Raw genomic sequence first — 72089 nt, 5'->3', positions numbered from 1 at the left:
ACAATGGAGTACTCATTGAGTACTAAGATAGTTTTCCAATCTAAACATTGCTAGCCCTTGCTCTTGTGTGCATTCAAAATTAATATAATTGTTAAAGTCTTTAAAAACTACAGAAAATGTAATGTCACAATTCATTTTACATAATCACAGCATGATGCACACACAGGATAAACATAACTAATATCCAGTCAAACTGAGACAAAAACATGGGTTTCACATACAGTGGGTATGGAAAGTATTCAGACCCCCTTAAATTTTTCACTCTTTGTTATATTGCAGCCATTTGCTAAAATCATTTAAGTTCATTTTTTTCCCTCATTATTGTACACACAGCACCCCATATTGACAGAAAAACACAGAATTGTTGACATTTTTGCACATTTATTAAAAAAGAAAAACTGAAATATCACATCGTCCTAAGTATTCAGACCCTTTGTTCAGTATTTAGTAGAAGCACTCTTTTGATCTAATACAGCCATGAGTCTTTTTGGGAAAGATGCAACAAGTTTTTCACATCTGGATTTGGGTATCCTCTGCCATTCCTCCTTGCAGATCCTCTCCAGATCTGTCAGGTTGGATGGTAAACGTTGGTAGACAGCCATTTTCAGGTCTCTCCAGAGATGCTCAATTGGGTTTAAGTCAGGGCTCTGGCTGGGCCATTCAAGAACAGTCACGGAGTTGTTGTGAAGCCACTCCTTCCTTATTTTAGCGGTGTGCTTAGGGTCATTGTCTTGTTGGAAGGTGAACCTTCGGCCCAGTCTGAGGTCCAGAGCACTCTGGAGAAAGTTTTCGTCCAGGATATCCCTGTACTTGGCCGCATTCATCTTTCCCTCGATTGCAACCAGTCGTCCTGTCCCTGCAGCTGAATAACACCCCCACAGCATGATGCTGCCACCACCATGCTTCACTGTTGAGACTGTATTGGACAGGTGATGAGCAGTGCCTGGTTTTCTCCACACATACCGCTTAGAATTAAGGCCAAAAAGTTCTATCTTGGTCTCATCAGACCAGAGAATCTTATTTATCACCATCTTGGAGTCCTTCAGGTGTTTTTTAGCAAACTCCATGCAGGCTTTCATGTGTCTTGCACTGAGGAGAGGCTTGGTGGATGGCTGCAGTGATGGTTGACTTACTACAACTTTCTCCCATCTCCCGACTGCATCTCTGGAGCTCAGCCACAGTGATCTGTGGGTTCTTCTTTACCTCTCTCACCAAGGCTCTTCTCCCCCGATAGCTCAGTTTGGCCGGACGGCCAGCTCTAGGAAGGGTTCTGGTCGTCCCAAACGTCTTCCATTTAAGGATTATGGAGGTCACTGTGCTCTTATGAACCTTAAGGGCAGCAGAAATTTTTTTGTAACCTTGGCCAGATCTGTGCCTTTCCACAATTCTGTCTCTGAGCTCTTCAGGCATTTCCTTTGACCTCATGATTCTCATTTGCTCTGACATGCACTGTGAGCTGTAAGGTCTTATATAGACAGGTGTGTGGCTTTCCTAATCAAGTCCAATCAGTATAATCAAACACAGCTGGACTCAATTGAAGGTGTAGAACCATCTCAAGGATGATCAGAAGAAATGGACAGCACCTGAGTTAAATATATGAGTGTCACAGCAAAGAGTCTGAATACTTAGGACCATGTGATATTTCAGTTTTTCTTTTTTAATAAATGTGCAAAAATGTCAACAATTCTGTGTTTTTCTGTCAATATGGGGTGCTGTGTGTACAATAATGAGGAAAAAAATGAACTTAAATGATTTTAGCAAATGGCTGCAATATAACAAAGAGTGAAAAATTTAAGGGGGTCTGAATACTTCCGTACCCACTGTATCTTCTTAGACAAAGTAAAAGAGTTTAAACTTTTGAATTGTTCTGTTAGCAAGAAGTCTTTGGTGTGACAACTACCAGAACAGCTTAGGAGAACAGTTCTTTTGATAGTTACGTGAGTGAATCATCCTTGTTTTAGGGTGCAAGTTCTGCTTTTTTGCATTATTTATGCCCCAGTATTTCATATGTCTCAAAACAGTGACAGAAACAGCATTGTTTATAGATTGTTAGCTTGTTAGTGAGCTTGTCTTGTCAGAGAACAACACAGATTCTCTGTAAGTGAGTAGAGATAAGAGAGGGGTAAATTATTAGTTTTTTTTCAGTCTCTTGGCAGCCAAATTACAAACACAAAAAAGCTCATTCATATTAGTATAAAAAGAGTGTCCCAAGGAAAATATCTAAATGTTTTATATGAATACAGATGAAGAATGTGTTGAAGTGTGTTTGTACAAAATAAAAGTTTTAACGCCAAATAAAAAAAAAGTAAACCGGTTCATTTCTTCTTATTTACAATGTTGTTGCTAATCCAGTTCATCCCCGCCTGAAAGAAAAAACAGTGGAACAAAAAACAGAATGGCAACTTTAATGTCTTAATTTATGCTTGACTTATAGTTGTCTCTGCATATTAAACTCTGGAAGGATAAAGTATTTTAACATCCAAAAAATTACATCACCTTTAAACCACCAACCATGATATGCTATTTCCCTCTTGTCAAACAAAATGTTCTTTTGCATCTTATCATTTTCCCATATTGTCATATGACTTAACTTAAATGAAACTTTACTGTATGGCTAACACAATGTAGAATTTCATATTTTTAAAGGTCCACCTATGCTACTCTTATCATTACTCACCTGTACACCTTCCCCAGATACAGCACAGCAGGCCTGGATCTGCCACTCTCTGTCCCGGTATGTATGCAGGTTGAGGCCCTCAGCGATCTCACTGGCCGGGGAGGCTGTGACCAGGTCCTGTTTATTGGCAAAGAAAAGCAATGGCACACCCTTCAAGTTCTCCTCATCAATGAGTTCTGAGAGCTCCTGTGGAAGACAAGGTGAGCAAGTGAACAAAAGGGAGTAAAGTGTTGTGTAATCCGCACAACATGGAGATTAAGATAATGTGAATCCCAATTCATATACTGTATAGTATACTGTATAGTACATTCATAGTTAATCATATCAGTGGAAATAGTGTCAAAATTATAATGCAATAAAAATGGTAAAAAGTGCATGGAAGACATAATTGTTTTTGGTGGATTTTCGAGGCATGGATCTGTGCATGTTTTTTTTTTAGCTGTCTTGCCTACAACCCCTTTAAGATTACAGAAGAGGAGTGTTTCTGATGGTTCTCCATTGACTGATCGAGAACACTTTACAATTAACGTTGTATTAGATAACATTAGTTAACACATTAGTTAACATGAATTTCTACATACATGTATACTATTACATTTTTATTTATTTTTGTTAACATTAGTTAAGGGAATATTCAGAGTTTAAAGTTAAGATCAATCAACAGCATTTGTGGCATAATGTTGATTATAACAAAAAATATTTTGACTCATCCCTTCTTAAAAAAGCAAACATTTGCAAAAAGCAACATAAGTTACAGTGAGGCACTTACAATGGAAGTGAATGGGGCCAAGTTTTGGAGGTTTTAAAGGCAGAAATGTGAAGCTTGTAATTTTATTAAAGCACTTACATTAATTCTTCTGTTAAAACTGTATTATTTGAGCTGTAAAGTTGAAATGAAATTGTCATTTTGGCAGTCATTTTAGGATTTTAGGGTTTGTTTTTTGGGTTGGCAATGTTTTAAAAAGTTTTAAAATTGGCAATAATTTTTCACAGAAAATGTTAGTATGAGATTTGATCACAATAAAATCATGTTAACATGCATATTGTTTACATCTTGTGGCTATACTTTTGAAACTGAGTATTTTAATGTTTACAAACTGGCCCCATTCACTTCCATTGTAAGTGCCTCACTGGAACACAGATTTTTGCACTCAGTACATTTTTCCTCATTAAAAACTTCTAAAGATATGAATTGTAATTTTGCAATACATGTAGGAAATCATGACCACTCACATTAAAATGAAGACTCCAGTCACATCAGTAACATTATAAAAGCTGTTTTATTCTACATAGAAACTGTAACTGTATTGTTATTTGAAACCAACTCATTGATTAAAGTAATCACGACTGTCTGTGAATACTCAATTTCTACAATGGCATCTGAAAATGAAAACTACTGATGTTAAATGATGCTGCATCCAAGCCACTAGATGTCAGTGTAAGTCCAAGATGACACAACGACACAAGTTACTGAGTGCACATTTAAAGAAAAGGAGGGATGGATAGGATACATTTTTGTTGTAATCAACAGTGTGGCATAAATGCTGTTGATTTAGCTTAACTTGAATCCGGAATATACCTTTTATGCATTATGAGCTAACATGAACATACAATGAACAACAGTATTTGGTATGAAAAAAAATAAATGCTGTAAAAATGTATTATTCATTGTTAGTTTGTGATACCTAATGTATTAACTAATGTTAACAAAAGCCTAATTGTAAATTTTCACCACCTTTTCTGAAGCAGAAATTTTTCTTTGTGTTGTGAAATTTGAAAATTGGTCACAAGACATGCCTAGAATGGAATATAATGAAAAATATCCAATGTTAGATAAAACATTTGAAAACAGAGAAATTCAATACAGGTGCATTTTTGCCCCCACATTTAAAATATCAGTGGCATTTGTTTTTTTCACTTTCTGTGGTATTCACAATACTGCTATATATTGCTGTACATATTTTCCATCATCAGCGAAGTACATACTTTTCATATACAGGACCCACATTTTTGTTTATTACATCTGAGCTTATCTTTCATTTGTAATGACAGCTGCCTTTATGACTAAATGTATCTTTCCTATGTGTGCTACAGATTAGTTAAATTAGGGGAGTTTGTTTGATATGCATGAGATAAAGAGTGTTTAGGCAATGACAAATCAACAGAGGAGCTGTCATTGTCACAGATCAATTGTGTGTCCTCTTACCAGTCCTGTTTCCTCAAATCTCTTTTTGTCTGCACTGTCAATCACATAGATCTAAAAGAAAGTAAGAGAGAATGAAGACTATTATATATATAACAAAATGATTTTTGACTGATCTCTTCCACATGAGTCCACACACACATATATATATATATATATATATATATATATATATATATATATATTTTTTACATGATTTTAAACGGAAGATGCTTAATGTTGGTGTAGCGATAATCTTCATAATTTTCTGCTGAAAAAATTAAATAAAATAAATAAATACCCTGATCATACCAATAAATCTGTGTTCTCCAGGTATTTTTTCCAGAAGGGTCGAATCTTCCTTTGTCCTCCAATGTCCCACACATTCAGCTTCATGCCATCACAGGCCACACTTTTAATATTGAAACCCTGTAAATCACCACAGTGCAGAATTAGCAGATTATACAAAAGAAGATGCATTCTGTAGATATTCTTTGGCAAGCCAACCTCTTGTGAAGGGCTTTTATACCATAAACTGTTCGGCTTAATTGGGTCAAAATCCTGACAAGAACACTGAAAGAAGCATAATGTATTTAAACTCGAAATAAACCCTGGCCTGCCTTCGAGTCTGAGCAGCCTCCAACTTCTGAGACTTTATGGTTAAGTAATCTTTAACTGTGGGATTAAAGACACTGTTGTAAAACTATTCTTAGAGAGGATCTTCTCTCCCCACATGCTTCGCTTTACAGCTTCAACTGGAAGCACCATATAATGGCTGCTAAAAATCACATAATAAACAACAAATTGTTTCTTATTATAAGTGTTAGCTAGTAGCAAATTTTGCAATAGTTGATGTGCACAGCAAAATGGAAAAGGATGTTGTGCATTGTGAAAATAAATCCTGTTAAATTTATGCAGCTATGGCAGCTGTGGTGGCCAAAATATGGTGACAATCATTACAAAATGTTTCACAGTTCATCATATAAGCTATATACATATATACAAACTGATCAAATGTATGCCCTGAATGCAATGTAAGTCACTTTGTATAAAAGCATCTGCCAAATTCATAAATGTAATGCTTAAATGCGATTTGTTTTATATATATATATATATATATATATATATATATATATATATATATATATATATAATTTGACTTCCCTTTAACTTAACAAAAAGCATGAATTTAAATTCATGCTGCTGTTCTTAGCATGCATTAGCAAATCGATGGATATTAAGGAGGTGTTAAGCCAAAAGTGTTATTATTTTTGTTATGCCTTTAATTGCACCACAGGACAGTGTTTCTTTATAGTATTGTTGTTTTCTAAGTGCTTTCTTGTTTGTCTATGAAGATAGTAGATGAGAACTTCAACAGGCTTCTTATTGAAAAGTCTTTTTAATTTCACCACGCTATTGCATGTCAGACTGATCGCACTGTGAATTCGGCGACAATAGGTCGAAAGTTCTGCTGCTGAAATCAGCCTATTCATGAAATGTCCACAGAGGGGCACCAAAAGAGTTGTATTTTTAGTTGTTAATGAAGTAATACAGTCAAGAGGATTGCATTTTTTACTAACCCTGCGCACTAACCCAAGCACCAATTGTAAATCGTACTCACGATTTTTTTATGCAAACATGTTTACTTCCTGGTTTCCATGGGAACGTATCCCTTGTCTCGGGGGTTGCATTCGCTATCAGTAGCACCAGAAGGAATGCTGATTACATTTTGACTAATGACAAAATATCTGATAGGGTATGGTTCTTTTAAGTAATTCATTAGAATCGGGTTGATTTCAAGGTACATATACATGTTATCATTGTATACTCTTGGGTAAGATGCTTAACCTCCCACAATGACAACATGATAAAAGTAACTAACATTTAGCCAGTTGAAAGTCTTAGTCTCAGGCCAGACCAGTTAGCCCCATAGATGCGATTATGTCATGCCTGAAAAGGGCTTTTCACTATACTTCTCATCCACAGTCTGCCGTCTTCCCTACCAGGAGAGATTAACCTGATTCAACCATTTTGGTTTTACAGTCTAGTATTACCTAAGATGCAACTAAAGATACATATTGGCTTTATGCCAGTAAATTACTTAAGAGTGATAATTTTAGAGCTATTACTGTGGTATTTCAACTGACTTGAATTGCAACTGTTACACACTAATAACCAATGGCTTTGAGAATTTATCTCCTGAACTTGTTGAGGAGGAGGACAGTGACAAAATGCACAAGACATGTGTTAGCATGCTACACAAACTAATAACTTCACACACTTCGGCAGCCTTAGCAAATTAGGCAGAATTACTCATCAGACATAGTTTTTAATACTGCCAGTAACACATAATAAGAGCTGGACAAGCAGTAAATGTATATTCTCTGATGGCAGATGACCATGCTGCTTTCATAACCAAATGTATCCTGATTAGCATGTTTGTAACACTTTTTGCATTAGCATATTTATAAGTGCAAAAGCAAACTGCTCAGATGCTCTGAAATTCCTTCGTAAATGCATTTCTCACCTGAGTAGGTGTGATGGTGTTTACATCTTCAGAAGCAAGTTGTTTTAGCAAAGTGGTTTTTCCAGCATTATCCAGACCGAGAAGGACTATCCGAAGTTCTTGCTCTGTAGTGCCCTTTAGCTTCTCAATGACTGAAAACAACCCCTTGAAAACAAATATTTACGCTTACAAGACCTGATTAAATACAGTTTATTTAAACAACATTGTGGTTATTGTGGGAAATAAAGGGAAAATTCAGTTCTTTCAGGCACACAAGACATAACCCATCACAATTAATGCATATAACTAACCAATTAGACTCAAGTGGCATTGCTAACCCTCACTGTAAGGTGTTTCACATCAAATGTAAAATTTCACCCTTAAGTCAATTTCTACTTTTGACACATTTATTATAACACTGTTATTATAGTCTCTGAATAAGGAAGTCTTTAATCCAAAAAGGTCTTGACTCCAAAAAGGCCCTTCAAACAGATCTTTAGCTTACCTTTTGGACTTCTCCCATAGTGGCGTGGATTTTGTAGTAGGCAGAGGATGCAGAGAGAGATTAAAGGGCACAGCTACATTCTATGCAGGGTATATCTGAGTGAGCGTTGGGTTTCCCAGTTTTGTCTAGTTGTACTAACACCTATCTCGGTCCCACTTCCACCTAAATACTTAACAGGGTGTAGTTCCTTACCTTTTCCCTAGTCTTTTAGTCTTTATGTGCCTGGCCTTTTTCGTATGTGATATAGGGGACAATGTGGAGGTGGGTGAAGATGGGGGAAGTGGCGGATTAGAAGGCCACAATTAGCAATCTCTCCGCCAGCCTCCCCTCCACTCATCTCCTCCAGCACATCTCTTGCATTAAAGATTTACCTGGATTATCCTTAGCCACCACCTGCTTCAACAAAGGCTTCTGAGAGTCTACTCTCTCTACACTCTCCCCTCTCTTTCACGGAAATCCACAGATATTCTATCAAACTTTTAGTCTTCACCATATTGTCATCCTCCCTTCCCCTTTCCCCCCTTGAAATGCATGTAGCCCTATGAGCTTGATTGGCTTTCACATCAAAATAAGCTTATGCAAACAACGTCACTAGATGCTTTCTGGGCCAACACAACACAAAGCACAAACAAAGTCAAGCAAATACTGTGGTTTTTGTAACATCTATCACGATCTATAACTCTGCATAAAATTAAAAGTAATCTACACTAATATTATTCTATTTGTTTCCATGTCTCAACCTCAGGATTCATATCCCGGTTACCAGAGCCAGCCAGATTCAGCTCTGTTCCTGCTTGGTGTCTGAATCCACAGCTATGTATCTCTGAGTGATGACAACTAAATGCAGCCGGTGCTAGCCAGACATCACTTTAGTCTTTTACGATGGATTTCAGGGGATGAACTGATGCCAACTCCAATTATAAGACATTGTATACTTTATATGCCACTGCCTGAACCTGGGACTTAGGATGGACCCCACCGAACCTCAAAGAAATGACCTGAACAAAACAGACTTTTCTGTTGAACAAAAGACTTCATCAGCCAACTAACAATGGACAATGTATCAATGTGAACTTCTGCAGTTAATCTAGGATGGACTTCAAAGACATTAGTCATTAATATTATGGTTCATAAAAAGTCTTATGGAGTTTTGTGTTCCTTGCCACAGTCGCCTTCAGCTTGCTCACAGGGGTTCTAAGTACATTTATTATTTACTTGTTTCATTTTTATACACAATTTCCAATCATATTTAATCAAACTACATAATGATCACTTTAAGACTTTATAGATATTACAGTAAAAAAAATTATTTTTGTAAAGATACTTTGAAACGATGTGTGTTGTGAAAAGTGCTATACAAATAAAAATGATTTGACTTGTGTGAGAAAGTGGTTATTCTGAATGCAACCATGCAATGCCTCTCCCGTGCAGCAGAGGGCGATAGTGTCCATTTTGAACATTTATCATCCTCAGTCTGCTGGAAAATCCAGCTTAAGCTGGTAGCTTTATTTTGGAACATGATAGCTGGGTTCTAGCTGGTCAAAGCTGCTCATTAGCTGGTCCAATCTGGTCTTTTGCTGGTCCAAACATTTTTCCTGTCCAGAGTTGCATTCATTTTTGGCCAAGATCTTGTTTTGATGATGGGAGAGTCGAACAACTCCATAAAGTCTTCTCCAGCACATCCCAAAGACTTTTAATGGGGTTAAGGTCAGAACTCTGTGTTGGCCAATTCATGTGTGAAAATGATTCCTCATGCTCCCTGAAAGACACTTTCTCAATTTCAGACCGATGAATCTTGGCAGTGTCATCTTGGAATATGCCTAAGCTGTCAGGGAAGAAAAAAATCCTTTGATGGGATAACCTGGTCATTCAGTACATTCAGGTAGTCAGCTGACTTCATTTTATTGCCACATGACGTTGCTGAGCCTAGACCTGATCAACTGAAGCACCCCAGATCATAACACTGCCTTCAGAGGCTTGTACAGTGGGCACTATGCATGACGGGTGCATCGGTTCATGCACTTCCCTTCTTACCCCTGACATGCCTCACTTTGGAATAGGGTAAATCTGGACTCATCAGACCACGTTACCTTTTTCCATTGCTCCACAGTACAATCTTTATGCTCCCTAAAAAAAGTATTTTTATCCAATTAGCCTCACTAACAAGTGGCTTTCTTGTGGCCACACAGCTGTTTAGTCCCAATCCTGTAAGTTCTCTTTGCATTGTGCATGTGTAAATGCTCTGACTTTCACTATTAATCATAGCCGTGAGTTCTACTGTCGATTTTTTACGATGTGACTTCAAGCGTTTTAGTGATCTCCGATCATGAGCATTCAAGATTTATTTCCGACCACATTTCTTCTGTGAAGCTGATGGTTCACAACTGTCTTTCCAGGTTTTAATAATGTGTTGGACAGTTCTTAACCCAATTCCAGTGATTTCAGCAACCTCCTTTTCTTTGCTTGATGCAGACCAATAATTTGTCCCTTCTGAAACACAGTAACATCTCCCTGTCTGTCATGCACTCGACATTGTGTTGATGTAGTGACAATAGGGGTCGCCCATGGGAGCCCCAAAGACCTCTGATCTTTGATAAAAGGCCAATGGGAATTGGCGAGTGGAATTTGCATGCCACTCCCCCAGACATATGGGCATAGGAGCTGGCTTCAAGAGTAAATAAGTAGTTTGCCAAAAAACTACTCAAGTAATTACGTTACAAGTTACTTGTAAATACTGTACTTATGAAAATTACATTATATATAGTATATATGCTTCCATTTTTAGAACCTAAAGACATTTACATTTATGCATTCGGCAGATGCTTTTATCCAAAGTGACTTACAGTGCCCTTATTACAAGGACAATCCCCCGGAGCAACCTGGAGTTCAGTGCCTTGCTCAAGGACACAATGGTGGTGGCTGTGGGGATCGAACCGACAACCTTCTGCTTACCAGTTCAGTGCTTTAGCCCACGACGCCACCACTACTCTTTTGTTATTGAAAGAAATTTAGGCTTGACTAATTGTTTTAAGTGGTATTTATTCCATTTTGTCGCAAACATATACTTATAGGTGACATATTGTGTCACCTATACCTTACAAAAGCATTCTAAAGTGCTAATTTAAATAGAAAATGTTCTTATTATTAGAACAATTGAAAATGGTTTCACTACCATATGAAAATCACAATACAGTGGGATTTTCCCCCATTTGCTGAGGCATTGAGTTCTTACAAGTTGCTTTAAACTTCAAGTCATATTTTTGGTTTTAAAAGTAGGCAAAAAGATACAAATTTCTCCCAAATTTAAAATTTCTCCTAAAGCCTATTGTTAGAGAGAGAGATTAAGGCTATTCCATGCATTACTGTTTTGAAAAAATAATCTCTAACCAGGGAAGAGAGGGAAGTGAATGGCCAGGTGCACAACAAATACAAGTAAATCACAGTCTCTAGTTTGAGAAACAGACTCTTCACAGGTCCTAAACTAGCAGCTTTTAAATGCCAAAGCCAATGCTGCAAGAGGATTCTTAGAGAAAACTGACTTTTTAAGAATACATTTATTTAAATAGAAAAAGCCATTTGTAACATTTTAAATGTCTCTATAACCTGTAACAATTGTGTGGAAGGAGGAGAAGGCAGACGGGAGGTGTGGATCCAAAAGCGGTCTTTATTTGAAATAACACAAACACTGGGGAAAATAAAAGGTCCACGATGGGAAAAGGAAACTAAAATGCTGGATAACATACAGGAGGAGTGCGGACAGCGACCATACACGAAGGGTAGGGAAATCCTCGAACGGGCTGAGAGCTGGGAACAAGAGCAGCAGGGAGAGAGGTTAACACAGAACATGTAACGTCAACGATCGACAGCAGAAGGGGAAAACAGCGGGGTTTAAATGGACAGACACGGTGATAACAAAATGACGAACAGGTGCGGACAATAACACGCAGACAGGGCCGGAAATGACGGGAAGAAGGGAAGTGTAGTTTTCACAGAGACAGTGAAACACGGGCGGACAACAAGGAAGACATGACAGGGAGCGTGAACGGTAAAACAGAAAACACGGGCGGACAACCAGGGAGCGTGACATGGAAAGTGACTAGTGACGGGTGAAACAGAAAACACGGGGCGGACAACACGAAACACGGTGCAGACGACGCGAAACATGGTGCAGATGACGCGAAACACAGTGCGGGTGACACGAAACCGTGACAATAACCTCTCTAAACTACATGTGCATAGTGACTGAAACACATTCCTATTTCAGGTTTATTCTCATTCATGTATGTCCAAGTATTTTGGCTATTAAGTTATCATACTGCACAAAACTAACATAATGCAAAATCATAAAGGAGGAAATTTATCCTATATGATATTGCAGCAATTACTCAGATATGTAATGAGATTATTAAACAAACAGTAATCAACTCTTACATGCCAACCTAATAAAATAAGGCAAAAATAAATATTTCACAAAGTGTTTAGTAAGAGATATGATTGATTCAAACAAAAATGGCAGTTCTGTATATGTATTATGGCATTACAGTTGTAATAATAGTCTTAAATAACATTATGGCTATTTAACATATTGAGATATTATAATTAAGTACATTGTAGCATTTGGTTACATTATGTTTTGTGATTTCTCATATATTCTTTATATAACATCCATCCTTTGCGCACTTATGGCTACTAGCAGTGAGGCATTTCAGACAGATAAACAACAGCACAAGGAAGGTAAATACAGTACAGCGCCGTGAGTGAGTGTGGTACCCACTAGGACAGTTAATTTTGAATTAGAGGGGTGAACGGTTATGGAATTTAACGCGGGAGTAGGCCTACTACCGAACTGATGCGGATTGATAGAAGCGGACAGCCCGTTGGTGCGAGGACCGCGGGGGAAAATATGTTTGTCAAAAGAAGATCACAGTTTATGTAATTGTAACTATATCATTATTAATAAAACACAGGAACTCGTAGCGTGGCCATTTTTTCCCTCCATATTTTGAATTTCAGGGATATTTTTGTTAATTTCAGAGGCATTTTTGCACCGAGTCCACGTTAATTTCTGACGCTATTGGCCATGTATCTTTCTAAGGTTTTTAAAAGTTTGTTTTATACATATAGTAGCAAATAAACAAGGTATCTCCACATATATGTCAAACTGCATTCTGTTAATGTTTGACACAGTTTAACATTGCCTCTCTTAAAAACAAGTCAGTGGTTAAATGTGTTGAGACGTTTCCTCCGTACCTGAATTAATGGCTCCTTACCAGAATAAAAGGAAATATGCAGAAAATCACTGTATTATATGTCTTGAAAGTCTTGAAGAAGCTAGAGAAGAGAGGACAGGACAGAGAGCTGCTGTGCCCTGCGGGCTTCCGTTGTTCTGCGCACAGCATGTTTTAGGTTGTAAACAGCTCTTAGAAATGTCTTCTTCCCAAATATTCAGAAATATTACGTATTTTTTTGTACTTTATAATTGTGGTGGGAAAAAAAAACTAGCGAAGTTGAATACTTTTCATTTTTAATCAACGCAAGTAAAAGTAAAAGCACTATTATTAATTTATACTTAAAAGTAGAAACATTTGAAAAATGTAACATATTATTACAAAAATATTTACTATTACGAGAGTAGTTGTAATTCATTACTGTCCACCTCTGTACACTGGTATAATAGTTACTAAAGGCACTAGATGCTCTTTTCATGCCATTATGCCATTTGGAAAATGTTCTTGTCTCTAGCAGCAGTGCATTTAATAAACAACAAACCTTTCTGCTACTTTATGGTTACAATGTGAAGAATGATTCTTATCCTTTCAGAATATGTTATTTTCTTGCAGTCCTCACTCTCTTTGCAAAAGAAGGTCTATACAATAGGTATGTGTACTATTCAACTTTATACTGAATCTTTAAAGTTATACCTAACTTTTGTAATTACATCCCAGCCTAGTAGATGGGCTTAGAGTAACACTTTTCCATAGCGATAAAATGGAATCCTACCAACATCAGGACTTCATCTATCCCTAGCAGGAAGACTTTCTGGGGATTAAAAACAGGCCTTCCATCCTTTTGTATTACACCAAAGAGCCACAATGTTCCATCGGCCTGTTAATGAGAAGCAATGGTGAGTATCTCTGTCCACAGACCTGTCACAATCCAGACCCACAATGGAGCTGCTCTCTGGTGCATCTCTAGTGGCCTTATCACTGCTCTGCAGACTAACTTCACTCTATTGTTGAGCGATTGCTCCTGTTGGGATTCCATAATATTCTGGGGGATAAGCAGCCAATCTTAGACAATTACTGAAAGACAAACTAAATCCTCCATAAATAGTTCTACAGTTCATGGTGCTTCCCCTTACCGCCCATCATCTTTCTGAAAACTTTGGTGAAACCTTGCCAGCAGTGAGATATTAGTCATTCTCTGATATCATAATGATAGTCCATGTGAAGCAAACACTAAATATGGTTAGACAGCGACACTGACATTTCCAACACTGCCTACTTTTAATTATAATTACATTACTTTGAGCTTTCATGATTACGCTAGCCTATTAGTCGCACACATGTGATTACTCATTGATATTGATTGATCCCACAGGAAATAATAATAATAAAAAAAAAGAATCACAAATGAGATTCCAGGAGCGCAATTAGATTAGATCGAAAGGAGACGTGCTTCACATATTTTTTTCCTAAGCTAAAGACCCTTGTAACAGGATGTAATTGTGATGTCTTTATGTTTTATGGTCTAATGTCATTTATTTTATTAAATTATATAAACTTGCTATACTAAACATCTGGAACAGTAAAAGTCTGCTTTCACTTTAAAACATATTAATAATCACAGTAATACATAAAAAAGGCCACATGATGACACGAGGAATACATTTTTCCATGATCTTTTGACATCTTGGTCAGAGTTAGAGGTCCCAGAGGTCATTGTAATATAGATGAAATTAATCTGATGTCACACTGCAGGAAAACCTGCTGCTGGGTTCTTTCTAGCAGCAGATTTCAATGGTGGAAATAGGCAGCACTGCAGTTTTAATAATATTTGAAGATTTATAACATGTAATGATGTCTTTTAATGTTAATAGAAGTTATTATAAAGGAATATCTATGGTTTACAGTGAAAGTATGTGGGTTCTTTTCTGAAATATCAGCAAAACAAATTTAAACTTAGTTCAATGAGCCTTTATGAATACACATCCTCACACATTTATCACACTTCTAAAGCCTAACAATTTGGATGCTTAGAAATGGAAACTACAATCAAACATACAATATGTGTAATAGCCTATTTTATTTAAATATGATCATATTCTATGGTAAATCTTAATAACAGCTGCTTGATTGAACAATATTATTTACTGCATTAAAAATAAATGCAAAGACATCATTTTCGCAGTATGACATTATTTTTATTCACTTATCCTTTCACAAACAGTTGTCCATGCGCTGCAGTGGTAAAGACGGTCCCGTTCCTCCTGTTATATTGTATATGGTGGTCTTGATTATATAAAATCACCGTTAGATCATATTTGTCCTCAAATTTGTCATAGTGACAGCACTTTGGAAATTAAAAACAGCTGTTTGCATTTGGTGATTTATTTGTAAAATAAAGCTAATAAACACCAACAGCTGCTAGGGGTCAATTATGTCTAGTGGAGACGCGATGACAATGAAGGTGACCCCTGAATTATCATAATTTATGTGAAATCCTGAGATATTCCTGATGCAATGATCTGGTGGAAATTTAAAGAGGCCCTAATCTCCAATTACAACAGGAAACAGGATGTTTCAACACAACAAACAGCACTTTTTGGGCAGATGCAGTGCAGTTTGAGTGAAGCGCCTATAGACAGCAGTTATTTTCTATGCAACTAAAAGAGCCCGGAAGGGGTTGGGCAGAGCGTATGTTTATGAACAATAACTTTATCCATAAAAAAATGCTGTAAGTTTCAGAACTGAAAACTTTCTCCTTAAAAGAAACAGAGCATTTTAGCCAAGCTGCAAAAATGGCTTGTTTGGAATTTGTGGAAATTGTGACGTCACAAGGACCAAATACATCTGCATATGCAACGCATATTTTTCCATCATTGCACCCTAGACCCCGCCCACTGGTTCTCAGTTAGTCACACATGTGAAGAGCAGAGCACAGATCTCAATCCGATTGAGCATCTTTGGGATGTGCTGGACCAACAAGTATGATCCATGGCAGCTACACCTCACAACTTACAGGACTTGAAGGATCTGCTGCTAATATCTTGGTGCCAGTTACAACATCTTAAGCGGTCTTGTAGAGTCCATGCCTCAGTGGCTCAGCGCTGTTTTGGTGGCACATGGAGCACCAACAGCATATTAGGAAGGTGGTCCTAAATGTTTTATTTTTAAAATTGTTTTACATGTATTTTCTTGTATTTGAGTGGTGGTGGCGTAGTGGGCTAAAGCACATAACTGTTAATCAGAAGGTCCCTGGTTCGATCTCCACAGCCACCACCACTGAGTCCTTGAGCAAGGCACTTAACTCCAGGTTGCTCTGGGGGGATTGTCCCTGTAATAAGTGCACTGTAAGTCACTTTGGATAAAAGTGTCTGCCAAATGCATAAATGTAAATATAAATATTTTATAATTTTTAACACAGATGATAAGGTAACTACCCGTTACCAATTATAATGTTTTTACTGTATCATTTACATTTTTTTTTACTGTTAATATTATGGAAATGTTTACAACTTTGTACCTTTACTGTGTCAACAATTGCCTCATTGGTGTCATTTGTTATTTTGTGCTAAAGAATGTTACAAGAAACATCTGTGACAAAACGAATACTTAAAGTATCATTTTTTCCGTTCAGAGCAATATTTGTCTCTGAATCGACATAACGATTCCTTCTTTGCCCGAACATTTCTTTAATCTTTGCTAGGGGTTAATAATTACCACATTTACTCTTTCCTCAAATGCCTTTGTTGCTGGCTGAGCTCATCTCTCCAGCTGTGTGAGAGAGTGGAATGGCGAATTGGCTTATGGCTGCACAGGCTGCTGCACTGATGAATTAAGAGGAACAGGTGTCAGCCTTCACAGAACAGAAGGGGCTTTAGTGACACAAAACAAAACTGGTTATGGTTGGTTCTCTAGCCTGGACCTGCTTTGGGCAGTTTGCTGTATTAACTGGACTGAAATGTTGCTTTTTAAACCTTTTTTCGTACAAAGCACAGTCTTCATTTTGACAATAATTCTTGTGCAATGTCCACGGCACTGATCAAAGTATAATTACAATCAGAAGCATTATGAGACTAGAAGCCTTCCATTTAGAAAGCTTAAAGTTCAAAAGTATTATTTTTCAATGTTATGCTACATTCTCCAATTTCCCAGCCAAATGCTGATGTGTGTAATATAACTAAAATGTAATAAGATTTGATTTCCTCAAAAAGTGCAAACACTGGCTGTGTAGCGCTTTCCAAAATGCATTGGTTTATTTGAGTGGCCTGGCCAGCTTGACACAGCAACATCGGCATAACCAATGGGGTCAGTTTGGGGCAAAACTCCGTTTTTTTCTGACCAATTGTAGATGGAATGTGTATTCGGAAATCTGTTTAAAACAATGCTGTAAGTAAGCCATTTTTAGGTTGACTTTTCCCCAATGTTTAAACGATTTGAAACAATGGCATGAGATCGTGGCAGGACTATCTGTTTGTCCAACCAAAAGTAGATTGGAAACAGTCTATAGTTGTAATCCCAAAAGGACTGGCGATGCTATTGGCACAGAAATTACACACTTAAATATTTTGTATACAAAAGTAAATTTAATTAAGAAATTATTATTCACATAATAGTCTGTGTCTGTCAAATGAAGGAACATCAGTTATTCTCAAGCTTTCTAAGGTTCCTCTGGATGCTTGTTGATTGTGCTTCAGCATGTTTTCCTCCTCAATTACTTTTATGTCCAGTAGTGTTGTGTTTTATGATGTTGACACAGTGACGCATTGTTTCTGTGAGCAGAAGTTTTACCACAGATTTTGCATTACCTCACTGGTCTCCAGCACACTGCCAGCTTTGTCTATCATCATGGAGATTTCTGTGTCTCACCACCAACAGAAACCAACTGTCCAGTCTCAGGAAAAGGTACTACATTTCCTTTTCACTTCTTACCTGTTTTATTCTTTCTGATAATCTGACAGAAACATTGATGGGACTGTACAGCAAAGTATTTATTTATTTTTGGGAGGCCATCAATGCCTCAACAGAATAAGGCGGAACATTTTGAACATCTATTGTGTAATAACTGTGATGATATTTTTACTTCGGATATTTGTGTGTGGGGAATGAATCAGAGGACCTTGAGTTTCCAAGAAATTACTAGAGGGTTCTCAAACCTTGCTCGACGCAACTCTTTACGAAGAACTCTTGGGAGAAACAACACCCTGTCAGACAGTCAACCACACATCCTCAATAAGGTAAAACCTTTGACTAATTTCAGAAGAGCTTTCATCTTTCTACAGTTGCTAAGTTACTTCCAAGCTATCCATTAGCTGCAATTCTGGTAATGACATTTAAATGTTGGGATGAAACATGTCAAAACAGTAGATTTAATTGTATTTGGGGAACCAGCATAATTGATTTTCACCAATAGATGTTTAAACAAACTGTTCAGCACACATATATTTTTCACCATTAACCTGATCTCACTCTGCATGTGAACACTTTTACCAGCGTTCCTACTGGCTAAACCAGGGGTTCTCAACCTTTTGCAAGCTGGGCCCCCCCCAAAGCTGGTTCATTGCAGTTGGGGCCCCAGTGCCCCCCGCCCCACCCCACGCTTTATTGTTGTTATTATTACTATTATTATTATTATTATTATTATTATTGGCAGTAGCACCAGACTTCTAATGTGAGCTTGCAGGCATTATTATTATTATGAGTAGTAGTAGGCCTATCATCATTACTAGGCTATTGCTATATAATTATATGAGGTTACATGCTTTATTGTTGTTATTATTATTATTATTATTATTATCATCATCATCAGTAAGCCTATTATCATTACTAGGCTATTGCTATAATTGGGAATTGGCACCAGACCTCTGATATTAATTTATGCTTTATTATTGTTATTATTACTAGGCCTAATAGTAGGCATCATCTGCATTTTTTACAGAAGCTTGCTGGTAGGTGATGTTAATGTGATACCTGAGCCTGCTTTGCCTTGCAAAGATCCTCAATTCTTGGCTCAATGTTTGATAAACATAGCCTCAAATCATCCTCGATTTGTGCACGATTGCGGTATTTCGTTTTGAGTGCAGTCATTTTTGAGAATCCTGCCTCACACAAATATGTCGACGTGAAAGGAGGGAGAATCTTCAAGGCGACGTCACAGAGTTCAGGGTATTCCTGCATCAATGCTGCCCAGAATGACGAAAGAGGGCAGGAGCTAGAGTTTCTTCAGTCTATTGTCACTCTTCAGCTCAATAAGCTGTTCCTGCATATCAATTGATAGCTCGTTTGCTGTGCACACAAACGGATCTCGAACCCACGCAAAAGAGCGATAATCCTCTTTAAAGTACGTCGCAAATTGTTTTCTCATTGCTGACAGGTGCTCAGACGCTGATTGAAATAGGGAGGAGAAATCGTGTGACGTGCCTGCATCAGTGATAAAGTCTGCAAGGCTGGGGAACATGGCGCAGTTCCCTCGACTGATGCGGCCATGCCAGAGGTCTAGTTTTGTGTGAAGGTGTGCACTTTGTCTGCAAGGAGCAAAATATGAGTTTCGCGGCCTTGCAAAGACAGGTTGAAATCAAACAAATGAGCGCCGTTTTCTAAAGTCTATGAGCGCAGCACACACAAATAAACTAAATTGACATACTGCAGTTAAATTTCAAAATGTGATGTTTTTATATTTATAACATTTGAATACAGTTCAGCAACATACATCACACGACCTGACGACCAAGAGAGCTGACAATTGACCATCACTTAATTTACCATCACCTCACGATTGAAAATGTGACACTGATTTCATATGACAGTTCAACAAACAAGTTAATAATATTAAGTCACTTACATTTTAGACGAAATAATGACTGTTTTGGTCTATTTTAGCAGCGAAAATAGATCCGATGAATCCAAACAAAGATCACAGCATAGCCATAGCGCATCTCACAGCAATACTCAATCGTGTTTTGAATGATTCAGTTTTGTGAACGAATCGGTTGAGTCAAAGATTCAATGACCCATTCACAAACATCTGTCTCATTCTTGATGAATCGGCCATTTGAACGAATCGTTTGAATGAACGACTCAATGACTCGCTTAATGAAACCGCTTATTATGCTTATCACCTGCATTTGCGCTCACTATCGACAAACCAATCAAATTTGTTCAAAACTTTTTTTTTTAAATCAGTCCAAACATATTTACATATTTATTCAGGAGTTATGTATATACAAAACTATAACTTTTTATGACAGTAGTTTAGTGGTAAAAAAATGTTTTGCAGTGTGCCTGTTTCCGTTTAGCCATCAAAAGCAGAGAATAACTGGATTATTTCAAGTCTCATGTAAACATGGTTTTCTTCCATTGTCAAATTTTTTGATCGTTATCAGCTGGAATGCAACCACTCATTCAGGCTAATTGGCACATGTACTGGGCCGGTGGTGAGTTTCTCCGATAAGTCGCCAGCCACAGGGCTAAGGAGGAAGGACATCCAGGATCCACACTTTTGTGAATGCGAGTGGAGTGCACGTCTTTGCCTCAAGGGAGGGGAAAGGCACTATGTGCAAGCGGTTCACCTGGCCAGCTGTCCCGAGACTTACCTGTTTGAACCTGACAACAGAAGGGACGAAACCGGCTCAACTAGGAGGTTGTAACTCGCAGGTCCAAGATTGGCTGTAATCCGCTGCCTTTTTTAGGTATGATGATGTAGGGTATGTAAAACCCCTTCCTCATTATGGCAGGAGGAACAGGCTCTATCGCGTCCTTCTGCAGGAGGGAGGCGATCTCAGTGTGCAAGACAGCGGTGTTCTCGCCTTTCACCACAGTGAAGTGGATGCCGTTGAACCTGGGCGGGCGCCTTGCGGACTAAATCACATAGCCGAGTCGGACAGTCCTGATCAGCCATCGCGACAGGTTGGGGAGCGCGAGCCACAGCCCCAAGTTCCATGTGAGGGGGACCAAGGGAACAACCGTGTCGAATGTACCTGTGGGCGGAGCCTCGCAACGGGGCTGAGCCCGAGGTGCCACTTGTGGCCGTGCCGAGTTCAGGGACATCAAAGCACTTACCTGGATCCTTGTATCCCCTCTGGATCAGCCTGGCATGGGGGAGGAAGAAGTTCGTCCTCATGACCCGTGGAGGCCATCACATCAGTGCCACAGCTAGGCACATGGGGGACCCACCTCCGGGCCGCCGAAACTGCCAGAGAGGCGGTCTACATCCATCGAAAACTGCCGGGCGAAGTCTCCGACAGTGACGCAGAATAGGCCAAATATGGAGATGGGGCATCAAGGAATCGAACCTTGTCAGCCTCTCTCGACTCAACCAGGTTTAGCCAAAGGTGGCGCTCCTGGACCACCAGGGTGGACACCAGCTGCCTGAGAGGCTGTAACCTTTGTCGCCCAGATGGCGGGATCAGTCGCCGAGCACTGCTCCTGCATCAATCCCAGGTCAGGACTACCCTCGTGCATTCTTTAAGTGCCTTGGCTTGGTACACCTGCAGGAGAGCCATGGCATGCAGGGTGGAGGCGGCACATCCAGCAGCACCATAGTCCTTAGCCGCCAGTGACGAAGTAAGTAAATGGTGCCTGCCACGACCTCATAAGCTCCTCATGTACCTCCGGGAAGAAAGGAACGGGGCGGAGCATGCCTGTAAGCAGCACTCTAGCCCCAGGAATCAATCATAAAGCTGCAAGGTTTCGGGGGGGAGGGCGGAGGGTTCCACTCCAGCCCGACTCTTGCGGCTGCATGGGCAAGCATGGCACCAGCTCCGTGTCAGCCTGCGACTGGACCACCGCACCCGAGGGTGGGAGTCCAGCCGAGTCTTTCACGTCAGACATGATGAGCCCACTCTCCAATGCTGCAATCGATAGCTCATCCTCCTCACGAGGCCCAAACGAGTCCACAAACCCGACCTGACACGGGCCCCTGGTCTCATCCAGCTGAAGCACCCAGTGGTGTTATCTGCACAACACTGGTGCAAGAGGGGGAGAACCACTGTAGTCCACCGTAGAGGCCAACAGCTCATGAGAACAAAGAGATGAATGGACGGCAAAGTAATTCAGCTCACTGAATACAACCGCTTGGCTCTGAAGAAGTCTGAATGAGGGGTTGCATTCCAGCTCATTTTATACCCGTATGTCCGGGGAAATGGCATGCAAATTCGACTCGCTCATTGGCCTTTCCTCAAAGATCAGAGATGTCTGGGGCTGCCAGGAGCGACCCCTAGTGTCACTTCATCAACACAACATCGAGTGAGTGACAGAAAGGGAACAGTATATTCCTGTGAATGTAAACAAGCTCTATGATATTCTGGTGCCTAGATATGTCTAGAATCCCCCAACAGGGCCAATGTACATTGCCACAAGTAAAAAAAAAAGCACCCACCTCTATATGTTGCTATGATATTCTGTTTTTAGATATGCCTTGGTTACAACTGGGTTTATGTAAGTCAGCGTATGTCTGTGGGACCATACTAGTAAGTTTGATCAACTTAAAAAGTAATAGCACACCTCTCTTCACTGAGCTGAACTATTTGAGGTATCATTCATTTCATGTATCATTCATACTTAGGGTTAGGGGTTTATTAAAATCCCTCACCTTAGGTATGAGCAATAGTAATAGCAATGCTTGCCTTATAAAGCACTACTAAAAACCAAATATGACATTATTTCATTTTTATTACTGCAAACTTTTTTCTACGTAATCTACTTACTTCATTCATTATGTAATGATGGAAGAATTGCAGTCATAGTTTCACTGTAAAATTTCAAAGATTAAAAAAGGACTGTCTGAAATATGCCCACACTTCCTCTTGTGGCATGTTACCATGGTAAGACTTCCTGTTCGAGCAGGAAGTTATAATGTGTTCAAAGCACATCTCAAACGCACATCAGAAACAACTTACTCATGCGCTCATTAATATTCTAAAGTGTATGTGATTCCAAGGATATGTCTCTGAAAGGGAATATTATTGGAATATCCAATGGACTCAAGGTATGTTTGAAGGGCTTCTATCAGTGAACGTGTGTACAGGCCTGTTTGTTGAGTATTGTCTCTATCTTGTACTATATGATAGCATTGCCACATATATCTAGTGAATATGAAAATAAAAATACTGTATGTATCAGTTCAAAGAGCAACTGCCAAATATTGACACACTTGATACCGAATAGATGGAAAATATTTCTCACGAGAAGCAAATTGAAATACTTTCTTTAGTCTTATATGGTGAAGTTATCAGGAGAAGAGTAGTCTTGTGCTTCTGACTCATGTCGAGGCGGAAAATGTAAAACATGTTTTTCTTGCCATTTCTGCTTAATTCTTTGCTGCAGATCATTTAAAATATACACCTTACAACATTTCCCTCTGTAATGAGATGATCTAAGAACAATTCTATCTATCTATCTATCTATCTATCTATCTATCTATCTATCTATCTATCTATCTATCTATCTATCTATCTATCTATCTGTCTGTCTGTCTGTCTGTCTGTCTGTCTGTCTGTCTGTCTGTCTGTCTGTCTGTCTGTCTGTCTGTCTATCTATCTATGTATCTATCTATCGTTGAAGTCAGAAGTTTACATACACCTTAGCCAAATACATTTAAACAAAATGTTTCACAATTCCTGATATTTAATCATAAAAAACATTCTCTGTCTTAGGTCAGTTAGGATCACTACTTTATTTTAAGAATGTGAAATGTCAGAATAATAGTAGAGAGAATTATTTCTTTCAGCTTTTATTTCTTTCATCACATTCCCAGTGGGTCAGAAGTTTACATACACTTTGTTAGTATTTGGTAGCATTGCCTTAAATTGTTTAACTTGGGTCAAACATTTTGGGTAGCCTTCCACAAGCTTCTCGCAATAAGTTGCTGGAATTTTGGCAAATTCCTCCAGTCAGAACCGGTGTAAGTGTGAGTCAGGTTTGTAGGCCTCCTTGTTCGCACACGCTTTCTCAGTTCTGGCACAAATTTTCTATCGGATTGAGGTCAGGTGTGATGGCCACTCCAATACCTTGACTTTGTTGTCCTTAAGCCATTTTGCCACAACTTTGGAGGTATGCTTGGGGTCATTGTCCATTTGGAAGACCAATTTGCGGCAGAGCTTTAATTTCCAGGCTCGTGTCTTGAGCTCTTGCTTCAATATATCCACATAATTTTCCTTCCTCATGATGCACACCAGTCCCTCCTGCAGCAAAGCATCCCCACAACATGATGCTGCCACCCCCACGATTCACGGTTGGGATGGTGTTCTTCGGCTTTCAAGCATCACCCTTTTTCCTCCAAACATTTTGTTGGTCATTATGGCCAAACAGTTCAATTTTTGTTTCATTAGACCAGAGGATATTTCTCCAAAAAGTAAGATTGTCCCATGTGCACTTGCAAACTGTAGTCTGGCTTTTTTATGGTGGCTTTGGTGCATTGGCTTCTTCCTTGCTGAGCAGCCTTTCAGGTTATGACGATATAGGACTCGTTTTACTATGGATATAGATACTTGTCCACCCGTTTCCTCCATCATCTTCACAAGGTCCTTTTCTGTTGTTCTGGGACTGATTTGCACTTTTTGCACCAAACTACGTCCTTCCTGATGGCTGTGTGGTCCGTTGGTGTTCATACTTGCGTACTATTGTTTGTACAGATGAACGATACCTTCAGGCATTTGGAAATTGCTCCCAAGGATGAATCAGGCTTTTGGAGGTCCACAAATTTTTTTCTGAAGTCTTGGCTGATTTCTTTTGATTTTCCCATGATGTCAAGCAAAGAGGCACTGAATTTGAAGGTAGGCCTTAAAATACATCCCAGGTACACCTCCAATTCAGTACAACTATCTGAAGCTAATTGGCTAATTGTCTAAAGGCTTGACATCATTTTCTGGAATTTTTCGAGCTGCTTAAAGGCACAGTTAACTTTGTAAACTTCTGACCCACTGGAATTGTGATAGGCAATTAAAAGTGAAACAATCTGTCTATAAAAATGGTTGGAAAAATTACTTGTGTCATGCACAAAGTAGATGTCCTAAATGTTTTAATGACTTCAACCGAAGTGTATGTAAACTTCTGACTTCAACTTTATCTATCTGTCTGTCTGTCTGTCTCTATATTTTTTAATAAGTATATTTTATGACAATGACTAATCCAGCTGATTACAGCTCTGATTGATATAATTTCATTTTCACCCACAGACACTGGCTGTTTCAGATGGCGGTGAGTAATAAATTACTAATGCTTTTTGAGAATAGAGAGAGGATGAATGATATGTTCCCTTCCACTGTATATTTTCAAAGAGACAAGGGGAAAAACTGTTTTCATGCTTTATCTACTTGGCTTTTGAATTGCTCTTATGCAACTACACACCTGATTCTATCACTATCATTGACCTGTTTACATCCTGTTTTGGGTGCAGTTGTAACCACACATTTCCTCGCTCTCTTCAAGTGTCATTGTGAGACAGAGAGCAGGAGAGAAAAAAGAAACAGGTAGACAGGAAAACAGACAGGCAGACAGAGGTATAGAAAATGATGTGACTGTCTAGAAATGAATGTATCAGTACAGTAGACAGCCATCAGTAGCACCAGTAAATCAAGGCCACTTTGACATCACTTTACTGACAATAATCTGTGAAGTGTCAATGCTAATCATTATTCATAAAATGTGATTTTAACCCATTCTTGGGGATTACCTTTCATTATTACATATCAATGACACAAAGCAGCTGTTGAAGTTAGCAGGGGGCATATAATCTTTCATAAGTACTGGGACACAGGTCCGTGTCCCCCATCATGTAAAAAAAGTGTAGTATATGAATTATAGATATCAACATTTACATTTTCACAAGTTTAAATGATAATTCTTGATGTCAGGAATGGAATTACTACTAGTGAAAATGCTAATGTTTAATAACAGTTAATACATGTGCGCTAGTAAATATTCTTGTAAAAACGTCATTAATTGCAGGAACACACATTCTTGATATCAAAAATGGAATTAAAGTTTTGAATTTAAATTTTTACTAGTGCAAATATATTTACTGATATCAAGAATTAGCATGATCTAATTAATAAATCCCCTATGAGAATTTTTTGCAAAAACAACACTAAAGCATGCTAAATTATGTGTTTTATAAGTGTTTTAATGTACTGTTATGGTTTTGATACTCATTTAGTTGGAAAATATCTCTACCTCAAGTCGTTCAAAAGCTGTGTATGCAAGCGTTGACCTCATTCATCGCTGGCAAACAATGGGATTAATTTGAAGATTTTGTTTCTTTTGATTGTCGGAAAATATAAATTTTATTCAGCGCTTTGTTTGTTCTCTGTTTTCTGAAGTATTCCAATACTGTTTTACTGAGTGCAAAACTGCTCCAAAACATTGAGATTCAAATTATAGACACGAAATCACAAACTGATTCAGACCATTTTGCTAATCTCATTTAAAAGAACCGACTCAAAAGAGTGATTCAGTCATGAATGAGTGTAGGTTTGGAAAAGTAGTATTGGAAATATTTGTAGATGCCTAATGCAGTCAAACTGAATTTATGGGTAATATGTACCCATAGGGGACAGTTTAAGAGTGCAGAAAATGAATGGTAAAATAAAAAATGTTTGCTGACAAGCTAACATGAAAGTCGGTCTCAAACATTCCCACTGCCAAACTAAGAAAACCGTTAAGCTGAATCAGTTCATTGATACTTGACAAACGATAGAGGCACTTGAGATTCACCGACTGACATGTTTGTACACTGGATTTTATTTGCACTGTGATATGTGAAGCGCTGTTGTAGTGACTTGCATTGAAATGGTAAACATTACTATAAAGGCCCTTCACTTTTAGAGCCTAAAATAAATACATATTATATAAGTAAATACAGTGGCCAACATTTATTTGGACAGTTTTGGACTCTTAAGCAACACTTAAAATGCACAGTATGGATGTCATTGCATAGATAACAAAATTCCAAAGAAACTGGCATCTGTTTGTTTAAGACTGAAAGGAATATACCTGGTTCAATACAAGTTACTGTTTTTTACAATCATTTTCAAACATTTCTCAATACTGAGAATGCATTTTCATAACTCTTCAAACAATCATCTCTACCAACTTTTATACTAGCACAACAGTTAATCTTTCATCCAAAATGCTCTACAAACATCACAACACTTCATCCATATCTCAAAATAAATTCATTTTACCTAAAAACTGGCAAACTGTTTCTCCCAATAGAAATACTTTGTAACTCAAAAATACATGACTTAATAAACACAAACAACAGGAATCATTACAAGAAGTTTAATTTTGGCTTACTGTAGGGTATGCTTGTCTTTTTACATTTGTAAACCAATATTCTATTACAAAGCAAGATGTTTAGAATGTCCTCCAAATGCTGCAATTTTCTTCAATTTGCTTTACAGTTTTTTTCAATTGCTAACAAGCATTGTTCAATACTGAAGCCACATTTTCAAAACTCTTCATACAGTCTGCATTACCAACATGAATCTTGACCAAACAAACAAAACACTTCATATGTGTCTCTAAATAAGCTTGTTCCACCATAACACTGGCAACAATTCTCATTCAGAAAACATACATTTCATTCATATCACACTGACCTAAAAAACACTTTCAACAGGGAGCATTACATAAATTATGAACTTTTATGATTTTGAAGTTTGAATGGTTTTTCACATAAATAAGCATTTCATTATAGAATAACTCCTTCTCACTTTATTGAATGTACTAAAGCATGTGTACCAAGAATGAATCAGAAATGCTGCAATTTTTTTTCTTTGAATATAGTACTTTATTTGTGAAAATAAAAAGATGAAAAAATTAAAAATAAATCCTGAAATGCCGGGGCTGAAATGATAATTACAAAAAAATTCAACACATCAGCAACATGTGTAGTCTAATCACTGATTGTATTTGGCCACAAGTTCTCATCAACATCACACCTGATGCCTTCTCTGGCAATGCATCTTGCAAAGTTCCTTCTGAAATGTCTAATCCAACCCTGGCAGTCTTCAGGAGAAATGTCTCCACACCTCGCTTTCATTGCCTCCAGTAAAGTCACCTGGTCATGTGGATGGTGGTCATAAACCTTCCACCTCCTCACAGTGAAAAACTCCTATATGGGGTTTACTGTAAGAAAGGGGCGTATGGAGGCAGAAATAATACTGATATCCTAGGATGTGCAGCAAACCAGTCTGTGACTGCAGCAGAGTGGTGGAATGCCACATTATCCCACACAACAAAGAAGGTAGGGGAGTTTGATGCCCCTCGCCTTCTCTCCTCTTCTGGCACAAGTTGATTATGCAGGTCATCCAGAAAAGAAATAAGCATCTCTGTATTGTAGGGGCCAATGAGTGGTTTGTGTAACAGCAAAACATCACTGGACAGTGCTGCACACATCGTGATGTTAGCTCCTCTCTGGCCTAGGACATCCACGGTTGCTCTCCAGTCAGATTTCTTCACCTGTGGCGTGTTTTGCCTGGTTGAATCCAGCTTCATCCACAAAGATAAAAGTATGTGGAGTTCGGCTGGCTTACATCTCCATTACCCTCTAAATCACAGACAGTTTTACAGTTTGGTAACTGAACAGATATCTTACCTGGACATACTGATACCAGAGTTCTTTTACATGTTCACTGTTTCTCTAAAAAAGTGTATAGTGTACAATTGCTTCATCCTCATTTTATGTTTCTCTAGGACTCTAGCAATTGCCGTCGTGCTGACCATATTCATATTTCCAAAAGTAAAATTGTCTGCCAGCACTCTGTCCCGAATTACCCGCAGTTTTATTGCATTGTTGGCATTTACCATGTCAACAATGGCAATTTCCTCCACATCTGAAAAGATTCTGCCTCTCCATCCTCTCGGAGGCAACCTTTGTATCCTAAAACACAACAATTACTGTATTGTAATACGTTTCAAAATGTCAGTACATGTAAAAATGTAGACATATTGTATTGTACTGTAATATGTAGTTCAGTTATCATCAAAGGATGCTTATGTCACCTGTTGTTTTGCCAGAAAATGTACTATTGATGCAACTGTTGAAAGGTGCAGATTTGGTTGCACCCTCATACCTCTTTCAAAGAGAGACCGTGGTTTACATCATGGTCAATAATTGTGGCCTTTATTGCATCAGAGATCACCGCTTTTGGTATTCCACTCCTTTTTCCTCCATGCACTCTCCCTCTCTCTACCACACCTCTTTCCTCACCAACCTGTCTTCTTTGATCCATTTTCCAAACAAAATCAGTTCCAAGCTATCCTCTTACAGTATACTAAAACATGGTAATGAGACTAAAGCAGGACATCTGGTTAGGCTTTCAGTTGAAATTGCAATTAGCTTGGAATTATTATTATTATTTCATTTTCTGCTAAGGTTTTCTATATTTCAAAATAATTACTGCAGAAATGCTTGAAATTTGACATCAATCTGTTTTGAATGTGTTTTTATCAGTTTTGAAAGCAGTGTGTTAGCATTTGAAAAATGAGCTGAAAATATAAAGTGTTTTGCAAGCCAAGGAGTATGAATGAAAAAAGTGTTCGTGGGTTTAGAAAAATGTGGTCATTGAATGCATTTTGTCTGAAAGCAGTGAAAAATTATTCACAGTTTGGTCCATATAGACTTCTGTTTCGCTGAATGTGTGAAGAGTTTTGAAAATGTGGCTTCATTATTGAACAATGCTTGTTAGCAATTGAAAAAGCTGTCACGTTTGCATGTGGCACAATAATTCCAAAATAACAAAAAAGCGCACACTGAAAAGAGTTACAATGTCACAGACAGAAAAATACATGTAAGTAGTTCTGCAATTTCAATTTACAGAACAGTACGTACATCATACTGTCAACTGTGAAGTAGGTCTGTTAGGTTCACTGTTAGGCAGAATGCATATTTGACCTGTTTATTTGTTGAAATATTCACACAATTGGTGCCAATGTGAAGCATGGGAGATTTGGCTGCAGTCTAAGATGAGCCTCTCTCAAAGATAGACCATCATTTATCACGTGATCGATAATAGTAGCGCTTATCTCATCAGAGGCTACAGTTCTTGGTCTTGCCCTCATTGGTCTTCAACCACACATTTGCACTCCTCTCCTTCTCCTGCCAATGCTTCTCTGTTACCTACTTGTTGATCCATGCTTGCAAAAGGAACTGTTCCAAAAAAATATTTTGTAGAGACGGTAATGGCATAGATGACAAAACATCTGGGTAGGTCTTCAGCTAAAACAGAAATCAGTTGTTTTATTAAAATTATTTACTTTATTTATTTTTGTCATGGATATAAGTATACTATTATTATAGAAATGTAGCACATTCTTAAAATTTTGATTTGTGTGAGGTTTTGAACTGTAGTTTAACAGTACTGAAACAGTACGCAAACAAGTGCAAAAGTCTTGCATAAAGTTTGTTGGTTGTTGTAAGCGAGTGACAAAAGATTTCATGATTTTTGATAGATGTGGTCACTGAATGGATTTTGCGTTAAAGCAATGAAATCTGATCAACGGTTTAGTCCACATAGACAGATGTTTTGCAGATTGTATCGAGAGTTTTGATATGTTCTTAGTATTGAGAAATGTGTGAAAATGATTGTAAAAAATTGTAAGCTCAATCGACAGCATTTGTAGCGTAATATTGATTACCACAAAAATACATTTTGACTCGCCCCTCATTTTCTTAAAAAACAAAAGATCTAAAATCTGGGTTCCATCGAGGCACTTTCAATAGAAGTGTAACGAATGAGGTCGGAGTCAGACAAGGGATGAGGATCCAAATGCGGGTTTATTGATTAAAGGAAACAAACAGGCATGAATAAACAAAAAACTACCACGATGGGCAAATGAAAACAAAACACGAAAACACAGGAACTGGAACACAGGCATGGGAGCGAGCACAAACTACGTACAACAGCATTCAACGACAGACAAGGACTAAACCAAAAACCAGGATATAAATACAAAAACATGGGAAAAAGGGGCCAAATGAACAAACAGAACACAAACTAGGTGACAAGGTGATTAACAGAAACCAAAGGCAAATTAACAAGGGCAGGTGAAAACAATGAACAGTGAACACGAGGGAAAACAAGACTATGGAGGTACAAGGGTGACAAAAGTGAAAACTAAGGAATAACAAAAGTGACAAAATTACAAACAAAGGGCAACAGTGAGACAAGACAGGGTAACCGTTACAAGAAGTGAATGGGGCCAATTTGTAACATTAAAATACTCATAAGTATTTCATAATTATATCCACAATACATAAACATATGCATGTTAACATGATTTTAGTGTGATAAAATCACTTATTAATCTTTTCTGTGTAAAGTTAAAGCCAATTTTACCACTTCATTGCCATGACGATGTAATGTTAACAACACTTAAACCCTAAAATGACTGTAAAATTGACAATATAAACAATTTTATAGCTGAAATAATACATGAGTTTTAACAAAAGAATTAATGCATGTGCTTTTGTAAAATGTATAGCTTCAAATTTCTGCATTTAAACCCTCCATAAATTGGCCCCATTCACTTCCATTGTAAGTGCCTCAATGTAACATTGATGTTTGCTTTTTTAAAGAAAAGAATTGACAAGTCTAAATTATTTTTTGTGGTAATCAACTTTATGCCACAAAATGCTGTCGATTGAGCTTAACTTGTATTGAACCTGGAATATTCCTTTAAGAAATAAACTACCATTTTTAAGCAATTTTTGCAATACTTTTGAGCAGCTGGTCCCCAGGTTTAGTGGTTCTATGAAGTAATTTCCCCTCTGGTTCACATAAGTGTCCTAGCAGAGTATCTACATGTGTAGTTCATCACATTAACTATATACACGCTCAACTAAGATTGTCAACAAGAAAGCATCCCAATACATTTATCTTGGCGACTATTGTTGTATAGTTTTAAAACTAACAAACTTATGTTTTGTTTGGAAAAAGTATGCTTGTGCTATCTTTAAAAACAAAAAGAAATGCCACTTGGTTTTTGTAGTTGGCTTGGGATATTGTGTTATAAAATACAAAAATATGCCTACATTTCGAAGTGTGGCTACAGTGTCCATTGTATAGATAGACAAAACAAATAAAAATGGATTTTACTGCATCAAAATGTTTTGAGTTCACCTGCCAGTGCCATTCAACATCGTCTCATGGGTGTTAGAATTGAATGTGCTGGAGATCGATGAGCGTACAGCTACACAGTACTCCAGCAGTAACTCCAGCCTGCCCACTGTACCTAGCGAGGGGGCGAGAGGGGTGGGTCAGGTGGCCAGCTGGGCCGTCAGCTTTGAGAGACTACTGGAAGATCCTACAGGCGTGCACTATTTCACAGTGAGTAAACAAACACCACTCATACCCACAGTCACATTGAGAGTATGCATCGAAATGCATCGAAAGTAATGGATAATTGGGGAAGGTATTGATTTACTTTGTTGATTGCAGTGTAGGTCTTTCTCATTAATGGTTTTTCTAATAATATATAGAGTTTACTGAGTGGAATATTTGCTGTAATTCATTATATATTACTTCACATTGCTTTACAATGGTATTATCACATTAACCTTCATGTTCTGTTGAGATTGACTTATGACATTTATGTTTGGGGTCCCAATGATGTATATAAGTATACAAATATTTCAAGACATTTCAAAATTAACCTTGTTTATAGGGTCTCTGAGACACCAAACATAAGTAATGTAATATATTTTATTTAATTGAAGTCTATCACAGTGTCAAGTAAATGTTTCTATTTAACACATTCTCATAAGATTAGTAAAAGTCAAGAAGTATTGAAAAGATCCAAAGTTCAGACTTCAAAGATAAATATAATTTTTAAAGGGCCAAAAGAACATGATAGTTAAAAATAAACCATTGCTTGGTTATATTCCAGCAGATTTTTTTGTCACTACAGGCTAGCTTTCTTTCTGTGCACTTATATGAAAAAAGAAGAAGTGGTTTCCTAAAAATAAGCCAGTCTTTACACACACGTCATATCCTTCTGCACTTACTGATTCTTAATAAACAGAGTGCTTAGGAGAGCTGTTATCATGTTGCTTGACTCTCACCTGCAGCTCTTTTAGAACACTGTTTCATGTTTGTTTACCAACCACGCAACACAAGTAATTCAATGCCAATTCACTGTGAAATTAGTAAAACCAGAAGAAAAGTGGTGAGGAGAAAAACAACCCACGGTATGACTCACTGTAATTATAGGGAAATGAAGAGGTGTGGAGCTTGTTTTATCAGGGGGGCTGAAATGGTGGAACAGTTTGCAGGGAAAAAGAAAACTGGCATTTGACAATTTAGGTGAGAATGCTCTGAGACTGATAAACCTGTTAATTCCTGATTTGGTGGCCAACGGAGATGCAAGCCAGAACACCCAAAAGAAATGGTCTTTATTTGATTTTAATAATGATGCAGCAGTGTATGTCCACAGACTGTAGCAAATTCAGGTTTGGCACATGTTCTGGTATCAGTGCGGATGGTGCAGTTGAGAATCTGAAATGTGAACTGATCTGTATTCAACACAGGCGTTTCTGAAATCTGAGGTCAGTGCTGAGAACATCTTATTCTGGCTGGCATGTGAAAAGTTTCGCAAGATACCTGCCAGTCAAACTGAGCAGGTAAGTCACCACAAATAATGATGGTCCAATTCTACTTTAACATTATAGTTCCTTATCTTTCTTTATTTCTGCAGAAAAAATAAACTATACACATATTTGTGACTTGCATTTATACCAACATGTACCTCTACATACAAGTGACAATTATCATGTGTTGGTGTAAAATTGTGCCTTTTCTTACCATAGTTGAAGAGAGAGGCTCTATCAATTTACAACAGCTTCCTGTCCAGCAACGCGACAAGTCCCATCAATATAGATGACAGGGTACGAGTGGAGGAAAAAGACATACAAAACCCCCATTCTGACATTTTTCAAAAGGCCCAGCAACAGGTATGTGACATAATACCCTAACATAGTGGGTATTCCAAATAGTGGGTTCACAAATCCCTAGATTGTGATAAAATTGACCATGGCAATTAAATAATAACAAAAAGATTTTTCAAATAAAATGAAAAATTACTCTGATTTAAAGATGATTTTAGTGTTTTAAGCTGTTTTAAGCTTCTGTCAGACTTAAAGGGATAGTTAACCCAAAAAGGAAAACTCTCTTATCATTTACTCACCCTCATGCCATCCCTGGTGTGTGTGAATTTCTTTCTTCTGCAGAACACAAACAAAGATTTTAAGAAGAATATCTCAAATCTGTTTGTCCATAAGATCTGATAAAAAAGTCACATCCTTTCACATACATGCCACAACATATTTTAAATTACAACAAAATGGTTTTATTTACTGTATATGTTCATGACCATATATAAGAGTTCTGTACGGAAAGGCATATAGCATATTAGGGTAAGGGTTGGGAGAGGGCTAGGGTTAACAGTGTACTTACAGTGTAGCTACAGATGTAATTTAATGCAGGTACTTTAAATGCAAGTACAATGCAACAACACTTATTTACATAATAAGTACATTGAATCAAATGAATCAAATTAAGTGCTGTAAATAATTTTTTCATGGAAAGTTAAGCCAAAAAATGGTCCTACTCCCTGAGTGATATTAATGAAATAAGTGTCATAAGATATCTCACCTGTCTCTGTGACAGCTCTAGACTCTGTTAACAGCAAACATAAATGTGTCCGCAGACAATAACACTTTCGACCTGTCAATCATTTAACACTTAGTGTTGTAGTTGCAGGGAATTATTGAGTCTTGCTGCCATTTTTAAGGCATGTTGTTCATAACAGTTGTCAGTTGAAGGCACTATTATGCTGCTGTTGTTTTTTAACAACCGTTTCTGCATGATGTCTGTCTCAATAAAGCTCTTTTGGTATCTTTTGAAAGGTTTTGCTGGTTTTGGAAAGAGGGGGCGTGGCTAATACAACGGCTCAGTCTAGTAGAAGTAGAACAGCTGAAATTGCTTACTGCACCTTTAAGTACATCATAGTTAAAGACACCTACTGTAATATAAAGTGGGTTCTATTGTTTCTTTTTCTTTTATCTGTTTATTTTAGTCACCTTATTTTTGGATCATTGCGGTCATCTACTCTGTTAACACTGCTACAGGTGTCATGATGTCATTCAGTTGGCTTACATGATGCCTCACTAAAAAATTGGCTCATTCACAGACCATTTAATGTTTTAAGATTAAGTTTGTTTTGATTTGGACGTGACCAAAAGTGTTGATATCTGAGTCAGTTAGTTGTTTACGCTGTAATCAGCCCATCCACTTTCTTTAGCTCATCCCATTCATAGCGATCTGCAGAGACCTGCTGCAAGCATGAAATTTGGGCAAACTGGGGATTATTGTATTGATAGAATGACAGCCTAATGAGTGAATCAGAACTTAGTGGAGCCAATGCCTCCTCTCCTGTGACGTTTTGCCTATATTTTGAGGTTACCCACTTGCATTCATGCCACGCTTTTAGAAGTTTAATGAGAGAGACACTGGATCCCTTGGAAACTTTTCCTGCTGATGTGAAAAGGGTCTGTCTGCGCCCTGCAAGATAAATAACAGGTGAAATGCTAAAATCTTGCTATAGTTGAATGTCACATTCATACACTGTATTTGTTTTGTTTATTTGAGTATGCCTACCCCTAATCCTTAACCTAACCCAGTGGTTCTCAATTGTTTTGGGTCACGTCTGACACAGAACCTTTTCTTAGCACAGGCGAACTAGGCCGTCACCTAGGGTGCCACCAACAGCTTAACATAAATTGTGTTTTACTGAAAAAAAATGAATAAATAACCTTTTAAAAGATTAAACTTTATTGGAAATAAGGTTTACAAATACATTGAAAACTGAATGCCAAGTTACACTTCACTCCAGGGGGCGCTTGGCCGCTCAGAAAACCCTATAGTATCCAGCTGCAGACCCACAGCACCACCAGTTTCAGAACCCCAGCGCCAAAACCGGAAATGAGGGGCTGAGCTTACGTTCTAACTCCAGTGCCAGAACCGGAAGTGAGGGGCGGAGCTTACGTTCTAAACCGAGTAGCGCCACCTAACGTTTTGGAGCGTAGTTTGCTTTTATTAGACACGAAAGGGCATGCTTATATTACACACGAAACGTCATACTTTATACGTATGTTATAATGATACATTAAGGTACAGTACAATAAGCATTTTAAAACATTGATCTTGTGTAATATAATTGTATATAGTTATCCGTTCGAGAGTTACTTCCTGATCATGATGGTGAAAAATAATGCTTGAAACTTATGGGCATTTTTCATTGAGGAGATTTAAAAAATGTAGGAGCCTTGCTGTGTTGTATGGTCCCAAGACAGCATTGTGTGCCACAACACCAGTTGTAGAAATTGTGGCACAGAGAGTGATGTTGCCTCCTCGTTGTCCAGGGACATTGACTGTAGCACGACGGCCGATCACATTTCTCCCTCTTCTCGTTTTTTTGTGAAGATTGAAGCCTGCTTCATCAATATACAGGTACTCATAATGAGTTGCACTTCTATCCAACTCCAAGATTCTCTAGAGTAAAAAGAACACAAGGTACAATACAGTAAGTTAGTGTTTTACAGTAATGGCATTGATTGCAGTCAATACTACTGTGAAACTGTTGCTGAAGTTTGAGTTCACACTTTGACGCAGCAGTATACATAGATATGCCTAAATCTTTTCACTTACAGTAGCATGGAATAGTTTGACACATACTTAAAATTCAGAAAAAATATATCTTTGTTTTGACAATAAAAGTGCATTAATTGGGTTGCACATACTTGAACAAACTGGAATCGCAACTCCTTCACTCTAACGGAGTTCCTCTCAAAGGGCACTTTGTATACTTGCTTCATTCGGATTGAATTTCTCCTTAGAACACGATCAATTGTGGAGAGACTGCATTGGTGGATATTGTGGAACAGTTGATTGTCCTGTGTTATCCTTTGCTGAATTTCTTTGAGGTGGAGGGTGTTGTTCTGGACCACCATGTCAACAATGGCATGCTCTTGTTCAATTGAAAGAAGTCTTGTTCGTCCACCTGAATGTTCTCGAACTTCAATTCTGAAAAATGTTTGGACAAGCAGGAACATTTACTGTAGAAATCTAGACCTATGTCAAACAAGACTACATGGACTATCATTGTAGAAGTAGAATGATATAGTTACTTACCGGTTTTCCCTCTGAAATGTGCGGATAATTGAAGCCACTGTGGATCTGTTTATATTGGGCTGAACTCTCTGCCCAGCTTCTCTCAGTGAGAGACCATGATTTATGACATGGTCAATCAGTGTGGCTCTGATTTCATTTGAAACACGCGTGTACCCTATCCTTCTACCTCTCCTCCCTCCTCTTACACCTTGCCCTCCTCATACACCTTGCCCTCCTCTTACACCTTGCCTTACACCTCGCCCTCCTCTTATACCTCGCCCTCCTCTTCCTCTCTGTCCATCTCTTCTTATATGTTCTACTCTTTCTCTTTCCACTATACCATTGCCCTCCAATCTATCCATCTCTTCTCCCTCTACTCCTCTCTCTTCTCCTCTTCCTACATCCTCAGCTCTTCTTTCTCTTTCTCCTACATCCTCAGCTCTTCTTTCTCTTTCATCCTCAGCTCTTCTTTCTCTTTCATCCTCAGCCCTTCTTTCTCTTTCTCCTACATCCTCAGCTCTTCTTTCTCCTACATATTCAGCTCTTCTTGCTCCTTCTCCATCTCCTCTTCCTCTTCTTTTCCCTCTACCCTGTCCACCACCTCTCACTCTTACACCTCTTCCTTTTCCACTGCTCATTCTTTTTATTGTCTTTTCTCCTCATTCATCTTTGTTCTTCTTCTCTTCCCCTTTTGTAGTTGTTGTAATTAAGACAGCTGTGTGAACAATTAGGAAATTGGCTTTTTCTGTGTTGAGTGGATTATTAACTCATCAGATATCAATTTGGGGTTAATTGAGGACATAAGGTGTGCAACTGACTATTTTACAATTCATAGAGTTTTGTTTGTTGTGTTTTGAAAATGGTACAAAAATGCTTGTGATCTTTGTGAAGACCAATGAAAAAGCTGCAAAAGTTTTTCCTGGTATATTAAAGATTTGGTTGGCTGTATGAACTGCTGTGATAACATTAGGGAATTTTGTGCACAGTGTTTTGAGAAAATTATGCTTTTGATTTGTAATTTGTATGAAATGAAGGAGAATTTACTATCTGTTTAGGACAATTACGAAGTGTACAGATCACTGTGTTAAATGTTTTGAGAGCAGTTACCCGAGTTTGGAGAAATGTACCAAATCGATTGAGAAAAACTGTAAGTGTGCTGTATAATCAATTTCAAATGCTTTCATCTTTGACAATGCGACAACAAACAAGTAGAGACTGAGATTTTGCATCTCTCTGGCAAGCAAAATAAGATCAAAAACCAAGGAAATGCAAGGACAAATTATATGACAGCAGATGCTGTTGTAGTTGCACTATTTAGTGAAGCTTAAGGACAAAGAAATGTATGTTACCGAGTATGTCTTTTCATTCTATGCTCAAAAGTGACAAAGAAGCTTTTGAAATGTTGTATGCATTGAGGCAAACCACTTTAGTTTAAGACAGATAGCAATCACGACTCAATTATCCAGTGCTACTAAAGGCAATTAAATCAAGAGCCCACACTCTTTTGACTGCCTTTTGAGAAGTGTCCTTACATATCCTCTCATTTCCCTTCCATCCTCCATCTCTCCCCCTACAGATCTTCAAGCTGATGAAGTTTGACAGCTATACTCGCTTTGTGCGCTCTCAGCTCTATCAGAGCTGCATGCTGGCTAATGTGGAGGGCAGGCCTCTGCCCGGGCTGGACTCTCGTGGAAAACCCATCACTTCAACAAAACACACCAGCAGTACTTCACCCAGAGAGCAAGCCAAGACTGACAACAGAAATAAGGAGGTATGGAACCCATGAAGGTGCTAAGTCAAGGTTGCACTCATGCCCTGCAGATGGATAGGATAGACTGCTGAAAAAAACTTAAACCAGGCTAAGATGATTTTCTGGTCTTAGCTGGTTTACAGTAAGTACTACTGAAATAATGTAAGTTTTGCATATATTTAGACTCCATAAGTGGCTGAGAAAATACACACAAGTTACACATACATTACACATGTGTAGATTATGTGTTATGTATAGCTCAATATGTGTTTGACAGCCAGTTGCATCTCATGAAATTTCAGTGTGAAAAAAATGTATCCTGTTGAAGATTTGCCCTAATTTTTTGCATTATCTCTTTAATTCATGAAAAATAAAACATCCAAAAATATCAAAATATATTTGATTTGATTATTTTCTAATTGTCTTCAAAATATTTTTACAATTTTACACTATCTGGGTCTTTTGTACATCCATTTTTGATAGATATAAGTGCAGGGTCTCTAAAGACACGAATATTTAAGAGTGTTTGGGAAAATTTCCATGCATTTAATGGTTAAGATACTTTGTTCAGCAGGGCAAGGCCTGGGGATTAGTTCAATCTTGCATGAATTAATGTGCAAAAAGTAGGGCTGTCAATCGATTAACATGGCTTCTGATGTGGTGGCGCCCTAGGTGACTGCCTAGTTCGCCTATGCCTAGAAACGGCCTTGCATCAGGCAGACACTTTTGGAGCATTTCACTTTGGATGCGTCGCATCATAAACAGCGTTTTTAGGATGCTGTGTCAAATATCATGTGGTTTGAAACATAGAAAAACACATCTCGAGATACCTGCATTCGGAGTTGCGCTCCCTCCAGCTGTGTTTGAACACAAGAATGCTTATGTAACAGAAGCCAGCTGGTAGATAGCTGTCCGATATGCAAACCTCACTCCCCTGGCCTCAAGAGGCGCACTAGCGACTGACGCTAGAGGTTGTAGCCTTTAGTCTCCTCGTAAGCACGCCCACCTCCCATGCCAGAGATGCCAGTTCGAGTCCCATTCGGAGCGGGTCGATTAGGACCTGTTACACTTCAACATCTTGAGCTATCTGCTGTGGTTTGTTGCGGTTTGTCATCTGTACAGCTGCATGTTGCCTATAGAGCTGGAGTTGCGCTTACTGCCCACTGCTGGTTGAGACTCGTAAAAACATGAAGGTGGTACTTCAATCTAGAATTGCTCTAACGATAGGAAAATTCAGGGGAATGATGAATTGTTTTCATTTTTTGAAAACATTATTTCTTATATAGTTAATCACAATTAATGAATGCATTAAATCGACAGCCTTGGTAAAAACGTAAAACAATGCTAACTTAAAAGGGCTGTTAGTGATTTAAGCCATAACACTAGACATCACCCTCCAAAGATAGCACTGAGACAGATTGCGTCTTCTTACGGTTGTTGCAAAGTAGCAAAATAGTGCCCTCATCTGACAACTTTTTTGAATATTACAAGAAACCTGAATGTTCAACTACTACTACACTATGAGAACATGCAAAATGATTGACAGGCATCAAAATTTTCTAATTGGCTTATCAAAGAATGTGTCCGTAGCCCACACACATTTTTTATGTGGTTTAAACAGTTTAAAGCTGTCACAGAGTCTGGTGAGATATCTCAGGACACTTATTTCTGTGATATTTTTCAAGGAGAAGAAACATTTTCTTTATACCTTTCATAATACAATCGCTTACAGCTCCTTTAATTTATGGACTCTATTTCATAGTTCCAATTTCTTGCACAGAATAATTTCATAATAGGAGATTAAAATTAATTTGTTCTTTTCCAGAAGTTAAAGGTCAAGTCAGGAACAGCGGAGTCTGATGATGGGGTAGAGAGGAGAAAGATCAGTCTGCAAGGCTTGACTGGAAAGGACAAGCGGAAAGAAAAGAGAAGCTCCTGGGGAGGTGATTTTATGATGTCAGAACACAAATGGGACAAACTGAACTATTAAGACTTTATAAATGTAGACTTTTCCTACATTAGCTTTAGTCTTTGTTTTAGATCATGTATTAAATTATCTGCTTTCTGTTGTTCACACACCCAGAATCCCCAAATGCCTTCAAGTGTGGATTGAAGAGTTTAGAGGTAATTTGCCTCTAAGTCTGCCATTACAAGTGTTATACTGTACCTGCCATTCCAGTACATTACTGTAACACATATCTGTTGTTGCAGGTTGAGAAATTAGTAGCACACTCTGCAGAAGGAAAGACTGATAAGTACTGCTGTGTCTTCCTGCCTGATGGCACAGCCTCTCTGACCCCGGCCCGACCTGGCCTCACTGTCCGCAGCATGCTCACCGGCTTGTGTGAGAAAAGAGGCCTTCCTTTGAAAGACATTATCATCTATCTGCAAGGCAAAGACAAGGTAAGACCAATTAAACAATAAGTTCTTGACATAGAGTTTCTGATTTACTCCATATGCTATATTCCAAAACCTAGTGAGCTTCCATATGGAGGCATTTTAAGGCATCAAAGGTACACTTTGACGCTAAGGCTGTTCCAAATGGTAGGCAACTTAAATATGCTGCCTCCTAATCCTTGTAGCCAAATTCTAAGGCAGCATTGCATGTTTCCTTAACAGAGAAGGAAATCCAAGCATTGCAACAAGCTCAGTTACAAAATCAAAATGGCGGACAGAGCAGGTAGATAGCTGTCTGTCTGCCATTTAGATTTTTTAATTAAAAAATAAACATTAATTTCATTCAGTACTGAAAAGCATGAATACATATTGTTCATTTTAATGAAAATTGATTGCTGTGTATTTTTATGCTTATTAGAATATTGTATAGCAACATGCTAACATTGAACTCTTGGAATCAATTGAGAATTCATTCTCACGTGCACGCTTTAGGAAAGTTGTTTGTGTTATTTGTGTTCTAAATCAGTCACTTACTGTCACACAGTTAAGGGTAACAGTTACGATAGTGCCTTAAGCTGCGTTCACACTGTCAGCTAATTTGTCGCTGCATGTCGCCAGTGGCTGGCGGTTAGGTCGCTAGTGGTGTGTATGGAGAGTCTAAACAGCACTGTTTCTTTACAATTACTATTATTATTAAAATATTAGGATCATGTGAGCTCTACCATCTTCTCTTGTAGATCATCTTCTCTCTGTTGCTCCTAAAATTCGCTCTTCATTTGCATAAATGTAACAATTTCTCAACTTTGTCGCATCACTGGAAACACCCACATCCGGAAGCCAACGGTCGCTCTTGTTGCCGGAAGTCACCAGCTCTCATTGAAAATGAATGAGATGAGGTTGTTTTGTCGCTGGTAGTGTGAACGCAGCTTTAGGCAGCTGCCTATGTAGACAATAGGCTGTGAAGTAGCCCATTAGGTTTTGGAACTGAACTACTGTTTTGCATCTTTTCTTACATTTTTCTTACTTTTTATCCATATCACGTCATGGTATAGAAACCCCTGTCTTTGGACCAGGACAGCTCTTTGCTTAAGGACCAGCAGGTGTTTTTAGAACTGAGGGTTACTTTTGCGTGAGTACTGTGCAAACAGAAATACAATTTTTGTCAGCATACCTTCCTTGGTTCTATTTTAAGTGTAAACAGTCTGTTTAAAATGCCTGTTGTCATCAGACAAAAACAACTGTTGTCAGTTACCCTAATGTTGCTACAAACCCATATGACTTTCTTTCTCCCATGAAACACAACATTTTTGGCCACTATTTTAATTAGGACAGTTTTAAAACACGATAAAGAATCATACTTGTGCACTATTTTGTGCATTATGTTCCAAGACATCTGAAGTAAAACAATAGCTTTGTGTGAGGAAAACACAAAGCTCAAGTGAGTTCTTAACCACTGCCTTGATAAACTCAAGAACAGATCAGTTTGATTAGAAAACTTTTAAAACAGATCTTCCAGTTTTGTGAACTGAATCAAGCAATTCAAAAGAACAATTAATTTATGAAGTAGGCATTACTACCACTCTCAAGAACCTCTTAGAGCTTAGGAGAGCTAATGTGAATGTCAAGATTTTCTTTAAAAGACAACAAATGTTGGATCTGTTCTTCACACAAAGCTATCATATGGCTTCAGAAGACTTGGAATAGAATGCAAGAGCAATTAACTACTTTTATGATACTTTTTTATTTTTTTGTCCAAATTTACTTTCATTAAATGCAAAAGAGTGTCCATGAATCTTGAGTCCATGAGTGTTAAATGAATCTTTTGTGTTCCATGGAAAATAGAAAGTCATAAGGGTTTGACATGACATGAGGGAGAATAAACAATGACATAATTTTCATTTTTAGGTAAACTATATCTTCAGTGTGTGTGTTGTGTGTCTTGTTCAGAGTGAAGGTAGCATTTGCAGGGAAGACAGTGGCTGTTGTGGTGAAGTCCAATAAGACCCTGCAGGACGCACTTGCAACAATGCTTCAAAAATACCGCCTCAGGCCACAGGACGCCACTGTCACTATGGTGAGTGGTGCTCTAGAGTGACCAGAACAAATGCTTAATTTTGTTCTTTGTTAAACATTTTGACCTTTTTGATGGACCACAGTTGTATACAAGCAGAGATTTATTTGAATTTTTTTCCCGTTTTTTGTTTCTCTGGTTATTAAATTGCTGCTGAAAATCTAGGACACTGGCAGTTTTGAACATCATTGAACATCTTTGTGTCTGTTGAAGCCCCTAGAAACACACAGAAGCACAAAACTCAATTTGGTAAAGATAACTCTTCATGCGATAGGGTATAGAGCACAACAGTGACCATCCACTTTTCCAGCAGATTGGGATCTGGGATTATATTTCTCATTCATTTTCTTCATAAGCATTTAAAAAAATTCTTCAATGAAGACTTTTTAGCCTTGAACCAAACCAAAGCAATAAAGAATGTGTACTTTATGTCTTTTGTGAGGGAATTAACTACTCATCTCATAAAGCATTACACCTTAAATAGCCTAATCAACAACGGTACAATATAAGTAATTGAATGCAAGTATAAAATACCATATATAAGTTTAAGTATAACAAGTTGCTTGATATTGTAGCATGACTTAATTGCATCTTTTTCAATGCTTTATGGGAGTGGAAGGTCATGGTTGAGTTGTTTTGTCATAATTACTGTTTTCATGTTAAAGGTGCTTTAAGCGATTTTAGCCAATCTGTAATTTCCACAAATTGAGCTGTTGGATTAGCCATGCCCCCTCTTTCTAAAACTCTGCACTCCAAAAATACCAAATTAGTTTTATTGAGACCGGCATGAGAAGAAGCGATTGTCAAAAGCAACAGCAGCAAAATAGTGCCCTCAACTGACAACTGATATGAACAACATGGCAAAAAATGTAATTGACCCTCATTAATTTGCTGAAACTACAATACTATGAGAATGTGCAATATGATTGACTGGTAGAAAGTGTCAGAGACTATTTCTCTACATAGAAAATAAAAAGGAACCATACTGCTGCGCTCTATTTAGAATCACTATAGTAAGAGAACAGGTCATTTAATATAATCCTAATTACTTCTTATTTATAGTTCTTGGAAGGCAAAAGTGTATTGATATTCCTTAAATATTATGTTTTTCTTCTTCTTGAAGGTGCCTAAATCCAACACTTCTGTTATGTGATCATATTCTCACACCACTTTAATCACTGTGTTCTTTATTCTCAGAGTGGAAGTGGACAGATCATAAATATGAACACAGCAGTCACCTCTCTGGCCAATAAGACACTAATTCTTGATAGAGGTATGGAGGTCATGCTTTGCATCTTATGGGTGCAGCAATACTAAGCATCCAGATTTACCAGAGAACTAATACTTGCCATGACTACATGTCCCTGAATGGTCCCTGAATGTATGAAGATCCAAGGCATTGCCTAGAGCCACTGAATTTACTGAATGGGAACATTAGTATCCATTCATCTAGGGTTAGATGTACACACAGTAAAGATGTACTTTAAAATATATTGTATTGTGCTTTTGGCAATTTTCTTGGAATGGATCAGAAAGTGATTTGCGAGAGTCTCAAGAGTTCTGACCACTGTGGAAAACGTGTCAGAATACATGTGTGATGTTGTGGGGCCCTTCACTGTTTCCCTGTGCAGCATTAAACCTTTTACACTGGACAGCATTCTGAGCGTCTGTACCTGAATGCATACAGTAGCTAGTTTGGCTTTTAAATTTGATAAATATGCTGTAGGTAGGTGAAATGTATATGTCATATTTCTACATTGGAAAATTATTGTTCCTTCTTGCTTTCTGGAATCAGTCTTCTTAATTAATCTATCTCACAGGTGTTGATCATCAGGCCAGCAGCTCAAAGGGCACCTTCTCACCTTCTTCATTACAAGTGAGTCTGGATTTACTGCTTTAGGATGATATAACTGATTTGCGCTGTTCCAAAATCTAGTAATCTGCCTACCTAGACAGAATTTTAGGACATCATAAGTGTGCTTCCTACAACATGTTTTTTTCCAAAAGGTACCTTCTTTTGGCAAATTCTAAGGCAGCATCACATTTATCCTTTACAAAGTAGGCAATTCCCGAATCATATGATCTCATGAATAATTAGTTGCTGATTTGTTGCTGAAAATGTAGAATGTTCCTGTAAAGGATTCAATGGGAAGGAGGAGGCGAGAACCGGCTTGTCAATATAAATAATAGTTTAATTTCAAACTCAAAAAGAAGACAAACACACACACGACGGACATGTCCGTAAACTATCTTTCTCTCCCGCACAATCCTCCGCAGTCGACCTTTATCCCTCTCGGAGGCTTGATTAGCCTGATAAGGGACCGGGTGTGTAGAATCACGACCCGGCCCCGCCCTCCGCCCTGCCACATTCCTCCCTTGTTCTCTCAGGCAGGGGAGACCCCGGCATGACATACATCATGGGGGGGCCCTCTTTCCCTGGGGAGGGGCGTGCCTTTTTGCCCCGTCTGCCGGCAGGTTATCCCAGTCTACCTGGACGAGGGAGGGGACAAGGGGAGGGAAACAGAAATAATTAAATAGGGGGGTTACTTCCTGTAACAGTGTAGTACCCCCCAAAAAACACAAACATTTTAACGAGAGGGAAAAGGCCAACGCGGAGCGGCCGTGAGAGAGAGAGAGGAGAGAGAGATAAAAATAAAAAAAAACGTACTCGCCAGTTCTCCGATACACCACAGCTTGTTCCTCGGCCACTCCTCCGCCCTCTAACGGACGACAGCCGCGCCTCTCCGGGTGGATCGGAGGCAGACCTCCAGCCCCTGGCGGATGGAACGCCCCACCGCGTTCTTGGGGAACAGAAGGGGTCTACCCCGCCCCTGGCAGTGGTTCTCCCGCTCCAGGCGGTCGGCAGCAAGACCCTCCCCGCTCGTGGTTTCAGCGGCTGGTAGGTGACTCCTCCGCCCCTGGCAGCGGCCCTGACCGCTCCAGGCGGTCAGTTAGGAGCCCCTTCTCCCCTCGCGGTCGGCAGCCGTCGGCTTCCAGGCGGCCGGGCTCCTCATCCCCCGGCAGATGGCCACGGCTGCTCCGTTGGGGTGGACGGTAGTGGCGAGAACTCTACTACGGTGTATTCATCCTCCTTCCCGGATTTCGGCACCAGTGTAAAGGATTCAATGGGAATGAGGAGGCGAGAACCGGCTTGTCAATATAAATAATATTTTAATTTCAAACTCAAACAGAAGACAAACACACACACATGACGGACATGTCCGTAAACTATCTCTCTCTACTGCACAATTTCCGCAGTCAACCTTTATCCCTCTCGGAGGCTTGCTTAGCCTGATAAGGGATCATGTGTAGAATCACGACCCGGCCCCGCCCTCCGCCCTGCCACAGTTCCAAATCAGTCACTTATGAAGTTCTATGTATCCATCACCAGGATCGAAGAGGTGCTGTGGATGCAAACATGTTCCCTCCAGGAGTATCCAGATCAACTGCAAGACAGAGGAACCCTGGATTGAGGAGAACATATGACATGGAGGGTGAAGTATATAATTGCTAATTCCTAATTTTTACTTGCTAGTCTGTTTCTTATATTCCAACACACCTGTTTACTTAAAAGTGCATATTTCTACACTGGTGGAATGTTTAGGTTTGGTGGAGTTGTTAAACCGAGCCCAGTGTTGCAGTGCTGATGATCAGAGAGGTCTCCTGAAGAAAGAACATTTGATGATACCTCAGTTTCTCCAGTTAGGAGATGAAGTGGAAGAAACAGAGACAAGCAGATCACTGGAGTCCTGCTCCAGCATGGGGTCTTTCGAAGCGAGTTCTCCTGCTGCTTCAATACAAGCAGACCCATTAGAGGAGAGACTGTCTGAAAGTGGGAGCTCTAATCCAGCTCGAGAAACTGTGGTGTGAGCTATAGTTGAATGGTCGTGTTGCATCCTTTGCTTCAATGATAAGTCACACAACATAATACAGGATGTTTGAGTAATGTGAATGTGTGATGATCTTTAAAGTCCACATGAAACCAAAATTGACCCTATTCACTTACTTAATACACAGTCCTGGTCTTATTGTGCATAATTCATTGGTGCATGTTATTCAAAAGAGAAAACATTTTGTCTTCACATTCTTTCATCTTTCGCCCCTAAAATGGCATTTTGGTATAAAACCACTTTTCATGATGCAATCAATTCCGAATGGTCTTCATTTAGACTTTAATTATGGACACTTGTCGTTGGGACTTTTTTGATAACAGGAAATGCTATGAAATATTGTTTACAGTAGATGTGATTCTGCACAATGTTAATGCCCAGCTGCTTGTATTTATTTCAAATTGATTGACCTAACAACAATACAGTTTGTTTTCATGAAGACATGGCTTGCATTGTACTTGCTTTAAAGGTTTCATTTGAGTTTGTTGAAACCTAAACAAGTTCAAGGTTGACAAATGGTCTAAATCAGTGGTAAAAAAAAGTCGTTCCAGGTCTGTTCTTATAGGGTTATGGACAGCAAAGACAAAAACAATGCTAAGTGCAAGAAATAAAATGCAACTTAACATATAAGTAAGGGATAACCCATGGCTAGTTGTGTGTTAAATAATTTTAATGCATGATGTGGAGGCAAAGAACCTCCTGGCACGAAGCGTGTGTGTTAATCGTTTAACGCACACATAGCCGTGGATAATCCCACTTTTACCATGGTCTCTTGCCAGCATCGAGTAGTTATAGCGGTTATTGATTTTCACAGCACAAATTTTGACTTGTTGAATAAAAATAATAGTTATTAAATTTAGAGTTGTTCCTGTTCTAAATCAGTCACAGAGGTAAAGTAGTGTGATAATATTACATTTATTTGAATTAATACTTTCCTTACAAGTGCTTTTGGAGAGTAATACGGGGCAGATGAACACTGTTGTCTTTTCCGTGTTTCCTGTAGTGCTTCACATTTGATATAAAGATGGAACTGCATGACTTGATGATGTTGTTTTGGTATGTGACTGTGTGATGTAATCCCAGCTATGAGACTATATTAGCGTCCAGAGGTTGTTTGAACAGAGGCATAAAAGTCTCGCACACATGGTAAACATGTCATTACGGAGGACAGCAGAGAAGGTGCATTAATATAGAATGGTGTATACAACTGACTGGAACTACCAGTGCATTAAACAGTTTTAATGCACGCATTTCAGCCAATCAGAATGGAGGTTTCGAACCATGGTATAATAATGCTTAATAGAATGGCAAAACTAATAGGCTTTTTAACGTTTAAAAGGAAGGAGAAAACGCTTCCTGTACTTTGATGATCTCCAATAAAATAGCCTACCCAGGAAATTGCCGTGTTGCTTCCGAACGTTCATGAACCCTGAAATCGACCCCATTTATCCAAACTACTGACAAGCGCCATTGCCCATCAGACATTTTTGCATCAATTCAAGCATAAACACACTTCTCACTAGTGCTGCTGATAATGCATTGTGCAAGCAACCTCAGAGACACAGGTTCTGGAAACCAGGAATTAACTGCGTTCACATAAACTATATTGAGTGCGATTCGGAGGTTGTAGTTTTGCTCTAAAATTTAATTTTTACTCCACTGATGGTTAGGCTTATGGTTGTGGTTTGGTTAATACAATATGCATTCCTGTTGACTGTATTAAATCATTTACAACTAAAAAACACTATTCTTTTTGGATATTTCCCCTGAACACTGGAGATCACACGTACCCTAGCTTCAGCCAATTGGTTGGGTGTAGTATTTTGAATTTTGGTAAGCACAGAACAATTTCAGCAGCAGAATTATTGTCCTTCTGTTACCAAATTCACATTGTGATAAGATAGATCAATCTTCTGTCATTGATGTAAATGGCCATACATTCAATAATACTTTTAGGTATTTGGGGACAAATTTATATTTTACTTAGTAGAAACTAACTAAATGAGGTAGACAGGTTGCATGACATGCCCTCATCCTCAAAAACCAAGAACAAGACAAATCAAGGTTAAAGTGCATTAAAAACAACCCAGGCCACAGCAGGTTATGGGGTTTGCTTCTGTGTTGGGTTGCCACTTAATGTTCAACGTAAAAACTGGGTCATAAAGCAAAACCAATTCTCGAACCACGTTGGTATTTCTGCAGATCTATAAAGTGGGTCATAATAAAAAAGTAGCTATTAAGTATTAAGCAGCTTGTGAGGACAATAATGGCAGGGCTGTAGGAAGCTCTATATATGCGCGGACCTCTGCGCGGACCTCCGCTTTTAATTCTCCTAACACGGAGGAGCGTAAACAAGCCAGTTATGCCCTCCGTAACACTATCAGTGCAGCTAAACGCCAGTACAGGCACAAGCTTGAAGGCCAGTTCAACACCACTGACTCTAGAAGTATGTGGCAGGGAATTAACACAATCACGGACTACAAGCGGAATAAAGTCTCCGCCATGAACACCGCTGCATCTCTCCCGGACGAACTTAATACATTTTATGCTCGTTTTGAGGACAGTAACACCGCCCTCGCGGAGAGAGCACTCGCTGCTGACGCTACAGAGGTTGATTCACTCTCCGTCTCTGTTGTGGATGTAACCCGATCATTCCGACGGGTGAACATCCGTAAAGCCGCGGGTCCAGACGGCATTCCGGGCCGCGTCATCAGAGCGTGCGCGAATCAACTGGCTGGTGTTTTTACGGACATTTTCAATCTGTCCCTCTCCCTGTCTGTAGTCCCCACATGCTTCAAAACATCAACCATTGTGCCTGTACCAAAGCAAGCTATAATCACATGCTTAAATGACTGGCGTCCTGTTGCTCTGACCCCCATCATCAGCAAATGCTTCGAGAGGTTAATCAGAGATCACATCTGCTCTGTTCTGCCCACCTCTTTGGACCCATTGCAGTTTGCCTACCGCAACAACCGCTCCACTGATGATGCCATTGCATCTACAATACACACTGCTCTCTCCCACCTGGAAAAAGGAACACATATGTGAGAATGCTGTTTGTAGACTACAGCTCAGCATTCAACACCATAGTGCCCTCCAAGCTTGATGAGAAACTCCGGGCTCTGGGCTTAAACAGCTCGCTGTGCAGCTGGATCCTGGATTTCCTGTCAGGCAGACGTCAGGTGGTTAGAATGGGCAGCAACACCTCCTCATCACTGACCCTCAACACTGGAGCCCCGCAGGGCTGTGTTCTCAGCCCACTCCTGTATTCCCTGTACACACATGACTGTGTGGCAACACATAGCTCCAATGCCATCATTAAGTTTGCTGACGATACGACGGTGGTAGGTCTGATCACTGACAATGATGAAAGAGCCTACAGAGAGGAGGTGCACACTCTGACACGCTGGTGTCAGGAGCACAACCTCTCCCTCAACGTCAGTAAAACCAAGGAGCTTGTTGTGGACTTCAGGAAGAAAGATGGAGAACACAGCCCCATCACCATCAATGGAGCACCGGTGGAGAGAGTCAGCAGCTTCAAGTTCCTCGGTGTCCACATTACTGAGGAACTCACATTGTCCGTCCACACTGAGGCCGTTGTGAAGAAGGCTCACCAGCCCTCTTCTTCCTGAGACGGCTGAGGAAGTTTGGAATGAACCACCACATCCTCACACGGTTCTACACCAGCACTGTAGAGAGCATCCTGACTGGCTGCATCACCGCCTGGTACGGCAATAGCACCGCAGCACAACTGCAAAGCCCTGCAAAGGGTGGTGCGAACTGCCAGGAACATCATCGGAGGTGAGCTTCCTCCCTCCAGGACATATACACCAGGCGGTGTGTGAAAAAGCTCGGAGGATCATCAGAGACTCCAGTCACCCAAGTCATGGGCTGTTCTCACTGCTACCATCAGGCAGGCGTGTATCGCAGCATCAGGACCCGCACCAGCCGACTACATGATAGCTTTTTCCCCAAGCAATCAGACTGTTGAACTCTTGATCTATCAGGATCAATAATTAGCACTGCACTTTATTAATCTATAATCTCACACTGGACTGTCAACATATTCTCCTCAATACAACTGCTATATATATATATACACATATATATTTCATATACTCCCACTTATTGTATTGTATTGTATATTCTGTTCTATATTCTGCATTGTATATAATTATTGTGTTGTGTAAGTATGTGTACATCTGATTTGTAAATTGTTTTGTGTAAGTATGTGTACATTTGATATGTAAATTGTGTTGTGTAAGTATGTTGTTTATTGTAATTGGTATATGTCTCGTCACTGTCATGACTGCTATGTTGCTCGGAACTGCACACAAGAATTTCACCTACTGTTGCACTTGTGTACATGGTAGTGTGACAATAAAGTGATTTGATTTGATTTGATTTGATTTGATTTGATATGCTGTGTATTCTGTCTCGCTCAGTCTGGCGTCTATTCCAAAGACATGCAAGTGTCCTGAGGGTGAACAAAGAGAGAATGACATTAATGGAAGGAGGTAAAATAGGAGGGAGGGAGAAGTTAGAGAAGGAGCTAATGAATGTTGTTTAGTCAGGTTGTAAGTGGACAGCAAACAAAACAAACACACACACGCACACACACACACACACACACACACACAGTCTTCCTCTATCTTTTATGAACCTTGTCCTCAGGAAACTCTTCATCAGAGGTTATTTGCTCTAAATCATGTTGGTCTCTGAATAGACACTGTGTGGCAAAGATGTAATTGGTCGATTTTAGAATCCAACTTAATCAGGACTGCCTCAGAGGACCAGCCCCACAGTTACAAGAGAGAGAGAGAGAAGGGGAAGGTGAGGATTCTGGCTTACATCACTGAGCATCTCTGAGGATACGGCTGTTACATTTCCAACTGGTTTGCAAAGGGCCATTTTCAGTTTTTTCAAGCAGTATCTATACAAGTGTGTGTCTCTCCTCAATGAGTATACACTGAAATAACAACACATTTGCAAGGTAAGACCACTTTAACAAACTCCAATATGTAATGGATTTAATATTTCATGTTTTATTTGTGTTCAATTGTTTAACAAACTGTGTGTGTATGAGTTTGTCAAAGGCAGAATATTTGAGCGTGACTGTAATTTTGGGGATAGATAGTTGAGTTCAGTCAAAAACCAAGAGTCTTAAATACACACACACACACACACACACACACACACACACACACACACACACACACACACACACACACACACACACACACACACACACACACACACACACACACATGTTGTGTTTCCATGTTTTATGGGGACTTTCCATAGACATAATGGTTTTTATACTGTACAAACTTTATATTCTGTCCCCTAAACCTAACCCTACCCCTAAACCTAACCCTCACAGAAAACTTTCTGCGTTTTTACATTTTCAAAAAACATAATTTAGTATGATTTATAAGCTGTTTTCCTCATGGGGACCGACAAAATGTCCCCACAAGGTCAAAAAATCTGGGTTTTACTATCCTTATGGGGACATTTGGTCCCCACAAAGTGATAAATACACGCTCACACACACACACACACACACACACACACACACACACACACACACACACACACACACACACACACACACACACACCATGTTTTTATATACTTGTGGGGACTCCCCATACACTTCCATGGATTTGATAGATTCTATATAGACTAATGATAATTTAGATCCCCTAACCCTAACCCTACCCCTACACCTAACCCTCATAGAAACCTTTTTGCATTTTCACATTTTCAAAAAAAACTGTTAAGTATATTTAATAAGCCATTTCCCTCATGGCTGGTCCACACGAGGTAGGTTTTCTCAGGATACCCAATGTAGTATCAACATGGTCACACACACACACACACACACACACACACACGCACACACACACACACACACACACACACACACACACACACACACTGGTGCGGCTATTCTAATGAGGACTCTCCATAGACATAAAGATTTATACTGTACGAACTATAGATTATATCACCTACCCCTACCCCTAAACCTAACCCTCACAAAAAACTTTCGGCATTTTTACATTTTCAAAAAAACATAGTTTTGTATGATTTCTAAACAATTTGAATTATGGGGACACTAGAAATGTCCTCATAAACCACATTTATGGCATAACACACTTGTAATTACCAGTTTGTAACCCAACCCCCCACACACACACACACACATATTGTGTGTATATAATATCTGATACTATAACATATGACTGCCGAAAATTCTACTTAAAAAATGTATTGACACAAAGTGAAAGGTTACTTTTTAAGCATTTCAATGCTATGAATCTCTAAGAAACTAAATTTTTCTACAATGTGTGTCATACGATTATATGGACAATTATATTAATGAATTAAGATGTAACTTGATATCTGCCTTCTAACCTGACAGACTGCACATTGACAACTATATTCTAAGATAACATTTAAGATAAAACATTAAATGAATGTCCTGTGGTCTATTATATTTTGTCAGAGCGTTCAGGTTCCTTCCTGTCCAAAACTACGATAAAAATCTCCTGTAATTTCCTCTTAAACATGAAATTATTGTTTATGTTTTTGCACAACATGCTCAAACCAGATCAGAGATGAATCAACAGATTGTATTTGACATGGTTTATGCAGCATGATTGTCATTCTTGACTCATCTGTGAGAGCTTACTTGCCGTGTCTTTGAATTACTCATTAAATAAGATACAAACTAAAAGAAATATCAGCCAAATTATTAATTTGATCACAAAGGTTCAGGCAATAAGAATGAGTCATGGTAATCATTTTCCATTACTTATATGAATAAACTCAGTAGCTTGTTTGTTTACACTGTAGTGTTGGGCATTCTTAATGTTCTCTTACGCAATGTGCACAAGCGCAACGTTTTATTATTCTCTCTTAATAAAAGATAAAAAGCACATTTTGAGACAGGGATCCTTGTAATCTAAATCCACCCGGAGGGACACTGCCCATCAGCTACATTCATTCATTCATCTGTCAGGCTTCTGGTACCGGCATGTTGCCATGGTAATACTGTCTGGTGATGCAGTCGGGAGAGATCTAGAGTTTGTAGATTTTTAATGGCTGCTTCCACATCACGCACTTGTTTGAAATGACTATTGAATGCTGATTATGGATCCTTTGTTTGTGGTCATACAGAGAACACTTAAGTGCAGGGTTGAAAATAGAGTGCATTTTCTTTTCAATATGTTTTATTTATTTATCTATCTATCTATCTATCTATCTATCTATCTATCTATCTATCTATCTATCTATCTATCTATCTATCTATCTATCTATCTATCTATCTATCTATCTATCTATCTATCTCTCTGTCTGTCTGTCTGTCTGTCTGTCTGTCTGTCTGTCTGTCTGTCTGTCTGTCTGTCTGTCTGTCTATCTAGCTATGTATCTATCTATCGTTGAAGTCAGAAGTTTACATACACCTTAGCCAAATACATTTAAACAAAATGTTTCACAATTCCTGATATTTAATCATAAAAAACATTCCCTGTCTTAGGTCAGTTAGGATCACTACTTTATTTTAAGAATGTGAAATGTCAGAATAATAGTAGAGAGAATTATTTCTTTCAGCTTTTATTTCTTTCATCACATTCCCAGTGGGTCAGAAGTTTACATACACTTTGTTAGTATTTGGTAGCATTGCCTTAAATTGTTTAACTTGGGTCAAACATTTTGGGTAGCCTTCCACAAGCTTCTCGCAATAAGTTGCTGGAATTTTGGCAAATTCCTCCAGTCAGAACCAGTGTAAGTGTGAGTCAGGTTTGTAGGCCTCCTTGTTCGCACACGCTTTTTCAGTTCTGGCACAAATTTTCTATCGGATTGAGGTCAGGTGTGATGGCCACTCCAATACCTTGACTTTGTTGTCCTTAAGCCATTTTGCCACAACTTTGGAGGTATGCTTGGGGTCATTGTCCATTTGGAAGACCAATTTGCGGCAGAGCTTTAATTTCCAGGCTCGTGTCTTGAGCTCTTGCTTCAATATATCCACATAATTTTCCTTCCTCATGATGCACACCAGTCCCTCCTGCAGCAAAGCATCCCCACAACATGATGCTGCCACCCCCACGATTCACGGTTGGGATGGTGTTCTTCGGCTTTCAAGCATCACCCTTTTTCCTCCAAACATTTTGATGGTCGTTATGGCCAAACAGTTCAATTTTTGTTTCATTAGACCAGAGGATATTTCTCCAAAAAGTAAGATTGTCCCATGTGCACTTGCAAACTGTAGTCTGGCTTTTTTATGGTGGCTTTGGTGCATTGGCTTCTTCCTTGCTGAGCAGCCTTTCAGGTTATGACGATATAGGACTCGTTTTACTATGGATATAGATACTTGTCCACCCGTTTCCTCCATCATCTTCACAAGGTCCTTTTCTGTTGTTCTGGGACTGATTTGCACTTTTTGCACCAAACTACGTCCTTCCTGATGGCTGTGTGGTCCGTTGGTGTTCATACTTGCGTACTATTGTTTGTACAGATGAACGATACCTTCAGGCATTTGGAAATCTATCTATCTATCCATCCATCCATCCATCCATCCATCCATCCATCCATCCATCCATCCATCCATCCATCCCTCATAGTCTCTCACATGCCAGCAAATGCACACACCTTTCATATTGTAACGAACGCTAATCCCCAAGTTCACCCCGCCCCCTCTAGCTCTCACACTCGCTCCCAATCACCGGAATATTAGTTTCACCTGCACTGTTCTTTTCCCCTATTTATACCCTGCCCTTTCTCCCCACAGTTGTTGGTTATTGTTTAGTTTACCCCTTCGCTTTGCCAGCTCTAGTGTTTCGCTAGCTTTCCCTGTTTAAACTACTCTCTTGTTTGTCTTGTATATTCTGATCTCCGGCTCGACCTTACGCTCCCTTTACTACGCTTCTTTGGATTTGCCCCTTTGTTATATTCTGATCTCCCGGCTTCGACCTTACGCTTCCCTTTACAACGCTTCTTTGGATTTGCCCCTTTGTACTTTTGCCATTCTGCCAATAAAGCAGTTTTTCCAGACATTGTGACTATCTCTTCTTGTGCGTGTGACAGAATAACCAACCAGAGGAATGGCGTCATTGGTTGGAGGGTTCTAAGTTCCCTTTCGTTGTCTTCACCGACCACAAGAACCTGGAGTACATTCGCTCAGCCAAGAGGTTGAACCCCAGACAAGCCAGGTGGGCCATGTTCTTCACCCGTTTTAACTTTTCTGTCACTTTTCGCCCAGGCTCCAAAAACACCAAGGCTGACGTCCTCTCTCGGCTCTTCAGCTACGGCTCTAAACCTCCGGGGCCAGAGACTATTCTCCCTACATCGTGTGTCGTAGCACCCGTTAGGTGGGAATTGACGGAGGCCATCCTACAGGCTCAAGGTAACGAGCCCGCGCCTCCTCAAACCCCCCCCAACAAGATGTACGTACCCACCATTATTCGCCCTCAGCTAATGCAGTGGGTCCACACTTCCCTTTGTTCCGGCCATCCGGGTATCACCCGTTCCACTGAGCTACTCACGAGGAGATTTTGGTGGCCCTCACTCAAGGACGACGTCCATGACTATGTCCTTTCCTGTCCAGTCTGTGCCCAGTCCAAAACTCCTCGTCACCTTCCCGCTGGGCTCCTCCAACCATTGCCCATACCCGATCGGCCGTGGTCCCACATCGCCATGGACTTCATCACCGACTTACCTCCCTCCGACGGTCGGACGGAGATCCTAGTGGTGATAGACAGGTTTTCAAAGATGTGCCGCTTGATTCCCCTACCTGGACTACCCAACGCAACCCAACTGGCCAACCTCATGATCAACCACGTCTTCCGGAACTTCGGCATCCCCGTGGATATTACGTCTGATAGAGGGACCCAATTCACGTCTCGATTCTGGTGAGCTTTCAGCGACAGACTAGGCATCCAGCTAAACTTCTCCTCGGGATACCACCCCCAAACCAATGGTCAGACTGAGCGCCTCAACCAGGAGATAGGTAAATACCTGAGAGCCTACTGTGCCCAGAACCAGGGTAACTGGCACACCTACCTTCCTTGGGCCGAATACGCCCAAAATAGCCTGGTCAGCTCTTCGACTCGCCTCACCCCATTCCAATGCGTCCTGGGCTATCAGCCACCCCTTTTCCCTTGGGAGGCTGATCCCAGTGACGTTCCGGCGGTGGATGCCTGGGCCCAGAAGTGCACCCAGGTCTGGAGAGCCACCCATGACCGTCTACAACGCTGCACTCAGACCCAGAAATCCAAGGCAGACCGCCGACGCCGACCCACTCCTATATTCCATCCGGGCCAGCGGGTGTGGTTATCGACCCGAGACATCCGTCTTCGTCTCCCGTCCAAGAAGCTGAGCCCTAAGTACGTCGGCCCTTTTAAGATTGTGCAGAGAATTAACCCTGTCACTTATAAATTACTTTTGCCACCCCGCTACAAAATCTGTCCTGTGTTTCATGTCTCCCTTCTTAAGCCCGTGTTTTACAGCCCCATGTTCCCGCCCACTGCATCCCAGACACCCCCTCCACCACTCGATGTCGGAGGTCAGCCCACATATACTGTCCGGGCCTTGTTAGACTCCAGACGTCGGGGTGGCCAGTTGCAGTACCTGGTAGACTGGGAGGGCTACGGACCTGAGGAACAGTCGTGGGTACAGTCGAGGGATGTCTTGGACCAAGCTCTCAAGCTTGATTACCATCGCCAGCATCCCGATCGTCCCGCACCACTTCCCAGAGGTCGCGCTCCTCGTAACCGAGCGCGGCCGTCCGGAGCCGTCCGTAGCAGAGGGGGAAGTACTGTAACGAACGCTAATCCCCAAGTTCACCCCGCCCCCTCTAGCTCTCACACTCGCTCCCAATCACCGGAATATTAGTTTCACCTGCACTGTTCTTTTCCCCTATTTATACCCTGCCCTTTCTCCCCACAGTTGTTGGTTATTGTTTAGTTTACCCCTTCGCTTTGCCAGCTCTAGTGTTTCGCTAGCTTTCCCCTGTTTAAACTACTCTCTTGTTTGTCTTGTATATTCTGATCTCCCGGCTTCGACCTTACGCTCCCCTTTACTACGCTTCTTTGGATTTGCCCCTTTGTTATATTCTGATCTCCCGGCTTCGACCTTACGCTTCCCTTTACAACGCTTCTTTGGATTTGCCCCTTTGTACTTTTGCCATTCTGCCAATAAAGCAGTTTTTCCCGACATTGTGACTATCTCTTCTTGTGCGTGTGACACATATGCTGTGTGATGGCTGATCATTTGATGATTCGCCGTCTGCCATCTGCTACTGTAGGTGCTGACATTTGGTCCAAACTCATATTTAAGGTCAGACTTTCCTCCGTTTTTAGAGTGCTGCTTAAACAAGGAGAGCATAAAGATTGCATAAACCCCATTTTCATGTTTCTAGATCACATTTCAAAAGAATTTAACCTCCCTTTCACTATTATGTAGAGTGTTGCATGGTCTATATCTAGTAGACTGTCTAGTGCTTCTCAGCTGGTTTTGCTTCAGAACAGTGATTTTACATTAGACATCAAGAGGTTACCGAAGAACCAAACATTTTTTATTGTACAAAAGTAAACAAAAAAGCCCTTAATATCAAACTGCATGAACTGCATAAAAGCAACAATATGCTAAATTATTTACATTACATACAGTAGTCTGAATAGGCAAGTTTGTTGTCAATGTTAATTTTTGCAAAATGCATAAAAACTGCAGAAGTATATTTTATATGAGTCATATAAACAGAATGAGCCTGGAAATTGGTTATTTGAAGTGGCGTGCACTCAGAGGCATTAGGCAGACATCGATGTTTCTACCTAAGCAGTTTCAGATATGATGAGTGGAAAATTAATAAAGACAAGTCAAAGGCTTATTTCCGCTTCAAAAGATTGGTGCTTTGGTAAAGTGGGCCCTTTGTTCTGAGATGATTCAGTGGAATACAGGCTGAAGGACGTTCGGTCTAGTGTTCCAGAATGTTCTTGGTCATGTAGCACAAATGAAAAGTTTAAAAATACTTTTATTATGTGAAAAGAAAGAGACCATGGTGCAATCCTAAAGACATGAAACTACAGCTATGTAGGAAATTGGTTGCCTGGGGCAATGGTCAGTTTAAACAATTAGCCCCAGGAGGCTGTGCATTAAACAAGATCACATGGTTGTTTCTGGAAGTGAGCAACTTGTGAGAAACAGGCTCAGGTCCTGTGGGAACCAGGAAGTAATTGTGTTTACATAACCAATGAGCGTGTGAGCGTGTTTCGGAGGTTGCATTTTCGCATTTGTACTCCACTGAGGGTTACATTTAGGGTTGAGATTTGGGTTAGAGGGTAGAGTTAATAAAATATACATTCCTATTGACTATATTACATAATTAAAAAAAAAAACAACTCGCTTTGGATGCCACTCTGTGGACATTTGACTTAGAAACTTAAACTCACATGTGCCTATATGTTCAACAACACATCCAGCTTTGGCCACTGGGTGTCAGTGATTGGTAAGCACAGACTGATTTTAGCCTACAGTTGCTGCATTGTTAGTGTGACCTGTCTGACAGATTTGAGAAAATTATTTTTAGAAGTGGCAAAATGAAATAAGACATCAATGGGAATTAAACACTAAAATGTATCATTACTAATAATCAGAATAAGGAATTATTCCAAAATACACTCAATGCTCAATCGGATTGAGATCTGGGGAATTTGGAGCCTGGGCAACACCTTGAACTCTTCATCATTTTCCTCAAACCATTCCTGAACAATGTGTACAGTGTGGCAGGGCGCATTATACTGCTGAAAGTAGCCACTACCATCCTGGAATACCACTGCCATGAAATCCATGGTTCCCCATCTGTCACTCACTCGATGTTGTGTCGATTGAAGTGACACTAGGGGCTTCTTTCAGGAGCCACGGTAACCAGTAACTTTTCTCTGATTTTGAGAAAAGGCCAATAAGAAATTGGCATATAGAATTTGCATGTCCCTCCACGGACATACGGTAATAAAAAAAGGGGGGAATTGTGCATCTGTTAATTAGATACATTCTTCGGAGCGGTTGTGTGATCAGCGAGCTGAATTCACTACAGTTCACTCACCTCTACAAGAGGCATTGCTGTTGGCTTTCTCTTCTCTGCATGCCACTGCAGTCTACGCCCCTGGGCCCACCCGGACTTGGTTCTTGGATCTCACGCTCCTCGCGACAGCACCTCCCTGGCAAATTCCCCTGAGGAAAGACCTTCTTTCTCAGGGACGGGATTGCGGCCCACCACGACGCAGTGGACGGTAAGTCCCTAGGAAAGCATGACTCAATTATCAGGCCATGCCTGTTCCCCTCATGGGATCTCTCCATGGTCCTCACGGACCTTCAGAGAGCCCCCTTCAAGCTGCTAGAGTCAGTCGAGCTAAGTGCCATCTCCCAGAAGACGGCCCTCCTGACTGCACTCACTTCCATCAAGAGGGTTGGAGACATGCAAGCGTCAGCGACCCTTGCCTGGAGTTCGGTCCGGCAGATGCTCATGTCATCGTAAGACCTCGACCGGGCTACGTGCCCAAGGTTCCTACGACCCCTTTTAGGGACCAGGTAGTGAACCTGCAATCAAAGCTGCCCCAGGAGGAGGAAGACCCAGCCTTATCATGCTGTGTCCGGTACATGCTTTGCGTATCTATTTAGACCACACACAGAGCTTTAGAATCTCTGAGCAGCTCTTTGTTTGCTTTGGTGGACAGCGGAAAGGGAACGCTGTCTCCAAACAGAGGCTGCCCACTGGGTCGTTGACACATTGCATTGGCCTATCACACCCTGGACATGCCCGCCCCCTTGCGGCTTCGAGCACACTCTGCGAGGAGTGTGGCATCCTGGTGGGCATTGGCCAATGGCACCTCCCTAGCAGACATCTGTCCCTAGCAGGCTGGGCAACACCCAATACCTTCTGAGATTTTATAATCTTGTCCCGTGTTTTGTTAGGTCCGAGCACATAGATGTGACGTCACGTTATAGCAGGCCTCGCCCACGACTGGTGACGGACTCCACCCTATTATCATAGATCCTCCACTGAGTGATGTACACACACAGTCTGCCATTTTTTCCCGTGCTGGAGCAGACAAAGTGAGAAGAATAATGTCTCAGCTTCGTAAGCTTCATAAGTGTTCTGTCATTGGCTGTAAAAGTGAACATAAGAGTCTTCATGTGCTCCCGGTATCAGAGACACTGAAGTTTTGTTTTTGAAGGAAATGTTCCCCAAAACATACAAAAATGTGTGTATGTTTGTGCAAATAATTTTTACAACGGACTGCTTTATGAATGAGTGTCAATATAAAGCAGGGTTTCCAAAAACATTGATTCTCAAGCATGGATCAGTGCCAACTGTTCGTGTTCTTGCTTTATATACTGAAGATGTAAGTATCGCACTTTATATTTCGTGAATGTTTGCAAATCGCCATTCCGAATGTGATTTCAAGCTGATTTCAAGGCTTATGCAGCTCTTGTCTCTGATTGTATTCATGGAGACTAGAGCTATGTCAGGGCGGAGAGCAGCAGCTCATTTGCATTTAAAGAGACACATACGAAAACAGCATGTTTTTAATTCCACTAAAAAAAGGCATTTGCAACATGGTATAATAAATGATCTGTGGGGTATTTTGAGCTGAAACTTCACATGCACATTCTGGGGATACCTGAGACTTATATAACATAATGTAAAAAGGGGCATAATAGGTCTCCTTTAATTAACATGAGAACTTGTGCCCTTCATGTAAATACGCCAGATTTAGCCATACAGGCTAATTTTCATCTGCAGTCTCTGGCAGGTTGATGGCAAAGATAATATACAATATATTAGGATCATAGTGTTACTAATAAAGTGTTCAGTGAGTGTGTATTTGACCACAGAATGCCTCGATTGACCAATCAGAGTCAAGCATTCGAGAGACCTGTGTAATAATAATAAATATTTTGACAGATTTCTGTAATAACACCCCATTCCCCTTAAAACCCTGAGGCATTTGAGTCGATAGGGTTTTAGTTTAAGAAAGTTTAAGTTTTGCCTAAATATTGTTTCATTTTAATTTTAAGAGAGCTGTTTTCCACTTTGCTGTTTTTGGGATATGTAAATTCTGGCTTGTGTTGACTTGCAGTTTCCAGGGAGCCATATAATGTATTTGCAATGTGTCTTTTCTGCTTCTCTTTTGCCTCGCAAATAGTCTCAATCTCAGCTACGCCTACCTTTTTATGAGATTCATGCCAGGAGCAATTTAGAATAATTTTGTTCAGTAACAAATATTCTACAGACATGGCTGAAAATGTGGAGAAAATGAACCGAAAATAAATCTCTAACAAAGACCCTTGCTTTACTGAGCAGCCCCATAATCTCAATGGGCCAATTATTGATACATTTTGACACAATAACTTTCTATCAAATAACTGAGAGACAGTCTTAAAAGAAATGCTTCATTCTGCATTTTTATCATTGTTACTTTGATTAAAAAATTAATTATGTTGTTCTTCTTTGTTATATTTGCAGGGAACCGATAATTGACAGTTAATTTACAATCTCAAGGGATCAGAGCTAAGATATGGAGAGAACAGAGAATAAAGTGAGTGGAGAATGAGCCAATTGCTCAAAGCATCCCACAATACAGTAAAATAATCTTAATAAAGGCATAGATATTTCAATGCTACATGTGGCACCTATTTTGTTCAAAACCTTTATCTAACAGTATGCTTATTCCCTCAAGGAATCCACCATCTCTCCACAAAAACAGACAGTGAAAAATAGATCCAAGTCCACAGATGAGGTACAGCAAGCCAAAAAGGTAATGGAGTTCAGATCCATAGTAATTGCCTGTAGTGAATAGCACAAACTGCATCCAATGAATAACACTTCAAATGGAACAACCCACAGACAGATACTTTGGTCCATACGTTTCACACTTACACCTTTGAGGTCTTAATGACATAACATCACTAGTGCTTCATAGGGGGCGATTTTTCAATTGGCGAGAGCAGCAAGAGTCTTTGTTTCAATCGACATTTTTTACAGCTGTCCAGCACCATCTAGTGATGTGGTCAAATAATGTGTGTGTACTTTACTAAAGTTTGGGGACAAATTTGTCTCATAAAGTGATCTAAATTTGAAACCCTCCCTTTGAAGACATTTTGAGACATCTTCATTTAGAAAAAAATATTCATTACATAGTAAACATTATATATATATATATATATATATATATATATATATATATATATATATATATATAGGTTTTGCAAATACATGGTAGGGACATTTGGTCCCTGCTATGTAGGCAAAATCTGAAATCACCTATCAACAAACCCCATGAGGGTTTGCTTTAAAGAGATAGTTCACCCAAAAACAAAAATTCTCTCATTTACTCACTCTCATGCCATGCCAGATGTGTATGACTTTCATTCTTCTACAGAACACAAACGGACATTTAGAAGATTACATTAGCTTTTTAGGTCCATATGATGCAAGTGAATGGTTACCAACATTTTTGAAGCACCAAAAATAGAGCAGCATAAAAGAAATCCATAAGACTCCAGTGGTTTAATCCATGTCTTCTTAATATATCTAATCGAATTTGGGTAAGAATAACCCCTCAAACATAGCCCCTTTTTCACTGTACATTTTGCCTTTAGGCATGATCATGATTTCAAGTTCAATTACATTTCCTAATTCTTGACGCATGGGCTGAGACTAGATAGCACTGGGAAGTATAATCGAGCAAGAAAGTGTAATTTGGTCCAAAACCGATTGGATCACTTCAGAAGACATGGATTAAACCACTGAAATCTTCTGGATTACTTTTATGCAGACTTAATTTGCTTTTTGGAGCTTCAATGTTTTGGTCACCATTCACTTGCTTTGCATGGATCTAAAGAGCTGAGATATTCTTCTAAAAATATGAATATGTGTTCTGCAACAAAGAAAATCACGCACAACTGGGATAGCATGAATGTGAGTAAATGAGATAATTTCCATTTTTGGGTGAACTATTCCTTTATTAACATACTAAATAATGTATTAAATAAAATCAAAGGTTTCTATGAAGGTTTGGTTTAAACGTAGGGGTAAGCGTTATGACAGAAAATATCAAGAGCTCAGTATAAAAACAATAGAAGCCAATGGACGTCCCCACCATGAAAGAAAAAATGTATGTGTTTGTTTGTGTTAAAAAAAATCCTCGTATTAATTCTAATGTCTCTTTTTATCCTCCCACCATAGGCCTTTCATACACCACAGAAATCTCTCCCTGCTAAACCAGAGACTGAGAAACTACAGGTAAACACGAAATGATTGATTATGGACTGCTTTTACAGCTACATTTTACAAAGACAGAGACCGCTTTTGCTGTCAGAGTCTCTTTATTATGTGATGCATGCTTTTGTTTGCTGTTTAATGTCTTTGATTATATTGTGTCTAAAGATTTGTGTATTTTACAGGAGACCTCAGAACTGAGTGCCTCGTCGGAGGAGTTCAAATGATTGCTGGATTCTTTTTGCGGTTTTGAGATTTAGATCAACTGGAATTATGAGTAACAAATGATTGTTCAGTGTGTCTGTGCATACCATTGTGACTTAGTTTTACTCAGTTTAGTTGGCATAATCTCAAGTGAGTTGAAGGAAAATCAACAATAATTATGTGTAGTTTATTTGATTTTTAGGAGTCTGATAATGTTTGTGAAATTAGTGCAGAACTGGATATCACAGTGAATTGAATCTATAGATGTTGTGAGCCAATGTCTAATTTAGTGTGACATGTGTTGCTTTGTAGTTTGACATTCGTGATTGGTGTTGAGCCAAAACTCTTCTCCAGGCACCTTTGTGTCCCTAGTGCAACACACTCTAATGGAGAAATCATACAGATTTGTACGAGTTGGCTAAATCATATGAAATGGTAAGAGTTGGGTCATATGAAGAATTCGTATGACTTTTGCAAACAGCCAATCAGGTAACTCGTCTCCTCCTAAAACTTGACAATAACATTCTCTTTATGTTTTGAATCAACCTTAAAGGCTCTACTCTATGTTTAGATGTGGGGTTTGGGCATAAAATTAATTAGCATGTACACATCGTCTGACGTGGAACTTTCGCTTATTCCCACATCACACATCCAGGTATTTGCACATCTTGAATTTGTATGAAATCATACAAAACAAATTGTACGGTTTCATACGATTTAGACTTGTAGCCAACTCGTATGACTTGAGGGCCATTTTCTTTTTTCCTCTGTAATAATTTTTCTACTGTTTTCAAAATTAGAGATGGAACATAACATGAATTAATAGATAGATACAAATAAACAAACAGTTAAATAGTGATGTTGGTGATTAATGTCTGAATCATTCACATTTCCACAATTAAATCACAGTTAGCATGTCTATTCTAAGCACCAAAATGCTACTGGCTTTGTATTTCCAAATGTATCCAATGCTAACAAAGGGAGTGTTCCTTCTTGACTGGTAACTGACAGATGCTGACAAGAGGGGACTATTTTACCTTATTTTTCACTCAAAATGACTGCCGCTTGGATCATAAGAACTTTTGCTCCATTGTCATTTCACCACAGTCTGTTCACTGCATGGGAACTGATTAATTTTAAAGGCCAGATTCCCACAGATTCAGCCCCAGAGCAAAATGCAGTGCACCAAGGCTAATTTGAGTTTCAGAAAATAATGTGCTCTCAGTGACACTTTATTAGGAAATGAATCAACTCTGTCAACCTATCATGTCCTTGTTCTTGAGTGCACATGTTTGCCAACTGGCCAAGGTGCCATCAGGCACAAATATGTGAAAGGCTATTTTTATTGAATTCACACTGTTGAAAGCTATTTTAAAAAAAAACATCTGGAGAGGATAAATGAGAATTATAATGATGTATTATGTACATAAAGGTTTTGCAAAAGCTTTAGAGCATTAAACACATTAAAGCATTATAAGAACTTTTCTGTCAGATCAGTGAGAGAGTTTGTAAAGAAAAGAAATTGTGTTTGTGCATAAATGCTCTACATGTATTTATTTCTTAATTTGATGCCTCTATGAATTGCACAAGCAAGCTGATAGGGAAGAAATCATCAGGATGACAAGCATCGAGGTCCATGTGAGACCATCTAAGTGCTGGTGTCTGTCATTAAAATCCAAATCTGATATTCTTGAAAAAAGATATGTTTGCCTAAATTGTCTGGAATAATTGTCAGCTTAAGTCTTCAAGAGCAAAAGACGTGTATGGGATGGACACACTCATGCTCAAACAAATAGGTCAGTCAATTTTGGGACCACTAACGCACATCATTAATGTGTCACTAGATCAAGGGAAATTTCCTGAGTCATGGAAACTTGCTAGTGTCATTCCTATATTTAAAGGTGGTAACTCCCTTCTTTCATCTAATTACCGACCTATTAGTATTTTGCCAACAGTATCTAAAGTCTTTGAAAAACTGGTTGCTAGACAAATCACCAATCATCTTAATTGCAGTTCTTTTCCTTTGCACTCAATGCAGTTTGGTTTTAGGGCTAATCATTCCACAGAGACAGCAATATGTTATTTTCTAGAAAAGGTTAAATCAAATATGGACAATGGAGGGGTAGTGGGAGCAATCTTTTTAGATCTTCAGTAAAGCATTTGATACAGTTAACCATTCAGTTTTACTGCATAAACTTCATGCATTTAATTTTTCCCCAAAATTCATTGACCTCATTAATTCATACCTTTTATCTCGTTCACAAAGTGTAAGAATTGACCAATATAGTTCTACCCCTTTACCATTATCAACTGGTGTTCCACAGGGTTCAATTATAGGTCCAATTCTTTTCAGTTTATACATTAATGATTTACCATCTTTGTGTAAAACCTGTGACACTTTGATGTATGCAGACGACACTGCTGTTTTGGCCTATGGAAAATCCACAGAGGAAGTTGCCTCAAAACTTACAGAGGCCATGTCACTGATCTCAACCTGGTTAGAGCAATTTTGTCTGCAATTGAATATATCCAAAACAGTAGCTATGTTCTTTTCAAAAATAATATAAATATAAAACCTGAAATTGTATTATCTGGAGAAAGATTACAGGTCGTCACAGAATATAAATATTTAGGACTATATATAGACTCTAACCTAAATTTCAAAACTCACATAAAAAAAGTTAGTAATAGGATTAAGTTCAGTCTAGTGAACTTCAGATTCATTAGAGACTTCCTTTCAACAGAAGCTGCTAAATTATATTTCTTTTCTATGATTTTATCTCACATAACATATTGTTTAATAAGCTGGTCCAATACTCACTCTACAACAATAAAACCATTAAAAACATTATACAAACAATCATTAAAAATACTGGATAAAAAACCATACCACTACCACCACTGTAGTATTCTGAGGAAATATCAGTTACTTACTTGGGATAATCTAATTAAATACAAAAACATCTGTTTAATTTACAAAATCAGACATGGTCTAGCACCTCCTCCACTATGTGACTTTATACATTTTAGATCTAGTGAGATTAGGGTAACCAGAGGGGCAGTGAGGGAAGACTGCATTATCCCCGGAGAAAAACAGCTTTTGGTCAGTCTGTTTTCTCCGTAAGAGCAGCGCAGCAATGGAACACAGTGCCTGAAAACATCAGAGAGTCCTTGTCATTCTTTTCATTCAAAAAGAATGCAAACAAATGGCTGGTTGAGAGCCAATCTTGTAGTCACTAATGCTTTCTGTGTACACTTATACATTGTGTATTTATTTATTTTAATATGAATTGTATTTTTTAACCATAATGTGTTGTATTTAATTGTATTTTTGTGATTTTATACCTGTGGTTATTTTTAAGGTTGCCTTTTTTACACCCGGCTGGGGGACTACCGATGAAAATTAGCACTTTTGAGCTAACTCGGGTACATTTACATTGTTTCAATGTTGATTAATGTACACTGTCCCCTTTCAAAACAAAATAAAGATAAAGATAAAGATAATCTTGTATTATTGTTTATCTGGAGGAGCTTAGATATTCATCTGTCCACATTTAGACAAATTGCCTATAAATGGAGATGATTTAGTACTGTGACTACTCTCCCTAGAAGTGGCCGTCCAGCCAACAGGGCTCAAAGGGCACACAGGAATGCTCAATGAGGTAAAAAAGAACCCTAGTCTTGAGGGAGCATTGTGTTTGGGGCTGCTTTGCTGCTTCGGGCCTGGACCCCTTGCCATAATTGAGGGAAAAATTAATTCTCAAGTTAATCAAGATGTCATACAGGATTATGTCGACGTTAGATAGATAATAGAAGTTTGGTGATATAGCAGGACAATGACCCTACACATTGAAGTAAATCCACTACAGATTAGCTTTGAAATCCACCTTTTGGAGTGGCCCAGTCCTTAACCATTAGAGATGCTGTGGAATGACCTCTAGAGAGCTGTTCACATCAGACATCATAAGAATATGGCTGAAGCAGTTCTATAAGGAACAATTCCAAAATTTCTCCTAAATATTTTGCAGGTCTAATATGCAGCTACCCGATATGCTTGGTTGAGGTTATTGCTGCCAAACGAGATTGAACAGTTATTAAATCTAAGGGTTCAATAAATTTTTCCACAGCACTGTGAATGTTTAATGGGAAGTGTACAACAGAGACATGAATGATTATAACTGTTTGTGTGTGGTTAGCTTAAACATGTTTTGTTTGTCTAGACTTTGATGAAGATGAGATCATATTTTATACTGTGTGTGTGTGTGTGTATATATATATATATATATATATATATATATATATATATATATATATATATACACAGTGGGTACGGAAAGTATTCAGACCCCCTTAAATTTTTCACTCTTTGTTATATTGCAGCCATTTGCTAAAATCATTTAAGTTCATTTTTTTCCTCATTATTGTACACACAGCACCCCATATTGACAGAAAAACACAGAATTGTTGACATTTTTGCACATTTATTAAAAAAGAAAAACTGAAATATCACATGGTCCTAAGTATTCAGACCCTTTGCTGTGACACTCATATATTTAACTCAGGTGCTGTCCATTTCTTCTGATCATCCTTGAGATGGTTCTACACCTTCAATTGAGTCCAGCTGTGTTTGATTATACTGATTGGACTTGATTAGGAAAGCCACACACCTGTCTATATAAGACCTTACAGCTCACAGTGCATGTCAGAGCAAATGAGAATCATGAGGTCAAAGGAACTGCCTGAAGAGCTCAGAGACAGAATTGTGGAAAGGCACAGATCTGGCCAAGGTTACAAAAACATTTCTGCTGCCCTTAAGGTTCATAAGAGCACAGTGGCCTCCATAATCCTTAAATGGAAGACGTTTGGGACGACCAGAACCCTTCCTAGAGCTGGCCGTCCGGCCAAACTGAGCTATCGGGGGAGAAGAGCATTGGTGAGAGAGGTAAAGAAGAACCCAAAGATCACTGTGGCTGAGCTCCAGAGATGCAGTCGGGAGATGGGAGAAAGTTGTAGTAAGTCAACCATCACTGCAGCCATCCACCAGTTGGGGCTTTATGGCAGAGTGGCCCGACAGAAGCCTCTCCTCAGTGCAAGACACATGAAAGCCCGCATGGAGTTTGCTAAAAAACACCTGAAGGACTCCAAGATGGTGATAAATAAGATTCTCTGGTCTGATGAGACCAAGATAGAACTTTTGGCCTTAATTCTAAGCGGTATGTGTGGAGAAAACCAGGCACTGCTCATCACCTGTCCAATACAGTCTCAACAGTGAAGCATGGTGGTGGCAGCATCATGCTGTGGGGGTTTTATTCAGCTGCAGGGACAGGACGACTGGTTGCAATCGAGGGAAAGATGAATGCGGCCAAGTACAGGGATATCCTGGACGAAAACCTTCTCCAGAGTGCTCTGGACCTCAGACTGGGCCGAAGGTTCACCTTCCAACAAGACAATGACCCTAAGCACACCGCTAAAATAACGAAGGAGTGGCTTCACAACAACTCCGTGACTGTTCTTGAATGGCCCAGCCAGAGCCCTGACTTAAACCCAATTGAGCGTCGCAGGAGAGACCTGAAAATGGCTGTCTACCAACGTTTACCATCCAACCTGACAGAACTGGAGAGGATCTGCAAGGAGGAATGGCAGAGGATACCCAAATCCAGATGTGAAAAACTTGTTGCATCTTTCCCAAAAAGACTCATGGCTGTATTAGATCAAAAGAGTGCTTCTACTAAATACTGAACAAAGGGTCTGAATACTTAGGACCATGTGATATTTCAGTTTTTCTTTTTTAATAAATGTGCAAAAATGTCAACAATTCTGTGTTTTTCTGTCAATATGGGGTGCTGTGTGTACAATAATGAGGAAAAAAAATGAACTTAAATGATTTTTGCAAATGGCTGCAATATAACAGAGTGAAAAATTTAAGGGGGTCTGAATAATTTCCGTACCCACTGTATAAATAAAATGTATGAAACCAACGTGGACACAAATATTAAATTTCTACGGACATCTTACACACGCTTTAAATAGATTTTAAAAAGATTTTAATTTTTACAATCTCAGACAATCTTATTTGTCAATGAACCTTGTCTATTTATGCACTATGCACAAGTTATGGATATATGTATCTGAACCTACAAGATATAATTGCAAAGCACAGCAGTTGTTTCTCTGAAAGAAAATAAACCATTAACTAATGTCTTAAATAATCCCACCACTTGGTGTCCCACTGTCCATTCTCTAGACCCCTAAGAGCAACACCAACATGAGCAAAGATATATTGAAGATCACAGAGTGCTCTGTCACAGTTAAAGCATTCTGAATGCTTCAGATCATATGAAGCTTTAGGAAATTTCAGCAAATAAACAACTTTGATTTCCCCACATTTTACTATTTACAATTTAACTATGCAGTACATATCGAGTGACTTTGACCACAAACTGAGATGCCATATATAAATGAAGACAGATAAAATTACAGGCCTACACACACAGCCAGATGAGAAGAACATCATTACTGTATGACAAGGTACGTGTTAAGAAAAATGTATCAGTCTGCAATGTTGTGCACTATTCTGCTTTCTGTTCAGTTCCATTGTTATTAAAATGTGTCTCTTTGAAGATTTTTCACTGTTGCTTGCACCATTGATGTATAATGTGAATTGTAGTTTTGACAAAACATTTTTATATTTGCTTTACCCACATCCCACCATTGACATAGATTTTCAAAATAAATCTTTAATTTCCAAATATTCCAAAAAACCTTAAATTTTTCACAAAATGAGGCATCTTGCAAAAATTTAATATTAAGATGCCAATAGTAATTTGGTTTTGAACATTTCTTTAAATTAAAATAAAAAACAATCAGATGATGGCCTGAAATCCCACTGGGTGAAATAAAAACATTCATCACTCTACTATTCCACATCTTATCCAAATAAAATCTATCTAACCTTGCCCCACTTATCCTACTCTTAGAAATTTTAAGCCATGTGTATTGTTTTACACGTATATTCCTACTTCTCCATATGTCTATCATATTGTAATGTTGGAGTAACGAGGCAGACGAGGAGTTACGGATCCAAACGCAGCTGAGGCTTTATTTGAATAAACAGAAGAGAAACACAAACAAACAACCCACGATGGGGAAATAAAGCATAAAACAGTTAACTAAAACACGAAGGATCAAACGGAGAACTTGGGCAGGGAACACATACCGGGTTTACACCAAA

The 72089-nt window shown here is 39.2% G+C and overlaps 2 protein-coding genes and 1 long non-coding RNA gene across 7 annotated transcripts; 2 read left to right on the top strand and 1 right to left on the bottom strand.

Moving 5' to 3' along the window:
• Positions 1 to 1801: 1801 nt before the first annotated feature.
• LOC127628080 (ADP-ribosylation factor-like protein 3) lies at positions 1802 to 8365 on the bottom strand. Its single transcript, XM_052104760.1, has 6 exons — positions 7871 to 8365; positions 7387 to 7530; positions 5172 to 5288; positions 4884 to 4934; positions 2678 to 2863; positions 1802 to 2363 (listed from the first exon to the last, which is right to left on the bottom strand). Exons 1-6 carry the CDS (start codon positions 7886 to 7888, stop codon positions 2316 to 2318), a joined length of 564 nt encoding a protein of 187 aa, XP_051960720.1. The 5' UTR covers positions 7889 to 8365; the 3' UTR covers positions 1802 to 2315.
• A 9562-nt stretch (positions 8366 to 17927) lies between these two features.
• Positions 17928 to 48461, top strand: LOC127628061 (regulator of G-protein signaling 14-like). Of its 5 annotated transcripts, XM_052104732.1 has the most exons (16): positions 17928 to 17997; positions 18207 to 18329; positions 25266 to 25287; positions 32251 to 32420; positions 33620 to 33712; positions 33899 to 34042; positions 38836 to 39030; positions 40835 to 40952; positions 41093 to 41133; positions 41221 to 41412; positions 42459 to 42535; positions 43354 to 43480; positions 44675 to 44750; positions 45298 to 45353; positions 46869 to 46971; positions 47082 to 48459. In XM_052104732.1, the coding sequence occupies exons 1-16, from the start codon at positions 17941 to 17943 to the stop codon at positions 47345 to 47347; spliced, it is 1860 nt and encodes a 619-aa protein (XP_051960692.1). In that variant the 5' UTR covers positions 17928 to 17940; the 3' UTR covers positions 47348 to 48459. The 5 variants fall into 5 exon arrangements, with proteins under 5 accessions (XP_051960692.1, XP_051960694.1, XP_051960691.1 ...); XM_052104734.1 differs by lacking the exon at positions 17928 to 17997 and having other exon boundaries at positions 18101 to 18329; positions 46869 to 46976; positions 47082 to 47235; XM_052104731.1 differs by lacking the exon at positions 17928 to 17997 and having other exon boundaries at positions 18102 to 18329; positions 40838 to 40952; positions 47082 to 48461.
• A 3765-nt stretch (positions 48462 to 52226) lies between these two features.
• On the top strand, positions 52227 to 66972 carry LOC127628089 (uncharacterized). The gene is made up of 5 exons (XR_007968606.1): positions 52227 to 52360; positions 62900 to 62972; positions 63114 to 63191; positions 64622 to 64678; positions 64840 to 66972. It is a non-coding gene; the product is annotated as an uncharacterized LOC127628089 (long non-coding RNA).
• The last annotated feature ends 5117 nt before the right edge of the window (positions 66973 to 72089 follow it).

Source organism: Xyrauchen texanus, chromosome 34, assembly GCF_025860055.1.
Source record: "Xyrauchen texanus isolate HMW12.3.18 chromosome 34, RBS_HiC_50CHRs, whole genome shotgun sequence".
NCBI classification, from domain to species: domain Eukaryota; kingdom Metazoa; phylum Chordata; class Actinopteri; order Cypriniformes; family Catostomidae; genus Xyrauchen; species Xyrauchen texanus.
The sequence above is the reverse complement of the archived record's forward strand: the minus strand, read 5'-3'. Positions and strand labels throughout refer to the sequence as shown.

What these genes read in the sequence shown, in the direction of transcription:
- LOC127628080 (XM_052104760.1), bottom strand. An exon ending in TGGAGAACACAGATTTATTG is followed by an intron (nt 4,935 to 5,171) that starts GTATGATCAGGG and finishes ACTTTCTTTTAG; the next exon opens with ATCTATGTGATTGACAGTGC. An exon ending in TATCTGGGGAAGGTGTACAG is followed by an intron (nt 2,364 to 2,677) that starts GTGAGTAATGAT and finishes TTTTTCTTTCAG; the next exon opens with GCGGGGATGAACTGGATTAG.
- LOC127628061 (XM_052104730.1), top strand. Translation starts at nt 18,108, where the DNA reads ATGCCTCAACAGAATAAGGCGGAACATTTTGAACATCTATTGTGTAAT. An exon ending in CTGACAACAGAAATAAGGAG is followed by an intron (nt 39,031 to 40,834) that starts GTATGGAACCCA and finishes GTTCTTTTCCAG; the next exon opens with AAGTTAAAGGTCAAGTCAGG. An exon ending in ATCTGCAAGGCAAAGACAAG is followed by an intron (nt 41,413 to 42,458) that starts GTAAGACCAATT and finishes GTCATGGTATAG; the next exon opens with AAACCCCTGTCTTTGGACCA.